Raw genomic sequence first — 72,089 nt, 5'->3', positions numbered from 1 at the left:
GATAAATCCAGTCTTGACACACATCAGACCACAAACAATCTCATAAAATAATCTAATAAAACAATAATATAAGAAAAGAAAAAAGACAGTTTTTTAACAGTACAGGGAAACTTGGGACAACAAAAGTCTGATTGTCTTTATGTGTGTAGGAGTGAAGGTGCAGAAGGAAGGCACTTTAATTGCTGCCCTTCCAAATTTAGCCCAAAGTCACCACAGCCTGGCTAACCTCAAGGTGAGGATCCTCTCTGACCAGTTAGCAGCTTAGCATGAGACAAGAGGTCAGTCAAAGTGGCAAAGAGAGAAGCGCTGTACAACAACTGTAAACATGTCTGGAAGCATGGAAGCAATGTTTATAGTTCACTTTTTGAATACTGTACTGGAGTAGCAAATCTCCACCAGGGTCTGAACCACATTGGTTGGCTGGTTGATTGAAGTTTATTTCGTACATGTATACAGTTTCAATAGGACACATCGCATACATACTTAATTAGTCCTTCATGCACTAATTACCAGAAGTTAAGGATCATGTTAAAATTGTAAATAAAAGGAAAAAAATACTTGCTCAAGCAATTGAATGAGAATGTCTCCCAACATTTGTATATATACACCACTGCCCCAACTTACGAGTATTTCAGGATACTAGCTGTTCTTTCGGCTAATTGTTATACTTTACGTTATGAGCAAAAATTGGGTTACAAGCCTCCCCACCGCTAATTGCCGTAGTGAATATAACAGTGAACCCCGTAAGATCCGACAAAAACATCCGGTCTTACTCGCTAGCATTAGCTTATAGCTAAAAATGGACATAACTTTGTTTTTCCAACCATGTAAAACAAGAAAGTGAGTGTGAAGGACAGTGCTGAGAAGAAGAAATGGATGATATTGAATTCAAGAAAGAAATCATTAATAACATGACAGAGCGTGTAGCTAGCCAACTTGGTGAAGCAGTTGGAGCGTAACACTGCTAGTCTGCACCATACCGAAGCATATCTAAACATTTATCCATGAAAACATGAAGAAGCTGCTGATGGTGTGATTGACGGAGAAGCAGCTGGAAGGAGATACAGTAGAAATCCACTCTCTAAGGTAAATACTATACATTATTATTGCATTATTTCATAAAACTACTGTACTTATTTACTACATTCTAATGCAGGGGTCACCTACCTTTTTGAAACCAAGAGCTACTTCTTGGGTACTGATTAAAGCGAAGGGCTACCAGTTTCCATCCATCCATTTTCTACCGCTTATTCCCTTTGGGGTCGCGGGGGGCGATGGAGCCTATCTCAGCTACAATCGGGCGGAAGGCAGTGTACACCCTGGACAAGTCGCCACCTCATCGCAGGGGCTACCAGTTTGATACACACTTAAATAAATTGCCAGAAATAGCCAATTTGCTCAATTTACCTTTAACTCTTTTATTATTAATAATTAATGATATTTATCTTTGTGGAAACACTGATCATCTTAATGATTTCTCACAATAAATATACATAGAAACAGATAAATATCAATATGCAACACTTTATTTTTATATTTTCTCTAAGTGCACATTTTTCAAACGTGTGAAATCACAATATCCCATTTTAACTAGCTAGCCACTAACATTTTTTAACAAATCATGAATTACTTTGCACCATGTTTGTACAAATAATAACTCATGTAAAATACAAAAGTCAACTCTCAAATTTTAAATAAATCATGTCACACGTTGAACTGGACACCAAATCTGTTATCTGTTTCTTTGTCAGTTAGTAAAGACCAAGTCTTTAAAATATTTTCTTGGATTTTCAAATTCTATTTGAGTTTTGTCTATCTTAGAATTAAAAATGTCGAGCAAAGCGAGACCGGCTTGCTAGTAAATAAATACAATTTAAAAAATAGAGGCAGCTCACTGGTAAGTGCTGCTATTTGAGCTATTTTTAGAACAGGCCAGCGGGCTACTCATCTGGTCCTTACGGGCTACCTAGTGCCCGCGGGCACTGCGTTGGTGACCCCTGTTCTAATGTATTGTTTTATACAATATTACCGATCTAAAGGTTGTTTTTAAATGCATGTGACATGTAAAATGTGTTCTTTTTTGGAGGCCAAGCAAAGATTAATTTGATTTTAAGTCATTTTAATTGGCGACATTGTCGTGGTACGAGCAGCATCACAGAACCAATTCATAAGTTGAGGTACTACTGTATATATATTTTAAAATAAGTTATGTGATCCAGATACCATAAACACTGCTACATCAACACATCTTTTTTTTTAAAGAAGCATAGTTCAGAGAAAAATTGCAAATAAAAGCATTTGAAATGTATGTGAGAAAACATACAACCACTTTACATAAAACCTAAGTTTGCTTGGTCATCGCACAACAACGAGTCAAGAAAGTCCAACCTCGCAAGCAACTAACTGTATGATCAGAGAACTGCCAGCTGCTTGAAGTAGCAGACAAATTGATGCCCCGCAGCTTCACTCGTCCAGGTGTTGAGACACAACAGGTGATGCTGAGAAACGACCAAGCAGCTGTTTGTCTCATCTAATGTACGCCCTAAGACCATGCACCATTGACTGTATATTTATTGCATATGACTTCTTAGAAGTGAAAACCAGTGGTGGTCAACCAAGCCAAGATTGCTGTTGTGCAGCAAGCAGCGTGCGAACTATCTGAGTACACAAGGGGCCTAGATCTTCCTGCAAAAAGCAGATACAAGCAAAAAATCTAACTATGCAATGGAATAGATCCCTATACGTTATCAAAAAAAGATTTATGAAGTGATATCAAGGATTATCCGTCAGTGGAGTTCCCAGACAGATCAACCTATCTAGAAAACATTCTCCAAGACAAAACAGATGAAAACTTGGAAAAGCATGGAGGTCTACAACTTCTTTGTGTGGCTGGGTCAAGGAAATTGGTATCAAGACTCTCCCTGATAAATCATGCATCGTTTTTGCTCGGGTAAAGTTGCATTTCATGATTTAACTTCGTGTCTACAGCCTTGTTTGTTGCCTTGTTGTTGTTGCACGCACTGTTTACGAGTATGTGTTTTTCCCCATCTTTATCAAAAATATAACTATAAATCTCAACGTTGTGTCTGTGCTGAATGCTTCATTTATGATTGTTGCCTTCCATCCATCCATTTTCTACCGCTTATTCCCTTGGGGGTCGCGGGGGGCGCTGGAGCCTATCTCAGCTACAATCGGGCGGGAGGCGGGGTACACCCTGGACAAGTCGCCACCTCATCGCAGGGCCAACACAGATAGACAGACAACATTCACACTCACATTCACACACTAGGGCCAATTTAGTGTTGCCAATCAACCTATCCCCAGGTGCATGTTTTTGGAGGTGGGAGGAAGCCGGAGTACCCGGAGGAAACCCACGCAGTCACGGGGAGAACATGCAAACTCCACACAGAAAGATCCTGAGCCTGGGATTGAACCCCAGACTACTCAGCACCTTCGTATTGTGAGGCAGACGCACTAACCCCTCTTCCACCGTGCTGCCCATGATTGTTGCCTTTTAAAAGCAACAAAAACTCTTTTAGGTTTTGCCCACATTTGCTTTCTTTTATTTAGACACATCCATTTTCTACCGCTTGTCCCTCTCGGGGTTGCGGGGATGCTGGAGTCTATCCCAGCTGCATTCGGGCTAAGGCGGGGTACACCCTGGACAAGGCACCACCTCATCACAGGGCCAAAACAGATAGACAGACAACATTCACACTCACATTCACACACTAGGGACCATTTAGTGTTGCCAATCAATCTATCACCAGGTGCATGTCTTTGTAGGTGGGAGAAAGCCGGAGTACCTGGAGGGAATCACTCGTAGCAAAAATGTGTTTCAAGAAAATACTGTACAAATAATATCAAGATAATACTTAAATGGAAAATACTAAACTTTAAAAGTATATATATATTAAAAAAAAAACCTTTAAAGAAGTGATCACTGCAAACTCTGTTCCCTTGGAGCGGAGTGTGTACCATTTTTCTTGTCGTCGTTTAATTAAATCATGCACTCTTCCGCCCTCCTTGATTACTTCTCGAGGAACTGTGAAGAAACATTTATTCTTTTCGCGATTTGAACTGTTTGTACAGCCAAAAACAACGCAAGCATGGGGCATTTTTCTTCGAGAAAGGCCAAATGGCGCATGGTGATGTCATGTAAATCCAAACAATATATGTACAATATGTGCTGATGCTGACTTCCATCCATCCCATCCATCCATTTTCTACCGCTTATACCCTTCGGGGTCGCGGGGGGCGCTGGAGCCTATCTCAGCTACAATCGGGCGGAAGGCGGTGTACACCAAGTCGCCACCTCATCGCAGCTGATACTGACTTGTCATAGGTAATGAAGCAGGTGTGTGTTCATGTAAATCCTAACAATGTCAATAAATACATGCAAATTAAGGCTAAATAGTAACCGCTTTTCCTACAGCATGACCAATCCCAGCTTCATCCTGCAAACAAATTGTATTTATGTGCAAATGTCATTACTAGATGACATTGTTTATGTTTCTTTTGGGTCCCCTGCTGTCCATGGGAACATTCATGCAGGGTCAAAGTGACTCAGTGAATTATTAACAGGAAGGAAGAAGCCAATTAGCAGCCCTGTTTAATTAAAAAAAATTGAACATTACATATTTAAACATAATATCAATTAATTATATTAGATTATAGCACATCACAGTGCTCACTAATTTTACATTAGAGAAAGTATTTTTGCCTGCACTTTGTCAACAATTAAAACAATCTCATGAGAGTCAAAGACGCTTGTCTTGAGTCCAGTAATGGTTCAAATCCTGCAGAAAGACAGCATTTAGTCTCATATTGAAATAGAAAATGAGGTCTTGTGCAGGTCTAACTTTGCATGCAACAGTCAAGTCGATGTATTTATTACCTGTTACATCTGTTCTCGTCCTGCTTGGAGGAGTTTGGAGGGCCACGAACTTGATGAAGATCCTGCGCGGTATCACGACCAAATGTCACATTAAAGCCACAGATGCTTGACGAAAAGCCCGCAGAGACGATAAAGACATTTGCAACAACGGCACGGCTTAGTTGTAGCTTGGAACCTCCCCAGAAGACACGAAAAGGGGCTTGGAGCACCAAGTGGTCAGCGGGACTTGCACGCAGCGGCAAGCCGACAGACAGACACCCCCCGCGGGGCAGAGAAGCCAAGTTCGCCCGCTGATGCCGCGGAGCCTCCGGTGCTTCCCTCCCCGACAATATTATTTTATCCGCTGTCCGTTCAGTCCGACTCGGCAGTGAGTGCAGCGAAAGAGGAGTTAAAATCCCCAGAGAGCTTCAGTGTTCAGGCTCCAGGACGGAGGCTCGCATGGTTCTGAGCTGCTTTCAGCGATGACTCAACAAGGCAAGCAAAGTGTCAAGTCTGACTAGCCTAACCCACAAAAGAAGTGAAAGTACTTTCAAAATAAAACACCGTTGAATACGCGTGACGTTACTTCCGGCTTCTGTCGCCTCTTACTTTCTCTACGCAAATAATATGAGCGAAAATGTAAAAAGGTGTGATTCAGGGAGGAAAGACGGACACTTTTCCAACATCCAGCAGTCAGTGTGAAAGGAAGTAAATGAGGGAGGAGGTGCTGTGTTCACTTAGGTTGAAGGGCACACTGGTTTGAGAGTAACACTTTACATTTAGTAAGCAGCGACAGAAGAATGTCAAGTGTGTAAGTGTAATAAAGAATGTGAAGTATGTGTTGATAGAGTACAGTAAATGCATTCTGCAGAGGAATATGCTGAGGTATAAATAGTACAGCATAGAGCAGGGGGTGTCAAACTCATTTTAGATCGGGGGCCACATGGAGAAAAATCTACTCCCAAGTGGGCCGGACTGGTAAAATCACAGCACGATAACTTAAAAATAAAGACAACTTCAGATTGTTTTCTTTGTTTAAAAATAGAACAAGCACATTCTGAAATTGTACAAATCATAATGTTGTTGGGGTTTTTTACACTTACATGTTGCGGTTAATAGTATTCTATCTTTATTTGTAGTTATTTATAGTTTCTGAATAAATTATGTGATAATGTTCACCAGTCAACTCATTGGTGTTCATTTTCAATCCATCAAGATAAAAAAAAATCATACCAAAATCAAATTACTGTATGTTATTTATGTAGTTTGATCATTTTCCTCGACTGATGTACTAACATCTTGTGGTTTATTTTGTACATATGTAGGATCATCTACAAAGATACAAAGAATTGCTATTGCGACATCCAGTGGACACATGTAGAACAGCTGTTTCTTTCATTCAAAACTTTCAGGTTAATTTTTATATTAAGCAAAGTCATACCGCGGGCCCGATAAAACATGTTCGCGGGCCTGATCCAGCCCTCGGGCCGTACGTTTGATACCCCTGGTATAGGGGGTGATCAGCTCTAAAGCAATTTTAGGCTAGGATGACAACACTAGATTTTGTAGGCATGAGGCTCTAAGAGGATATCTTAAACAATGGGTTTATTACAAAAATTGTAATTGTGACCTAGGAGGCACATACTGTATGTAGCTGGGGGGGGTCTGCATGTCCCTGACTACACCGCGTTGTGTTCTGGTACGCGGTGATGAGGACGTGGGACACCGTTTGGATTTTGCATCTCAGGTTTATTCCTGTTGCTGCAAGGTAGTACAAACACAAATGGAGACGTGTGTGAGCTCCTTCACAGCCAAACAGCCTCAATCAGACGGTTAAGCACACTAACTGGAGAGATGTGTGCAGCAGCGTAGCATCCTTTTACCTTCAAAATAAAGCTCAGTAATGTGACGGGGGGAAAAAAGAAGGAAGTACCAAAACAAAGCCACAAATGTTCAATAAAATCTCAAATAAATATAAAAAGAGACAAAACCAAGTTACTACTATGGATTTGGTGAAATTAACACATAAATAAACTATTATATATGTTTTACATTTCATATGTTACACACACAAATATGTATAAAATACTAGATTCGTCTCAAATATTGATATCGAATATTGGTTCAATGTCTATAAAAAATGTTGGATGTAATGTCTGATGCAAGCAGTCCTGCATCGTGTTGACTTGTGCAGAGCTGGACAGCCAGTGAACAACTAAATGTCCTCCAATAAGCACACAAGGTTGGTCTTTTATTCTATTTTTGATCATGTTGTTTACAAAAGGTAAACATGGTAGGCTACAGGCTACTAGAAGCGGGCAGCTACACAACACCTAAGCACACAAGCTATAAATACATAAAATGTGTCCTTCAATGAACCATACAGCAATCTAAAACAGCACATTTGTCAATATAAACAAAAATCAAATAATTATAGTTGCATATTACTTGTACAAAGTCTCCAAGGCAGAAGCATATTAGAAAGTATCCCGTAACAAATGTGTCAGTGTCTGCATCATGACTTTAACTTACAGCTGAGCACGCAATAGCACACAACATAGACACACTGTACGTAATAAGTGTCCTTGAACACTGGAAAAATAACATTAACATTTTTTTTCTTCTAAAAACATACTTTTCCGTGAAATAAAAGAGTTTGAACCCTTCAGAAATGTTAAATATGTACATATTTGTGTTAGTCCTTATCCTAACTATTTGAAGTTTTATTTCTTAAAAAATATAATACCGGTAGTCTAAATACACACTTAAGTCCCTGGTGTTTTATTCAGGCCTGTTACCCATATACACTACATTCATATATATGGCATATATATATATACATACAGTATATACACATTTGTATATATACATGTATATACATGTACAGTATATACGCATACATGTGCAGATGCACACATGTATATATGTATGTTACTTTATCTTAAAATACAATTTTCACAATGTGCTTAGTGTCAACATGCTGACAAAGCTTAACCTATTGTTACTATAACAATCTACAAGGTTATGGTAGGTTGCTTCTCTTTCTTCCCCTCCATTTTTCTGCATTCTTTCGTATCTCAAGTTATCATTACGTATATGTATTGTTGCATTTGAACAACTGTATTGTTGATAATAAAGATAAAGTATTGGTATTGTTCATTATCAATAGCGCTATTTCTATTAGTATTTGTATTGCTCCATTTGTAGTTGAATTAAAGCTCATTGTCATTTCTGTATTATTTTTTATTTTCGCTAACTGCTTATTTGCTATTACTTTTACCATCATATTTGTACATGTCGTATTTGCTGATATTGCCCTATTGTTGTTGCTGTTGTTGTTGTTGTGTTTGCTGTTGTTGTTTTTGTTTCTCTGTCTAATCCCCCTCTTGTCCCCACAATGTCCCCCTCTGTCTTCCTTTTTTTTTCTCTTTCTATCCCCTCCTGCTTCGGCCCGGCTGCACCAAATGATAATATAAATACATTTAATAAAGTCAAATACAAATAAGGCAACAAGAGAAGTATCCTCTTTTGTAAAGTAAATCTGAACAGCCGATATGGGCATCTACATCAACTATATGATTTGCCTGAGAAGCTAGACAGGACAAAAACAAAAAAAGTGTCAACATGCTATTAGCATGAATGCCATGTGTTAATATTACATGCATTTGCTAAGTCTATGCTAAAAACTAATTTTTTTACTTTTAGTTTCTGTTACTCAAATAAGTCATACTTGACTTATGAACCTTGTGAAAAAAGGAAATAAAGTTGCTTTAGATGGACTAATATACATGTTGAATAGTTTAGTTTAATAGATTTGGAGTTTAAAAAAACTCCCACAGAAATGTAAGTTTATTTTGAAAGCGTTACAAAACATACTACGGTTACATTAGCACAATTCCACATGAATGCATGCATAAAGTATAATTTAGTTTCATAATCGATGTTTGCATCATAAATTAAAGGGACGTGTCTGACCCTCTAACAAAAATGCAGAGCAAGTGAGCGATATTAACGCAACATTTTCAAGCGCCAAGGCCTCGGGGCTCCACCGTGCACATTGACATGCACGCCATGTCTTCCATCAGCGAGCAAACCCTCACTTTGAAATACGTTGTCAAAACGTAAGACAAGGGCAGATATCAGCGTACAAAAGTGACACACATTCCAGAGATGTGCATCAGAACACACAGTGAAGTGGCGGCTGGGTTAAACAACAAATAATACATAAAGTAATGCATTAAGGGTTTACTTCTCATCAAGTTTTTCAATTGTAGCGTCCTCATTTCAGGAAAGCGGTTTTCCTGCCACAGAAAAGTGCTTTAAACGGGAGCTTGTGTAACAGAAATTGAGCAATACTGTACATTACTGTACTTTCAATTTATTTGACTAATAGCTCAAAGAAAGGGAATTCACTTTCTTTTAGGCTGCTTTCATGTTTGGGTCACTTACAAGGAACGCCGCAGCAGTTTGCTTCACTTGACCTCAAATGTGAACTCTAGGGGTGTCCCGATCTGATACTGATATCGAATCTTGATCTGACATCGATCTAGTATCAGCAAAAATCGTATTATATAGGCCTGCATCTGAAACGCCTGCTATAAGAACTGCGATATAAGCATTCTTCGTAATGTTCATATTGTTGTTTCTCAGCCAGCGTTTGTGGGTCTGATGGACCCGTTGCATTTTGTGCAAAACAGATGCACAAACGGATGTTTACCTTATCCCAATAAACATCTGTTCAGTATTTTAACATAAAAGTGTTTGATTGTGAGGCATTAAAAGCCACAAAATGCAACGGGTCCATCAGACCCACAAACGTTGGCTGAGTAACAACATTATGAACGTTGCACGGAAAATTTCCCTTCCAGTTTCTGCATCCCACAGGGATTCTTCTTTTGTGTTTCTGCACCTGCGGTTCCCACACAAGGTTGCAACATTATTTGTCAACACTGTCTGCTCTCATTTTCTCGCACATTTGACCCTCTGATGTTCTGTGTACCTACACTCTGTCCTCCTCCTGTCTCGGCCTGCTGAGTGTGTGTGTGTGTGTGTGTGTGTGTGTGTGTGTGTGTGTGTGTGTGTGTGTGTGTGTGTGTGTGTGTGGTACACAGAACATGAATCTCCACACTTCAATTAGCCCCGGGTCCAGTTGTCCCGGACATCTTATATGTAATAGAAATGTGTATGGTGTGTGGTCATTAAATAGGTATTCTGATATATGTTCTTCACAGAAAATGAGCCAAAGTCAGTGAGTCTCAGTTTGAAAAATTAATTAATTGTATCATTTTTCTTTTAATAAAAAATGAAAACAGGTCCCACAGACCCAAACACCACATAAACATGGAACGAACAAACCGCAGTGTGGACCAAACCATGTTTTAAGAAGGGGCGGGGGTTATTAAAATTATTAAAATTAGAATGTTGTAAGATTAATGGCTTTTTTAAAATTCGCATTAATTCGTATGAATATATATTAGTTCAGAGTATACATAATAATATTGTTATATAGTGTACTGTGGGCTATGTGTGGGCCATAGCAGGCTGTGGGCCCTTAGAATTGTCATTAACTTTCCTCCCTTAACGACAGACCTGCACACAGATAACATCTTGTCACCATTTGAGAGCATTTTAAGAGTCTTTACTTCAGAACACTGTAAAAGTAAACACACATAAATAAAGTGTGTTAATATAACTTAGATGAAATACTAAATAACTTATCTGTGACATTCCAATGTGCTTCAAACCAAATGTGTTCGCTAATATACATTCTATAGGCCATACACATGCTACTGATTAGCATTAGTTATTTTACATGGCGATTTCAACACCTCCTAGGTTGTTAATGAAAACTACGACTAAAATGCACGTTATAGTCTAACAGTTGGTGTGTAGTAAGTGCAATACTTGAAGTACAAACCCTGTTTCTATATGAGTTGGGGAAATTGTGTTAGATGTAAATATAAACGGAATACAATGATTTGCAAATCATTTTCAACCCATATTCAATTAAATGCACTACAAAGACAAGATATTTGATGTTCAAACTCATAAACTATATATTTTTTTTGCAAATAATAATTCACCTAGAATTTCATGGCTGCAACACGTGTCAAAGTAGTTGGGAAAGGGCATGTTCACCACTGTGTTACATGGCCTTTCCTTTTAACAACACTCAGTACACGTTTGGGAACTGAGGAGACACATTTTTTAAGCTTCTCGGGTGGAATTCTTTTCCATTCTTGCTTGATGTACAGCTTAAGTTGTTCAACAGTCCGGGAGTCTCCGTTGTGGTATTTTAGGCTTCATAATGCGCCACACATTTTCAATGGGAGACAGGTCTGGACTACAGGCAGGCCAGTCTAGTACCCGCACTCTTTTACTATGAAGCCCCGTTGATGTAACACGTGGCTTGGCATTGTCTCGCTGAAATAAGCAGGGGCGTCCATGGTAACGTTGCTTGGATGGCAACATATGTTGCTCCAAAACCTGTATGTACCTTTCAGCATTAATGGTGCCTTCACAGATGTGTAAGTTACCCATGTCTTGGGCACTAATACACCCCCATATCATCACAGATGCTGGCTTTTCAACTTTGCGCCTATAACAATTCGGATGGTTCTTTTCCTCTTTGGTCTGGAGGACACGACGTCCACAGTTTCCAAAAACAATTTAAAATGTGGACTCGTCAGACCACAGAACACTTTTCCACTTTGTATCAGTCCATCTTAGATGAGCTCAGGCCCAGCGAAGCCGACGGCATTTCTGGGTGTTGTTGATAAACGGTTTTCGCCTTGCATAGGAGAGTTTTAACTTGCACTTACAGATGTAGCGACCAACTGTAGTTACTGACAGTGGGTTTCTTAAGTGTTCCTGAGCCCATGTGGTGATATCCTTTACACACTGATGTCGCTTGTTGATGCAGTACAGCCTGAGGGATCGAAGGTCACGGGCTTAGCTGCTTACGTGCAGTGATTTCTCCAGATTCTCTGAACCCTTTGATGATATTACGGACTGTAGATGGTGAAATCCCTAAATTCCTTGCAATTGCTGGTTGAGAAAGGTTTTTCTTAAACTGTTCAACAATTTGCTCGCGCATTTTTTGACAAAGTGGTGACCCTCGCCCCATCCTTGTTTGTGAATGAGTGAGCATTTCATGCAATCTACTTTTATACCCGATCATGGCACTCACTAGTTCCCAATTTGCCTGTTCACCTGTGGGATGTTCCAAATAAGTGTTTGATGAGCATTCCTCAACTTTGTCAGTATTTATTGCCACCTTTCCCAACTTCTTTGTCACGTGTTGCTGGCATCAAATGCTAAAGTTAATAAATATTTGCAAAAAATTAAATTAAATCAGTTGTCTTTGTAGCACATTCAACTGAATATGGGTTGAAAATGATTTGTAAATCACTGTATTCCGTTTATATTTACATCTAACACAATTTCCCAACTCATATGGAAACGGGGTTTGTATAAACACTTTGTAGGACTCAACAAAATACGAAACTGGCAAATTCAACTTAGTGGCGAAGACTTCTTCCTGACTACAACACACCTAGGACAAACTAAAATTAATGCATACTTGCAAATGATACTCAGAAGTGTAAAAAAAGAAAATATCACAGCTAAATAGTTTACAGTCCATTCCAGACTCTGATCAAGTACTATCCAGCATGCAGAACCCACCTGATCACCACACCATATTACTTAATTATTACGTTTATAACATTAGACGCTACAAAATGATTCAAAAGTATGTACTTTATTATAGTCAAGACTGGAAGATCTGTAATGTATCAGAATTCAACCCACGTGATCACAACAACATATTACTTAATTAACCCTTTTATATTATTACACGGTACAAAATAAGTCAAAAGTATGTACTTTATTATTGTCAAGGCTGGAAGATCTGTTCTGTACCAGAATGAGTTTGTTTGTTTATTTATTTGAAATGCACATTGATGAACACAATAACACGTAGGATGTTGTGTAAATATGTCGGAATATAGCAATATACTCATTTCCATCTGCAGTGAAAAGGTTGCATGGTGACACCACTTTGGAACACCACATGGACAAAAGACACAGTCAGAGTTAAAACGAAAGCAAAAAAAAAACCAGGCAGAAGTGAAAATGATGAAAGACAAAACGCGTTCAAGTGTTGCCTCTGCTCTGCTCTGCTCTCCCCCTCTGTATGTATATGTGCTCATGAAAAGTATATTTTAGAAGCTTTTTATGAACATCCTTCTGATAGACAGCGTCCTCTGCAATGGACATTTGTGTTTGCGTTCATGTTTTTTTTCCCAAAATCTGTGAATCTGGTCAAAAACAGAGCAAAAACCAATGTGCACTGCAGAGGACACTAGTTCTTAGGAGGTAAATATGAAAAAATAACCACCAAATTCAACCAAGAATACGACATTTTGGTTTGGAATATTTAAATTATGTCACAAAGTAAGTTCAATCAAGTCCTTACTTTATGCATAAAAAGTGACCAAAAAGTATCCTTCCTGCAAACATATTAATCAAGAGAAAATGGACCAAAAGTCACTTCATATTCTTTACTGCTCACTAGTGTTACCATATCTGAGTTATTGTGCAGAAATATGGGGAAATAACTACAAAAGTACACGTAATTCACTAACCTTTGTTACAAAAAAGATCTGTCAGAATAATACATATAAAAAATATATACAAGCGTTTCATTTATTGACTCCAAAATACTGAAACTTGATGATTTACTGCGAAAATTATGCCCAAAGCAAACTATAACCTGCTACCCAAGAATGTACAACAGTTCTTCTAAAAAAAAAAAGAGGAAAAATATAACCTTAGAGGAAAATGTTATTTAAAACATTTGTATGCACGCGCAACACTTAAGACCTTCAGCATATCAGTATGTGGAATTCAATTATGGAATGGATTAAGTAAATATGTCAAACAATGTACTGATATGATCCAATTTAAGAGGCTGTTCAAACGACAAGTGTTTACAAAGAATCTTGATAAACATCTTCAACTTTTTTGAAAATGAAAAATTATTCCTCTCATGTGAATCATGACTCGCTTAACTATTAAGAGAAATGTTGTATTCATTGGTGTACATTGTGTTACAGTTACAAGATCAGAACAGGAAGTGAAAAAATGTGTTAGTAATTGCTATTAATTGGAAAAGTGGTAGGAATTGATAAGTAAGCTTTGCTTCTACCTGCTCCTTTTCGAACATGTAAAGAGAAATGAGAATATGTAGATTATATGATGTATCATATTGTATACATATCTGTATACATGTTCGAAATAAGAAAAAAAAAAATGCACACGTATAAGTACAGTACCTCCTTAATACACACACGCACAAAATTGTACACAAAGTATGTGTTCAAAGTCAAGTTGTTATGAGATTATGAATCATTTAGTTTCATGGCTGTGAGCGACAAAGTTAGTGGCAGCTGACATCCGACGGTGTGCCAATAACTCTTACCTTGTTTTACATGCTGCGTCTGACAAACGTGATCAGTCAATACACAACTGAACTATGTTTGCTCCCTGACAGGAAGTGAGAGGATTTCTCTACCCGACCGAGTTACGGAGATCAGCAAAAATGGAAGAAGCGAGAACGAGTCGGAAGAAGAGTCAATTGGTGTCACTCTTGCTTTGACTCTTCGTTTTTTCAGAACAAATATCTTTGTCTTTTTATCATCTGTAGGACACTTAACATTAAAAAACATGTCTAATGGTGTATGAATAAACAGTAATGTAATCAATAGAAGTAATAGAAAGTAATGCACTACATGTACTCTGTTACAGTTACTTAAGCACTTTTTAATTCAGTCATACAATATACTTTATTTTCGAGTATTTTTGTGAAGAAGAAACGCTACTTTTACTTTAACATTGATTTTATTTCGATTGCCACATTGATTGATATCATTATATTTCTTTATTATCTATTGATTACTGCTCATTTGGCATGACATGACTCTGATTCACCAATCCAACTTAACCCTTGTGTGGTGTTCGGGTCTGTGGGGCCCGTTTTCGATTTTTATTAAAAGAAAAATGATACAATTAATTAATTTTTCAAACTGAGACTCACTGGCTTTGGCTCATTTTCTGTGAAGAACATATATCAGAATAAAGTTAAAGTTAAAGTACCAATGATTGTCACAGACACACGAGGTGTGGCGAAATTATTCTCTGCATTTGACCCATCACCCTTGATCACCCCCTGGGAGGTGAGGGGAGCAGTGGGCAGCAGAGGTGGCTGCGCCCGGGAATCATTTTTGGTGAATTAACCCCCAATTCCAACCCTTGATGCTGAGTGCCAAGCAGGGAGGTAATGGGTCCCATTTTTAAAGTCTTTGGTATGACTCGACCGGGGTTTGAACTCACAACCTACCGATCTCAGGGCGGACACTCTAACCACTAGGCCACTGAGTAGGTTATACATATTTAATGACCACACACCATACACCCCACCTACACATTTCTATTACATATAAGATCTCCGGGTCCACTGGACCCAGGGCTAATAGAAGTGTGGAAATTGATGTTGTGTGTACCACACATAAAACAACATCCGCACGTGTGTGTCCTTTCCTTCCAGATGTTCTAAGCTCAGGTGGAGTGCAGAGGAGATGGCGTCCTCTGTGGAGCGGTTAGGGCGATAAGCACACTGGTATGGGTCGAATGTAGGGGGAAGTCTGGAGACAATGTATTCCTTTACCAGCCTCTCGAAGCACTTCATTACAGATGTTTTTTGGGATAAGGTAAACATCTGTTCAGTATTTTAACATAAAAGTGTTCGATTGTGAGGAATTAAAAGCCACAAAATGCAACGGGTCCATCAGACCCACAAACGCTGGCTGAGTAACAACAATATGAACACCACACAAGGGTTAAGCACTAGTGACCTTTGACTCCATTTCACCAATCAAACGGAGCCTGGCAGTCACATGACCGTGCCCAAACCACACGCTGTGAAAAATGACGAGACGTCATAACTCTTCAATGTTTACTTACAAACTATAGAACATTTATATCATCATCTGTGTCAGTAGAAATGTTCACATTTCAGCTTCCACTTCCAACTAGAGAAAACATGTTGCAATAAGTTGATTTTTATGTTTTAGTTAACGGTATACTAACATTAGCTGTGTTATAACGTCATAAGCGACTGGTTGCTTGTGGGGTGTGGCGGTCTTCCCGTCTGGCTGCGGCGAGTCTCTGGGGCGTCCCATCTTTCTGCCCGCGTAGGGTGTGGTCTCTCACTGGCTTGGAGGCTAGTTGTCTCCTGCTTCTCCTGTGCCTTGTCCTCGGCCTGCCGCTGGCCTGCCCGATGGCACAGTGGGCCCGGTCCTGGGGGTCCTGTCACTGGCCGCCCTGCCTTGGTGGAGCCACACGCACATTAACTGTAAAAACATACTAAGATACTGTACATACTAAGACATGTACATACATACACTTACGCATATAATCACGTTTCATCAAACAGAAATTAACGTTACTTGAAAGTTACTCAGTACTTGTTTAGTTTTTTCACTGTCTACTTACTTACTCTTACTCAAGTACATATCTAGATGACTACTTTTTACTTTCACTAAAGTCATATTACTCTATAGTTACAGTTCTCTTACTAAACATTTTTGGCTACTCTACCCACCTCTGATTGTAGTTTGTGAGAGCAAATTGTTGTTTAGCTCCAAAAAAGGGTAAACTATTCTCAGTTTGATGCATTGTACCCGTGCAACCACATTATTTCACATATTGGTCACTTAATAAGTCATTTTAGGGAGGTTTGATTTCTTAATAGATATTTTTAATGAGATTCATGCTTCACCTCAATGGTGCAGCTCAATAGCAAAACTGCCTGCAGTACATAATCTGACCAGATAGTGTCGCTACAGAGTCCAATCCTTTCATGTCTATCATACCATATTCCTCCTCCATGCATCTTCCCACACTTTTGGAGTGCCAACATGCTCTTCAGGCCTGAAAAATTCCGCTTCCACATGTTCTCAGTCCCCTTCTAACAGTCCAAATTGGAGGCAATTGAAGAAAAAGAGCTCTCTGTGCTGCAGGCTAAAAAGGGAGAAGGTTAAACATGGTTTGGCTCTCGACTGTAATTGTGAGGAGGGAATTCCTACGGCAGAGAACATCTCAACCACCATCACTTTCTCTCTTTGATGGGCTCCTTAGACATCTTGCAAAGTATCGTCTTATTTAAATGTCAGTGTTGGATGCACGGATGTGGACTTAGTGCCTTTTGTGGCTGCTTTAATGCAAGGATGGGAACAGTTGGAGCCTGGAGGACCCTGACAGGCACTCCTTAAACACACACAAAGACACACGAACGCACAAACACACACTTTATAAAAGGATTAATTTAAATAAGACACTTCTTCTTAATCCTTTTCAGAGATAGATACATGGATATATAGATAGAGTATATAGATCGCAGCAGGCACAAGACAATGATACAACAATGATTATACATACAAACGTGTACATGTCCTTTAAAACTGGCTTTGAAACAACATTGCAAAATGGTGTATTTGAAAATGGAGACAACATTGGTGTCAAACTTTGGAGCCACGTTGTTGGTTGGGAAATTACAAAATTGCAATAGTCAAATCAACGTCACAACCTGACATTGAATAAACGTTGTCAAAAAGCATGTTGTTTCAACGTTGTATTTGCGTTGTAAAATACTGATTGGAAAATGACCAAAATTCAATGGTCCAATCAACGTCAGGACCCAACATTGATTAAACGTCATCAACGCATGTTGTTTCAACATTAGGTTTAAGTTGCTCAATGTCGGGACCTAATTCAACAAGTTCTCAGTGTTGTTTTATTATCTTGTGCCTGCTGGGATAGACAGACAGACGGACAGACGGACAAACAGATAGATAGATTGATATATAGATTGATAGACGGATAGACGGTTAGACGAATAGACAGATATTTAGATAGATTGATAGATAGATAGATAGATAGATAGATAGATAGATAGATAGATAGATGGATAGATGGATAGATGGATAGATGGATAGATAGATAGATAGATAGATAGATAGATAGATAGATAGATAGATAGATAGATAGATAGATAGATAGATAGATGGATAGATATACCTTAGGTCAGGAAAAAACAAAGAGGCTATATCATCCCTACGAGCCTGTTTCCCTGCTCGTCAGGGAATAAAATCCCCTGACAAGCAGGGAAACCTGCAAAACAGGCTTGTAGGGATGATATAGCCTCTGTGTTTTTTCCTGACCTAACGTATATTCCGCTCTACCCCGGTATTGAGCACTGTATAACGGATAAACCACAGAAACCTTGACTAAAGACAGACAGACAGACTGACAGACAGACAGATAGATAGATATACCTTAGGTCAGGAAAAAACACAGAGGCTATAACATCCCTAAGAGCCTGTTTCCCTGCTTGTCAGGGAATAAAATCCCCTGACGAGCAGGAAATAAAATCCCCTGACGAGCAGGGAAACCTGCAAAACAGGCTTGCAGGGATGATATAGCCTCTGTGTTTTTTTCTGACCTAACGTATATTCCGCTCTACCCCGGTATTGAGCACTGTATAACGGATAAACCACAGAAACCTCGACTACAGACAGACAGACAGATAGACAGACAGACAGACAGACAGACAGACATACAGACTGATGGATTGATGGATTGATGGATTGATAGATTGATGATAGACAGATTGACAGAAGCGTGCATAGAGAAGAGGCAGATAGAAGCTTGCATAGAGAATAAAATAGGTGCCTTTTTTTCATTATAATAAATTGTTTGTGTAAAAAATATATATTTTTTATCTGTGCTATTTGCTGCAATTTGTTTGATGAAAAGCAATCCGTGCACCAAAGCAAAGCTATTATGTGTGAAAGGAGTGTTCACAAAAGAGGCTAAAAAAACTAATTCAATTTTTTTCATGCAACTCTCTGAGATTGCTTAATCGACTGTGAGTGTCAGCGTCGCTTCCTGTTCTGATGTTGACTTTTGATCTTCGTCTTGCAAACTTAAAGTGTCAATTTCAAAACTATACGTGGATGCCAACAGGGCACTCATTTTCCAAAATGCTGTAATAATATTGATTTATTAAATTTTAGTTTCTAACGTTAGCTGTCATTGAATGTATATTCTATCATAGCAACAACATGACTGAAAATTGTTATTTGCTTCTCTTGGACTGTTTTTGTATATGTGCACGCTATCTCTTTGTGTACATGTGTATGCGTGAATGTGTGTATGCATGTATGTGTGTACGGGAGTATGTGTGTACGACACAGCGGTGAGTGACCAGCATGAACACCAAACGTGATTTTTATTCAATATAAGTAGTAAGAGTGAAAAATATACACATTTTCAAAATATATATGTATATGTTCTGTTGAAGCACCAATGGTAACATAAGCTCGTTGGTGATGTTATTGTCATTTGTTTTGCTCTAAAAAATGTTACTTGAACAAGTTGCAAAAAGCCTCTTTAACACTTCTAATTAGACTGTTTTGCTATATCAGTAACTTCATAGTAGTAAAATAAAAAGCCTTCAGTGGGCTTTTAATGAACAGGAACGACAAATTATCTTTTTTCCCACTGGAGTCTATTCATATTTTAATACAGTGCTACCTCGGCTTTGTACGCCTCAAATATTCTCCAAAATATGGCATGGTTTTTCATATGTGGTCTGAGTTATCGTATGGCCAAACATTGCATGAAACATAATGTGTTTGCCTGCGTATTGTTCCGAGGAATCGAGTGTCCAAACAAAGAATCCACTTGTTGGTGACTCAGTCTCTGTGTTTTTTTTATTGAGTACCATTAAAAAATAATCCACCCTGCGGCCAAAGAAATTACAGCACTTTGATAAAAAAGGTGAGAAAGAACTCGTTTAAAGGGGAACATTATCACCAGACCTATGTAAGCGTCAATATATACCTTGATGTTGCAGAAAAAAGACCATATCTTTTTTTAACCGATTTCCAAACTCTAAATGGGTGAATTTTGGCGAATTAAACGCCTTTCTATTATTCGCTCTCGGAGCGATGACGTCACAACGTGACGTCACATCGGGAAGCAATCCGCCATTTTCTCACTTTCGTCGGTGTGTTGTCGGAGGGTGTAACAACACGAACAGGGACGGATTCAAGTTGCGCCAGTGGCCCAATGATGCGAAAGTGGCAAGAAATTGGACGAAATTTGTTCAAAATACGAGGGTGTGGGGAAAGCCGACGAAATGGTCAGTCGTTTGTTCCGCACACTTTACCGACGAAAGCTATGCTACGACAGAGATGGCAAGAATGTGTGGATATCCTGCGACACTCAAAGCAGATGCATTTCCAACGATAAAGTCAAAGAAATCTGCCGCCAGACCCCCATTGAATCTGCCGGAGTGTGTGAGCTATTCAGGGACAAAGGACCTCGGTAGCACGGCAAGCAATGGCGGCAGTTTGTTCCCGCAGACGAGCGAGCTAAACCCCCTGGATGTCTTGGCTCACCGTCCCTTATGCCACCGAAGATGATCAAGAGAAGAATATCGACCCTAGCTTCCCTGGCCTGCTGACATCAACTCCAAAACTGGACAGATCAGCTTTCAGGAAAAGAGAGCAGATGAGGGTATGTCTACAGAATATATTAATTGATGAAAACGTTATTCATTACTCGTGGTTTTACGTAAATTATTATACATAAACTGTGTTTACCAATAATTTAGCTTAAAAACATTAGTTTTTTTCAATCATTCGAGTACATTTGGGTAGTCTTGTGTAATGCAGTATTTTGTGTCTATTTAGGTATGGTTAACCTGAGTGCTGAAATCGTGGAAAAATATATGTTTTTAGCGCGCCTGAAATGGGCTGTCTGCACTCTCAAAGTGCATGTTGTTGCCAAATGTATTTCATATGCTGTAAACCTAGTTCATAGTTGTTAGTAATTATCTTATCAGACAGTGTTAAGCCGCTGAAATCCGAGTCTGAATCCGAGCTAACGTCGCTATACCTTGCTGTTTGTTTGTATTGGCATCACTGTGTGACGTCACAGGAAAATGGACGGGTGTATATAACGTTGGTTAAAATCAGGCACTTTGAAGCTTTTTTTAGGGATATTGCGTGATGGGTAAAATTTTGAAAAAAACTTTGAAAAATAAGATAAGCCACTGGGAACTGATTTTTAATGGTTTTAACCCTTCTGAAATTGTGATAATGTTCCCCTTTAAACTACAAAAGTGGCGTCTGCGTGGCTCTGCGCTACACATTCTCTGCCCATCGCTGTCTTTCTCAACAAGTGTTCAATAGAGTTAAAAGTCATGCCAAATGTTCATTTAAACATTTCATTCATCGTTTATATGTATTTTACATAATTTTCTGCATGTAAAACGTTCATCATTATCTAGGAAATGTGTTTTGTGTTTATACTTTCTGGGTGCCTTATTTATTATGGGATTCTTCATATTATCTTTTAGAACAGATGACTAGCTACAACAAACAGTTATTTTAACGTGTTAAAAGACAGAGCCATCGTAATGTAACTGCATTTCAAATTTGAACTACTTAATAACAAATATGCAAAAAAATTACAATATTTAGTTTTGAATTAACGTATCGGCCCGAATATGAGAAAATCCTGAATATACGAGGACCCCTCTCAAACTCACATACTCATACTGTATTATTTATTTATTTATATGAAATGTTTTTCTTAAGATTTCACAACAAATCTTCGAAAATATATTTTTAAAGAGCTCCATTGATGTCAAGCACTTGGTTGTGAATATTGCACAGGGCAAGCAGGCGTTAAAATGGCAACAAAGTCAATCTTTCAAAATTATGAATACAGTTACTAATTTTGAAAAAAACCTTGAGTCCAGAAAGGTCTAAACGTTTTCAACCAAGGGCCATATACTTAAAAATGAAAGAATGTTGGGGCCTCTTTGACTCATTTTGTACATTAAATTTGCTAACAGCAATTCGAGGTTCATCAGAATATGCTTATTATAATTATGTGTTACAGTTGACAATTAAAAGTAAAGTTGTTATTTATTTCGAACATGCATACAGTTACAAAATCACACGTCACATATTTTACATACAGTAATTCCATTTTCTCATTACAACATGTCCGAAAAGGATTAGGATCTTATTTGATAAACCTTCTCCACTTCATAGCAATTACTAACACATTTATTTTAAATCAATGAATAATACATACAACAGTTCTCATAAATAAATAATTAAGTAAGTTGTGATTCACATAATGAGATTATCTCATATCTCAGTTAGTTTTATATTTAATATACCTAATAAATCATGAATACATTTAATTTTTGTAACATGTCGAGGGACAATAAAAAATAAACTTTGGACAACTCTGATTTAATCTGTTCAAAAATGTCAGAAGTAAACACAATCAAACCAAAGCAATGTTTCCCATACAAAATAATATACATAAAATCTGTTTCAGACAGCTAAAAATATGAACATATTTTATAAAGATTATGGTTACGCTTTAGTATGGGGAACATATTCACCATTAATTAGTTGCTTATTAAAGTAACAAAGTTATTTGGACACTAGGGGAACATATAAGGGTTAAGGTTAGGGTTAGGGCAGTGGTTCTTAACCTGGGTTCGATTGAACCCTAGGGGTTCGGTGAGTCGGCCTCAGGGGTTCGGCGGAGGTCAAAACCCACCCGACTCATCGTGTAAATACAAACTTCTCCCTATCGGCGTATTACGGATACGGCAACAGCTGACTGGTTTGCAGGTGTGTAATTTGTTGTGAGTTTATGCACTGTGTTGGTTTTGTTGCTTGAACAAGGTGATGTTCATGCATGGTTCATTTTGTGCACCAGTAAAAAAACATGGTAACACTTTAGTATGGGGAACATATTCACCATTAATTAGTTGCTTATTAACATGCAAATTAGTAACATATTGGCTCTTAACTAGTCATTATTAAGTACTTATTAATGCCTTATTCGGCATGGCCCTATTATAACCCTAACCCTCTAACCCTAACCCTAACCAAATAACTCTAAATTAAGTCTTTATTACTTAGAATATGTTCCCCTAGTGTCCAAATAACTCTAAATTAAGTCTTTGTTACTTAGAATATGTTCCCCATACTAAAGTGTTACCAAAAACATAACTTTGTCTTGAATTTGAAAAAAACCAACATTTTATTTTTCACTAAAGAAGGGTTCGGTGAATGCGCATATGAAACTGGTGGGGTTCGGTACCTCCAACAAGGTTAAGAACCACTGGGTTAGGGTTACTAAAAAGCAATAAGGGTTAGGGTTAGGGTTAGTTAACTCTTAGGTAATGGCTTACTGGTTGTATAATAAGGCCATGCAGAATAAGGGATTAATAAGTACTTAATAATGACTAATTAAGAGCCAATATGTTACTAATTTGCATGTTAATAAGCAACTAATTAATGGTGAATATGTTCCCCATACTAAAGTGTTACCAAGATTATAATTTTACATGAAGGAAACAATGCGAAAAAAACAATTAAATGAGGAATTAAATTAATTTGCTACAAGTTTTTTGTTTTTTTTCATCCAGTAGGGTTTCCCACCTTCTTATTTTGCAGCGGTACTCAACAAAAAATGCAGAGAGACTGAATGCTGGATGGTTTGTTTGGACACCACATTTTGCGGAACAAACAACATGTTATGTGTAATGTTTGACCATTCCATAACTGAGACAGTATACAAAAATCAAGGCAATTTTTGGTGAAGCTTTTCATCAAAAAGCGAATCATTTGAAAAACTAGTTTGGGGGGGGTTTATATTTTAGGTTAATAGGGTAGAGGTAGACTGTATTATATTGTGAAGTGTAAGTGTGTGTCATTCATTGAATGTGATTCTGTTATCAGCAGCTCAACCTGTGACTTTTTAGTCTGTGAAAGGCTCCTTCATGGAAGAGGCTGGCACTGCCTGGTTTGTGCGTCCTTTTGTGCATGCGTGAAAGACAACGAGGAGGTTGGCACTGCCTGGCACAGAAAAGGAGACACACACAGAGGCAGGATTGTTCTGGTGCACAAAGTGTCGCATGTTAGTGTCACTCATTGGCAAAGTCACCACTGAGCTGACTGGAGATGACGCGTGATTTAGTCTTCAAATCACAAACTGTTATTGTGGGCCCAAAGTGGCCTCTTGGAACAACACACACGTGCCAAAAATAACCGTTGCCGTGAATCGAAGAAGCTTGTGCAGCAGGTCGTTCAGGAGTGTTGCGCAACTGTTTACAGTCGCACAACACTGCTACACTTTTGTGAGTGATCTGTCCCGAGGGCACAACTGAACAAGACAAGTCGTAAAGTGCACAAATAGGCTTTCTAAGGCAGGATTATACGTCCAGCTGTCAAAAGCATCACGCATTAAATCCCTTCAGAGTAAAAGCAAAGACGCTGAACTATTCTGGACTCCTTTCTCTCGAAGAAGAAGAATGACGAGAGGCAACTTGTGGACAATGTTTTCAATGGTCCCCCAGCTCTCAGTTTCTAGGAACGATCGTAAAAAATGGTGGGCGGGCTGGCTTGTTGTTGTAGCCTCTCAGTCAGGGATTATCCAGGAATCTGCGGCTAAAAACGGTGAAATGCTCCATTGTGTGATGACATGCAACAGAAGCAGACGTCTGGAAAACCGACAATGCAACAAAAAAACAATGACAGTTCCAAGTTCCTAGAATGTTCCCACATGCGTTCTGCATCAGGGCCAGCAAGGCCTTCTTCTCACTGTCAGGAGCAGTGACCTACATGCACAACTGAACGAGTATTTCCATCCATCCATCCTTCTATTTTCTACCGCTTTTCTCCTCTGCTCCCCTTTTCCTTGAGGGGGGGGGGGGGGGGGGGGGGGGGGGGGGCACAGGTCCGGTGGCCATGGATGAAGTGCTGGCTGTCCAGAGTCGGGACCCGGGGTGGACCGCTCGCCTGTGCATCGGCTGGGAACATCTCTGCGCTGCTGACCCGTCTCCGCTCGGGATGGTGTCCTGCTGGCCCCACTATGGACTGGACTCTTACTATTATGTTGGATCCACTATGGACTGGACTCTCACAATATTATGTCAGACCCACTCGACATCCATTGCTTTCGGTCTCCCCTAGAGGGGGGGCGTTACCCACATATGCGGTCCTCTCCAAGGTTTCTCATAGTCATTCACATCGACGTCCCACTGGGGTGAGTTTTTCCTTGCCCGTATGTGGGCTTTGTACCGAGGATGTCGTTGTGGCTTGTGCAGCCCTTTGAGACACTTGTGATTTAGGGCTATATAAATAAAGATTGATTGATTGATTGATGGCTTGTCCCTCAAGGGTTTGCTGGAGCCTATTACAGCTGCATTTGGGTGGAAGGCGGGATACACCCTGGACAAGTCGCCACCTCATCACAGGGACTGAACTAGCATTTGTTCCATCAAATTATATTAATTTATTCCAAAATGTCTTTTACCTACATGTTCGATTGTTTTTGTCCATTCAGATTTCATGTGTTGCAATGTCAATGTCATCTGCCAGGGCCTTCAGAGTTACGAGTGCAGGCCTATGTCATTAAAACTCTATTAGCAATTAAGCGATTGAAGTTCTGTGTGTGTTTGCCCACAGAGACAGAGAGTGGAAGACTGACATGAGGCTTCACTCTGTTTCTTTTATTCAGCTATTGAACTAACAAAAGTGCTGAGACCGATACACAGAGTGAACCCTCTTGCAGCCCGTTTGGTAATGACAGACGAACAAAGCAAACACAAACAGAAATTATAATTTTATTTTCCAGTACTCTAAAATACCCTACCGGAAACAGTTAGAGATGCCACCTCGGTGGAAGCATTTAAGTCCGACTTTAAAACTCACCTATACCCCAGCTTTTAAATAGATTCCGTTTCAGACCAGTTGACCTGCTGCTTCTCTTTTCTGCCCCCCTCTCCTGCATGGAGAGGTTACAAGGAGGCCACGGATAATATCTGGAGAGGCACCAAACTGGCTGCGGCGCTAGCTGTTCTAAGTCGTGACCCAGGGTGGACTACTCCTCTACGACATGTAGGAAGACCTCCTACGACCCTCTGCCAGACTCCAAATAAACTGGACTCTCGCAATATCATGAATAATTAAATAATTGTACCCACTTGGCATCCATTGCAGCCAGTCACCCAGGAAAGGGGCTCTCCACATCTGCGGCCCCATCTCTAGGTTTAATCTTTTTTATTTTTAACCATTTTGGACTTTTTGGGTTTTTCCTTGCCCAGATGTGGGTTTCAGATCAGGGGGGCTCTTTGAGGCACTTGTGATTAAGGGTGTTAAAAATAAACTTAGATTGGTTGATGTATCCTTCCATTAATTACCTGCACCAGGAGATTATGTGTTCACTGAGGTTTGCTTGTTTATCTGTTAGTTAGCAACATTGTTTAAAAAAATGTGGGGGGATTTTGATTAAACTCTCAGGAAATGTCGGCCGTCTGGATTCAGGATTCTTAAAAATTTATTTTTTTACTATATGAACTTGCGGAGGTCTATGCTTTCCGAGTGTTTTTCTAGTTCTTTTATGTTTTTGTCACGTTATTACATAAATATTTATTTTAAACTGCTCCAGATGGTGTTGTAGTGTATTTCGGAGATGATGTATTGGCAGATAAAGAGTTAATTGACATACAGTATAAGTACTTGGGGATTGTTATTGATGAGAACTTATTTTTTAAATCACACACAAAAAAACTTGTGGCAACCTAAAATTTTATATATTTTTTTCTTTAGAAACAAATCCTGTTTTTCCCTACAAATTAGGAAACGCTTGATTCTGACCACTTTCATGCCTTTGCTAGATTATGGAGACTTGCTTTTTATGAATGTACCCAACACTTATTTGGAAAAAAATGGATACTGTATATTACTGTGCCTTGTTTTATTAATGGTTGTGGCAACTTTGTCCACCATTGCACTTTGTATGCAACAGCAAACTGGCTATCCTTGTCTGTCCGCAGATCACTTCTTGGTCTGGTTCCCACCTATTTATGTTCTTTTATGTGTAGAGACTCCAGTCGCTACGGTTTGCGGTCACAGGATTCCTAGAGCTAACACAAATCTTGGTTAAAAAAAAAAAAGTCTTCAGAATTTCTGCTCCATGGTAATGGAATGTATTACAAAAGGATCTGAAGCTACCTGAACTCATCACTTTGGGGGAATTTCAGTCCATTTTAAAGGATCGTTAAACTATTTTTATTGGGCACTGTACTTGTTTTTAAATTGTTTTTATTGAATCATTTTATTTTCTACCTATTGTGTGTTTTTGTGTTTATGTTGTAGGTAATTTGTACTTTTAACTATGGTGTGTGACTGCTCCTTTTGTTGTTGTTGTTGCTGGCCCCACTATGGACTGGACTCTCACATTATTAACCGTATCCACTCAGCATCCAGCATTCATTCTTGCCATGATGTGGGATCTGAGCCGAGGATGTCCTTGTGGCTTGTGCAGCCCTTTGAGACACTCGTGATTTAGGGCTATATAAGTAACATTTGATTGATTGATTGATTGATTGTTCTATGTATTTATGAAACCTGTTTTTGCTGCTCTCTTGACCACTCTTGCAAAACATATCTTATGAGTTTTTACCATTGTGGAGGTTGCCCTCCAGGGGGTTTTTTGGACCACCAAACACCGACATGAGAGCCCGGTTCAGGTTCACAATACAGTTTTATTTCCAATGAAGTCTCTGTGTTGCTTTTCAGCAATTGTCTTTTTGTGGCTGTCCGTCTTGCTCTCACTCTCCCCCAGCTCCAAACTTCGTCTCCCCTCCCGGTTGCTGCTTATACAGAGCGACAGGTGATCAGATGACAAGGCCCATCTGGGCCATCTACGCACCTGTCGCTGACTTCGAGGCCGGTCCTGGCACACCCCGTTCCGCTGCAGGCCTGCAGGCCACGCCTCCCCCTCCACAACCACGTTCAATAAAGGAAAATGAAATTAAATGTGTTTTTTGCTTTAGCAATAATTGTATTCATTCCCAATAAGTAAAATAACTATCTGTCCTTGTTACAGTATTGTGTTTTTGTATACTATTTATGGTTTGCATAATTTTGCTGTGATAGTGCTGGTAATAACAGGTGGATTAAGTCGCTCACCACTACGGTAGTACTTCTGTTGTGACCTCCATATTCCCTCTGGGAAGTTTGTACTGCAAAGCTTTTAAGATTGGAAAGTCCATAAACTCGTAACTTGAAAGAGCAGTCTGAAAATATGAAATATGGCCGCTAGCTAGCCAGGTATTGTTCTTCTGATGACATTCGCGTGTGGTTCATCTGCCATCACTACGATCTAATACTTTAATATAACACTTGAGCAATTACATTCGGAAATTAATGCCAGCCCTTATTATTTCACATTCCCCGTTAATGGTTGTAGAGGCCCCAGGTTTGCGTGCAAGACAATTACATCATCCCAGGTGGTCATCTGAGGTGAGCATTAGTGTGGATCCTTTGTTAAATGCGCCTGCATAATCTAATGAGAGCTGTGCAAATAGACTCGGTTCGCTGGGATCAAGCATTCAAACAGCAGGTTTGTGGTGTTCCACAGGGTATTAGTATTAGGCTTCCTTGTCTTTTATGATGCCATACTATTGTATACACATAGGAAGTGTGGAAAAAAGACAGAGTGAGACAATAAGAACAACTTAGATCTCTTGGGAAATGTTTGTCTGGTGTTCCGCAGGTTATACTATTATGCACCCTCTTCTTTTGTGACGATAGGATTTAGAGACATGTAGAAATTGTGCAAATTGAGAGAGAGTGGGAGTGAGAAAATAAGAACTCTAGATCTCTTAGATTTCTTTAAATCCAGGGTTGAGTAATAGGTATCCTCGTCTTTTATGAAGCCAGAATAAAGACAAAAGCAGAATGTGGAAGATTAGAAGAACTTCACGTCTGTTGGACAATGTTTGTCTGGTGTTCCGCAGGGTTAGGTACCCTTGTCTTTTATAAGGATGGACTAAAAAAAAAAGTGTGCGAGGAGAGAGATAGGGAGTGAGGAGGAGACTGTGATGAGGTGAATAAGCTGTTTGTTTGCCCCCCAGTCTCCTCTCTAGCTTGCTGCTTAGCATCCAAAGCAATTTTCTGTCACAAGGCTCATCAGGCTACACTGCAGTGTGCGTTCAATAGTGTGCCCAAAACAGGTTTCATTATGCAAGGTCTAGGGAAGGTAGAGCGCGGCGACCAAGGCCGAGACATCGACCTGACATCAATGAGATCAACCATGCCGGCCGGCGGTCCTCTACAGGTTAGTGATGCTTTGGTATCTCTCTCGCTCATGCTAAGCCGTGGTATGTCCTGCCTATGTGAGAGCTGAGGCTCACAGGAGTTGCTCAGTGGTTCCCGAGGGCTCGGCACAGCATCCCCAGGCTATTTTGAGGGGAAAGCCATGCCAGTAACATCACTCAAATATCAATTAGGGCCTAGGTGCCAAGGCTAATAAAGTGTTCTCGTGTAGCAAGGGTCAACAGAACAGCTAGTCATCAAAAAGAGGGTCAAGGTGGGGTTGGTGGAAACGCTTTAAGATGATGGTTGCTAGTGTTGGTGTGGAGAAACCTTATTTAGGGATTATTTGCCTCCAACAGTTTTAGGAAAGCTGTACTGAGCAAAAGCTACGCTCATATAACTCTGACAGTCAAACACTTTGGAATGAACCAGAACAAAAAGAGCAAACTAAGCCCCTTCCTGGTCAGACATACGAGAACTTTGACTCACAAAAGGACAAAAAAAAACCAAAATCCTGCGAAATAGTTTTTTTGGAGACAGGAAGCTCATTTTAGTCCACTTGTTAGTGTAACATCCAAATAATATAGTCTTTATGCAAGGGACCTTCCCCAATACACACATACCAGCAGGCACAAGACCTTAATACAACATTTGTTAAACATACATGTTTTTTTAAACTGACTTCTAAACAATGTTGCAAAATGGTGGTATTTGTAAATTGAGACAACGTTGATGTCTAACTAACGTTGGATCCACGTTGTTGGTTGGGAAATTACCAAATTTCAATGGTTAAATCAATGTCTCAACCTGACATTGAATAAACGTTGTCAAAAAGCACGTTGTTTCAATGTTGTGATTGTGTTAAAGAATATTGGTTGGTAAATGACCAAAATTCAATGGTCAACTCAAGGTCAGAACATTGACTAAACGTTGTCAAAAAGATGTTGTTCCAAAGTTAGGTTTGAGTTGCTCAACGTTAGAACCTAATTCAACAAGTTCTCAACATTGTTTTAATGTCTTGTGCCTGCCAAGGTTCATATTCTATATCAGTGTCCCTCACTCCCATCATGTAACAGTCCTATCAGTTACTGGTATTTTTAGCTCCTAAGTGCTGTTACTCAACAGTTCATGTGAGTGAGAAAAGTGACACATAGGAAGAGAATGGAGTCTTTAGGTGCACTTACTGTACTTAATAAAAATGCTGAATTGACGCTTAGGCATGCATTATAATAAAAGTATCAGAATATACAGTAGTGCATTGACACCTAAATCCAGGTACGTTTTCCGGTGTTATTGGAGACTTTTTTGTCTTGGAGACTCGAAAGTGAAAGCACGCAGCAGTTCCTCAAGGAGTAGTTGACCGGTACTGCTGGTCAGCTGATGCAGCTGCTGTACGAGCAGAGACCCACACAGGGCGGGAATTGCAACAGTTCGCGCATGCGCAAAGTATTTGCCGTTTGGACTTTTTATAGGGCGTTTAATGTGTACTGGGAAGTCGTCATTTTCTAGTTAGTAGCCAAAAGTTTCAACTGGAATTTAAAATGTTAATGTTTCTTCACATTCAAACTTAAGAACATCCAACTTTGGTTGTTGGTAGTTGTGTTTTGCCAGAAGAAGACCACATTTCCCATGATGATGCGAATATAGCGTCATAATGACATGATATCCGCTGTAATATTGGCACAAATATTACATCTCTAATGGCTAGGCCGATGTTAAATAGCAAACACTATCAAGAAATGATCTTGGATTGCGCTACAAGCATGATGCTACTACCAAGAATGTTCAGGGCGGATGCAGGTCAGAAACAAAGAAAGAGACAGGAGATTTTTTTTTGAAGGAAGTAGTAGTGGTGGCTATTTATTGGTCCCACACAAGTTTCTGATAGCTAACATTAGCATTAGCATTGTGATTTGAGCATCGAAAGTCACTTACTTGTTTAGTAGGAACAGAGCCAAGGCAGAATTAGTCTGAAAGTCCTTGTCTTTGAGCTCATGCCAGGGGCAATGTTGAAATTGAGATAATAATCATATAATAATCATAATAGTAATCATTTTGGCCACAATAATGGTGATATGGAATGTAACAATATAAAAATGTCATATTATGGTTACTGGGATCAAAAAATCTCCTATCCTGAGCTGCCACCTTGGTGTGGTAAAGGCGTTTGGGTGTCCCAATAATCCTCGGAGCTATGTTGTCTGGGGGCTTCAGCTCGAAGATCTCTATGGAAAGACGCAATCGAGGACCCAGATTTTCTTCACCCAGACGCAGGTCACAGGGGCTCCCCTCTGGAACCAGGCTGGAAGGTAGGGCTCGATGGCGAGTGCCTGCGGTGGCTGGGCCTGTCCGGCCGGCACAGTCCAAAGGGGCAACCTGGGTCCCCCCTCCAATGGGCCCACCACTTATAGGAGGTGGCATAGAGTTCGGGTGCTATGTGAGCTGAGCAGCAGCCAGAGACAGTGCCTTTGGCGGCCTGATCCTCGGCTACAGAAGCTAGCTCTTTGGAAGTGGGGCGTCACCTCGCTGGGAGGGAAGGAGCCTGAGTAGGTGCTTACGCACCAAACAGCAATACAGAGTACCCAATTTTTTGGGATTCACTAGATGGAGTACTGGAAACTGCTCCCCCAGGTGATTCCCTTGTTCTGCTGGGGGACTACAACGCTCACATTGGCAACAACAGTGAAAGCCGAAGAAGCGTGATTGGCAGAAGTGGCCACCCTGATCTCAATCAGAGTGGTGTTTTGGTATTGGACTCTTGTGCTCGTCACAGATTATCCATAACAAACACCATGTTCAAACATAAGAGTGTCCGTATGTGCACTAGGCAGCAGGACACCCTAGGCCGCGGTTCAATGATAGACTTTGTGGTTGTGTCATCGAATTTGCAGTGTAATGTTTTGGACACTCGGGTGAAAAGAGGGGTGGAGCCACAACGACATCCTCGGCTCAGATCCCACATTAGGGAAAGAAACAACTCAACCTAATGGGATGACAATGAGAAACCTTAGAGGGGACCGCAGATGTAGGGACCCCCCCCCTCCTGGGCGACCGGTGCAATGGACGTCGAGTGGATCTAGATCATAGAGTGAGAGTCCAGTCCATAGTGGATCTAGTTAATAGTGTGAGAGTCCAGTCCATAGTGGATCTAGCATAATATTGTGAGAGTCCAGTCCATACTGGATCTAGTTAATAGTGTGAGAGTCCAGTCCATAGTGGATCTAGCATAATATTGTGAGAGTCCAGTCCATAGTGGGGCCAGCAGGAGATCATCTTGAGTGGAGACAAGTCAGTTGCGCAGAGACGTCCCCAACTGATGCACAGATGAGTGGTCCACCCTGGGTCCCGACTTTGGACAGCTAGCGGGGGGCACAGATTCGGAAAAGAAATGGCAGATCAACTGGTCTAAAAGGGGGTCTATTTAAAGGCTAGTGTATACAAATGAGTTTTAAGATGGGACTTAAATGCTTCTACTGAGGTAGCATCTCTAACTGTTACCGGGAGGGCGTTCCAGAGTACTGGAGCCCGAATAGAAAACGCTCTATAGCCCGCAAATTAAGGAAGATGTTTCTCTTCCACTTTTATTTAGCAGTCGTCAATGCTGGCACTGTTCATTCATCCTTTTTTTGACTGGAAATATTACTGCTCCCACGCGCACTAGTGCACACACTCTGTAAATATTAGGTGAATATGGCGGCCATTAACAGGAAAGAACTAATATGAAGGGCAAACAAGCTGATAATTATAAAGACTTCTCCAACATTTGTTTGAACTATAAAGCGCTGGAGTGATGAATCTATTTCTACAGTGCGAAGGCTTTGCACTTCTCGCCCACTTTCTATGTATAGTGTGCAGAAGCGGGGCGCAGAATTAACGGCACAGCCTTTCCAAGCATGTCGGCTTGAGGCTGCATGCGATTATTATTAAAAAATACAAAGGACACCTCACTTTATCATACCACACTCTTGCATTGAAGCGCATTGGGCCGTGCATAAAACATGTCACTTTATGAATTTCATCATGTGTAATCTATTTTCATTGCGTGTGTGTGTGTGTGTGTGTGTGTGTGTGTGTGTGTGTGTGTGTGTGTGTGTGTATAACCTTCACATGTCACATTCTAAGTGTGGGTGTGAGGAACCAGAAAGTGTGTTTTGTTGTGTGTGGCTCGTAAGGGCGGGTTAGATCCTGGAACTTTCACCATGCGCTCGCACATGATTCATGTTATGTAGGAGGCGTGTTCTTTTACGAGCGACTTGTCACTGTTTGTATGCCGCCCGGTTGTCACAGCAATGCCCGTGGGTTGGGTGTCAAGCAGTTATTAGTAAGTTTCTTCCTATACTCCTATTCGGACATGTTGAATTGCACCAACATGTGACATATTTCCAGAGGTGTGTAGATTCGCCAAACATTGTACTCAAGTAGTGAAGTGAAGTGAATTATATTTATATAGCGCTTTTCTCTAGTGACTCAAAGCGCTTTTATATAGTGAAACCCAATATCTAAGTTACATTCAAACCAGTGTGGGTAGCACTGGGAGCAGGTGGGTAAAGTGTCTTGCACAAGGACACAACGGCAGTGGCTAGGATGGCAAAAGCGGGGATCGAACCTGGAACCCTCAAGTTGCCAGTACGGCCACTCTACCAACCGAGCTATACAGCCCCTAGAACTATTTTCTGCAGGTTTAGTGCCAAGAAGTTACAGCTGTGCTCTAAAAATTGAATATCAAGTGCATTTTTTATTGATATCGATTATCTATCGCTATATATATATCGATATTGTTTTATCGCCCAGCCCTAGTATCACCATACACAGTGTGGAGGAGCAAAACAAGTGAATTTATTTTAAAAAATCTAGTAATAAAATACATGAAAAAATGATGTAAAAATACAAGTACAAGTACTGTTACTCTAGTGAAGTGAAGTGAAGTGAATTAGATTTATATAGCGCTTTTCTCTAGTGACTCAAAGCGCTTTTACATTATCTAAGTTACATTTAAACCAGTGTCGGTGGCACTGGGAGCAGGTGGGTAAAGTGTCTTGCACAAGGACACACGGGCAGTGGCTAGGATGGCAAAAGCGGGGATCGAACCTGGAACCCTCAAGTTGCCAGTACGGCCACTCTACCAACCGAGCTATACCGCCCCTCCAGAGCAGTGCTTTTCAGCCACTGTGCCGTAGCACACTAGTGTGCGGTGAGATATTGTCTGGTGTACCGTGAGATACAGTCTGGTGTGCCGTGGGAGATTATGTAATTTCACCTGATTGGGTTAAAAATATTTTTTTGCAAACCAGTAGTTATAATACGCAAATGTGCCGTTGTTGAGTGTCGGTGCTGTCTAGCGCTCGGCAGAGTCACCGTGTAATACTCTTCCATATCAGTAGGTGGCAGCAGGTAGCTAATTGCTTTGTAGATGTCGGGAACAAGGTTTGTCATGATCACAATATGCGGGAGGCAGCGTGTAGGTAAAAAGGTATCCAACACTTAAACCAAAAATAAATAAAAGGCGAGTGCCACTTAGTGCCACTAAGAAAAGGCATTGAAGCTTAGGGATGGCTATGCAAAACGAAACTAAAACTGACCTGGCTGCAAAGTAAACAAAAACAGAATGCTGGACGACAGCAAAGACTTACAGCGTGTGGAGCAGAGACGGCGTCCACAAAGTACATCAATCCAATCCAATCCACTTTATTTATATAGCACATTTAGACAACAAAATGTTTCCAAAGTGCTGCACAACAATATTAAAAACAATATTAAAATATTATCCTTAGCTCCACCAATGACTGAATAAAAACAAAAAGTAAATACATATACAACCAATATAAAATGAATATGATTAAAAAAGATTTTAAAGGGTACAACCAATTAAAACAGTAAATAAAAATCAATATTTTAAAAACACAGAGGACATCAGAGGACCACACAACTCACGAGAATAAAAGTGGGTCTTAAGACGAGACTTAAAACACTCCACTGTGGGAGCAGTTCGAACATGGAGGGGCAGAGTGTTCCAGAGCTTAGAGGGCCGATCACAGAGAAGGCCCTGTCTCCCCTGGTTTTAAGTCTGGTCTTGGGCACCACGAGCTGGAGCTGGTTCTCGGACCTCAGAGCGCGCGCAGGAGTGTAAATTTGGATGAGGTCTGAGATATATTGAGGTGCCAGTCCATGTAAAGCTTTAAAAACAAACAGCAAGGTTTTAAAATCAATTCTAAAATGAACAGGGAGCAAGTGCAAACTCTCAATAATTGGGGTTACATGCTGCCGTTTCCTGGCCCCTGTTAAAAGTCGTGCTGATGCGTTCTGGACTAACTGCAACCGGGAGAGAGCTTTTTGGCTAAAGCCAGCATAAAGTGCATTGCAGTAGTCCAGGCGACTTGAAATAAAAGCATGCACGACTTGTTCAAAAAGGTTAAAAGATAAAAACGGGTTTACCTTTGCTGAAAGACAAAGATGATAAAAACACGATTTTAAAACGCCATTGACTTGTTTGTCAAGTTTAAAATCGCTGTCTATAGTGACGCCAAGGCTGGTGACTTTGGGACGCACATAATTTAGCAATGGTCCCAAGTCAGTGAGGGCTGGACCAAAAACTAAAATTTCCGTTTTTCCCTCATTCATTATTAAAAAATTCTGGGCTAACCAAGCCTTGACGTCACATAGACAGTTGAGAAGGGGTGTCAGGGGGCCGTGGTCTTTTGAAATCGGCATATCAATTTGGCAGTCGTCTGCATAAAAGTGATAAGACACTCCGTGCCTCTTAAAAATCTCTCCAATCGGGAGGAGATATAGAGCGAACAGGATGGGGCCTAGAATAGATCCCTGGGGGACACCACAGTAAAGCGGAGCAGAAGATAAGGTGGCGACCTCTCTGACAGCTAGGATCTGAACCACTCTATTGCAGTCCCCCTGACACCCACACAGTCTCTCAGGCGGTCTAAAAGAATTGTGTGGTCGACTGTGTCAAAGGCAGCTGTAAGATCTAAAAGCACTAAAATGGCAGAGCTGCCAGAATCAGACATTAAAAGCAAATCATCAAAAACCTTATCCGTACATGACATGACAATCAACCATGTCCCCACAAAGAAGGATAGCGTCTGCACAACCTAAATAGTCTTGATTGCGAAAACAAAGCAGGTGCGGGGAATAGCGTTCAAGGAAGACATGAAACTGCTACAGGAAAATACGAACAAAAGAGGAAAAGCCAACAAAATAGGAGCGCAAGACAAGAACTAAAAAACTACACACAGGAAAACACCAAAAAACTCCAAATAGGTCACAGCGTGATGTGACAGGTGGTGACAGTACACCTACTTTGAGACAAGAGCTATAGTGATGCATGCTTGGTTATGGTTTAAATTGATATCCAACAATTGCGAGAACAACTATTTACTGTCAATATCGGCTACTGAGTTTCATTTTTAAATGATTTCTGCTGGTTGTGTGCCTCCGCATTTTTTCAATGAAAAAAATTTGCCTCTAGAGCAGGGGTCGGAAACCCAATATGTTGAAAGAGCCATAGTGGACCAAAAATACAAAAAAAAGTCTGTCTGGAGCCGCAAAAAATTAAAAGCCTTATATAAGTGTAATAATGAAGTGTCTATATTAGCTATATAAGTCTACTATCAAAATGACTATGTGTCGCAGGCTGACGCAAATCTTCGTTGACAGAAATGTTGAAATGTAATATTAATTCTACACATTCTTGCAACAACCGAGACTTCTCAGAGGGTGAGATAACTATTGGATAGATTTATTACAATCTTTGCAAGCTGGGTCACGTTTGCTGTGGTCTGTAACGGCACACAAACAACTATCAGAAATGCAGCCAACATTACATACAGATAATGTGTCATAAGGCATGCAAATGTAAATTAAATACACAGAGGACATAAGTAAAAGAAATTGAATGAGCTAAAATATACCTACAGGCATAATGATGCAATATGTACACGCAGTTCACCTAAATAGCATGTTAGCATTGATTAGCTTGCAGTCACGGACTGACCAAATATGCCGGATTAGCACTCCAACAAGTCAATAACATCAACAAAGCTCACCTTTGTGCATTCACGCACAGCATAAAAGATTTGCTGGACAAAATCAAGGAAGTGGCATAAAACACGTATTTCTGTGGCAGCGTCGGAGAAAGAAACTTTTTTGTTGAGAAGTTTGGGAACCGGGCAGCAAGGTGGAAGAGGGGTTTGTGCTTCTGCCTCACAATACGAAGGTCCTGGGTTCGATCCTGTGCTCGGGATCTTTCTGTGTGGAGTTTGCATGTTCTCCCCGTGACTGCATGGGTTCCCTCCGGGTAATCCGGCTTCCTCCCTCCTCCAAAGACATGCACCTGGGTATAGGTTGATTGGCAACACTAAATTGGCCCTAGTGTGTGAATGTGAGTGTGAATGTTGTCTGTCTATCTGTGTTGGTCCTGCGATGAGGTGGCGACTTGTCCAGGGTGTACCCCGCCTTCCACCCGATTGTAGCAAATTATCTTTACGCTTTGTTTGCTTTGGATACTGAAACTTTTACATGGGATCAAAATGTCTCCTCAATTACAGTTCTTTTAAAACACATGCAGTATTTGTGCATCTACACAGGCCAAATTAGGCTATATACTAGGGATGCATGTTAATACATGACAGCATAACATGGCAACACGAGATACCATGCAAACATTGATATTTTTAGTCATAACCAGGGATATTCAATTGGTCAGGATATGACATCTGTTCTGTTCATAACTTTGCAACTATGTTTGCAACAAAGGGCGATGTCACATCGGTGACCTTTGACTGGTCTTTTTGCAGTATGTTTTATGAAAAACATCCAGTATAAATGTATACTATATTTAGAAAAACACTAAATTAAGATATTGCACAATGAAACAAAATATAATATTAAATAAAAAATGTATTTATAAAATCCTTTATTTTTTATAAAATGTAGTTTTCATGAAAAAAATCTTGTAATGTAACATTTGTATTACTACTAAATAAATATGCATTCTATAAAATATTACATTTTTTATGAAAAAAATAATACAGCATAATTATTAATAATTTTACTAATACAAAATAATGTTTATATTTACTTTACAAATAATTGAGTTGTTATGAATAGATTAGAATATGATATTAATTTAGCTTTTTTATTTTCCTGAGGGAAATACTATCTATCTATCTATCTATTATAAAATACAATTATACAATAATAATTATTAATTTATTTTTATCAATAAAAAATATGTATTTTATCAAAAATATTTCAGTTTTATTTAAAAAAATCTTACAATATAATCCATCCATCCATTTCCCACCGCTAGTCCCTTTCGGGTAGCGGGGGTTGCTGGAGCCTATCCCAGCTGCACTCGGGGGGAAGGCGGGGTCCACCCTCATCGCAGGGCTAACACAGATAGAGAACATTCACACACTAGAGCCCATTTAGTGTTGCCAATCAACCTATCCCCAGGTGCATGTCTTTGGAGGTGGGAGGAAGCCGGAGTACCCGGAGGGAACCCACGCAGTCACGGGGAGAACATGCAAACTCCACACAGAAAGACTCTGAGCCCGGGTATCGAACACATGACCTTTTTATTGTAAGGCACACACACTAACCCTTACAATATAATACAATTACAATAAATAATACTATAATAATTAATCATTCAATTTTTATACAAAATACAAATTTATTGTATCAACAATATTTAGTGTTTATGAAAAAATATTACAATACAAAATAATAATAATTACGCATTTCTTCATAATGAATACTAAGTAAATACGCTTTTTTGACATAATGAATCCTTTTGAGTAAAACTATTATTTTTGCAGGCATCACAGTGAAAGCCTGCAAGAACAAAGTGTGTGTTTCATCGCCAACAGGTCAAAGGTTGGCCGTTAGAAAAAAAAATCCCCTTACAGTGGTTTCCCTGAATGGAATACCTCGTCGTCTCGTGGTGTGTCTCACGCTGACACGTCCCGCGCAACACGCCGCCGTTTCGCCACATAAAAAATTCCGTGGAAAGCCCAGACATCTGACCTCTCTTGGCTTCTGACCTCCCAGACAGACAACACCTGCTGAGCGACACCGTTCCAAATTACAGTTTGGACATCTTCAATTTCCAGCATTCCACCTCGACAAGAACGCCGACATCCAGGAGTGGGTGTGGTCTGTGGTGATTGCTTTGATATGCTGTGATGTTTCACCTCACATTACAGCATTTTTTTTTTACACCATTTCTATGTGAATTTTACTCTGTTGGATTTATATTTTCACACTGGTAATTATCAGAAGGTATTCCAGGAAGTGCAGCCTCACAAAGGCGTGTTTGAAATTGGCGTGTATGCTCTCCAAACATGCCTTGACTGCAATAAAAACTTCAACAATGTCGAGTATTTTTTTTTTTAACAGCTCTACAAATCATGCCACTGGGGACAGTGAGGTCTTTCAGTGGAAAATGCCATTGTGCACATACATGGTCATGTATACTTCCTCTGACATGGAGCTATTTAGAGACTTGTTCAACATAAGGAACAAGTACATATACAGTACTTACTGTACAGTAGATTGGACAGTGTAGAAACCCGTGTGCTAGCAATAGTGTGCATATTTACCTATCTGTACTTTCATCAATTACTGTATGTGTTTGTTTCCAATGTTGCCATGACAGTGTATGTACAGTCTGTGCTGCACTCATGATTTCATACGCCCCGCCCACTTGTTGGCACACACCTGCACATGTGGCACATGCACACTCAATGATGCTATCGTAGCCAAAGGCTGATGTATTCCGCTTACGCAATACAGTACAGATTGTAACAGTGGAGAAGAACCAGGTGTTCGTGCACACACACACACACACACACACACACACACACACACACACACACACACACACACACACACACACACACACACTTGTATTTGTTACCTTCTTGAAACCTGAGAAAAATGCCTACCTCTTTAGGACCACCCTTTCTAGATATATAAAGATTTGCATTTACAACATTAATAATATATACATACTATGCAAATATAAAAAAGCTTGTTGTAAAAAATGAGTTGGAAATTCACAAAAAAAAGGTCACAGTTTCACAAGAAAAACTTGGAGGAATTTTGGCAGTATTGTAATAAAAGTCGTAATTTTACTCAACGCAAGTTTGTGTGATATTATGATAAAAGTTGGAATGTTACTTGATAACAGTCGCAATTTTACAAGAAAAGCTAAACATTTTGACAATTTTATGAAAGGAGTCGTAATTTTACTCGACAAGTCATAATTTTAAACGAAAACTTAAAAATGTTGGCATTCTTATAGTAATAATCTGAATTTTACTCTTTTTTTTTACTCAAAAAATTTCACTATTTTACAAGGAACACAACAAAAAAATTGGCAATATTGCGATGAAATTTTATATGACAAATGTCACCATTTTGCATTAAAAAGTCATAATTTTACAAGAAAATATTGCAGTATTACAGAAACAGAAAGAATATGATCATTTTGTTCCCAATTTTATAAGAAAAAAAGTCGACACATTGTGACAACTGTGTATGGATTTTTTGTGAAACATATTTATCTAAAACATATCTTTAGAACATATCTGGTCCGGATGCATATTACATACGTTTTGAGAGTAAAATATTCCTCAAAATTGTTATGGCTCCAGCTACCACAATGACCTAATTGCATTGGTGTTCTTTCTGTACTGATTTCTAATTTGCATATATATGTAATTAAAAACACCACATTTTGACAAGGTAGGGCTTGTAACACCGCTATGCATATCTGAAAACATATTGATCAGTTTAAAATGCTTGCAAAAATTAGATATCAGTCAAAGTGTGAAATAATAATAGTAAAAAATATAACAATGAAATAATAAAGAAATAAGAAATAAAAGAATGATAAATAATAATAATAATAATAATAATAATAATAATAAACAAGAAAAGAATAAAAAAATTATAGAAAAAAAATATTGGCTCTCCAGCCTTCCCGGCGAACCTTCACTTCCCAAATTTTTCTGCTTTCTGGGTTGCGGGGAAACATATGCAATTGCCCCTGATATTGATAGGTCGTGACTTACCAAAGACTATAAAAATGGGGCCCATTACCTCCCTGCTTGACACTCAGCATCAAGGGCTGGAATTGGGGGTTAAATCACCAAAAACTATTCCCGGACGCGGCCACCGCTGCTGCTCACTGTTCCCCTCCCCTCCCAGGGGGTGATCAAGGGTGATGGGTCAAATGCAGAGAGTAATTTCACCACACCTCATGTGTGTCACAATCATTGGTACTTTAACATTTTTTCCTGCATTTTTGTAAGGACAACAGCCCCATGCCGCACAACAGGGCACGTTTACACGTAAACTCTACGCAAACACTCTTAAATTAAAAGAAATGTATCCTGAAAAAGTGCAGTGTCTGTTGCTGCGGCATCAAACTGGTACGCAACATGGCGCCCCGTGGTCACGTGAGGGCTGTTGACCAATCCATGAGGAGGTTGTCCATACACTCGCTACACACTGCTCCGATATTTTGGGGTTGCTTCATTAGCGGAATAGTTGTCTTAGCAAAATGTCAGTTAGGGGATAATAAAGAGCAGCTTTACACATGTGGCTGTTGTGTCCAGTGTCTTTAAAAGGACATGTGGGTTCATTCAGTTTGCACATAAAATAGTTCTCCTTTACACCTTTAAACACAGGAAGCACATTCCCTCTTAAAGGGGGTTCTCCTGTTTTTTCTGCTAATTAGGATGTGTTGGCCCTGGGGTTAAAGGGCAAATGTCTTCTGCTGCTTCATTGTGTGCCAAAAAACGGGGTATGCCGAGTCTGTTTTGGTGTTGTAGTTCCATAGAAATATTGAAATAGGATGATAAAAAAAATGAACACAGTAAAAAAAATAAGTTAAAGTGCTCCACTCTTTGATGGAGATTTCTCTCTATTGGCTATCATAGCAACCAATGGAAGTGCAGGGGAGGAGCACTTCCTGTGAGGTAAAGGGGGGCGTCCCATGTAGTCTTATGTATGTTTGAGTGGGTGTTGAAATTTAAAGCTTCAAAACTTGCACATATTGAGCTCAGCGTTCTTGCACAAATGTGTGTGTGTGTGTGTGTGTGCGTGTGTGTATGTGTGTGTGTGTGTGTGTGTGTGTGTGTGTGTGTGTGTGTGTGTGTGTGTGTGTGTGTGTGTGTGTGTACAGTTTGGCTGTGAGAAGGGGGGTTGTGTTTGTGGATCGCTGCTTTTTAGGGATGTGTGGCTTTTTTTTTTTTTACAAGGACTGTGGATTTCTAGGAAGAATTCAGTGCATAAACACTCACACCTGACTCAGTAGGAAAGTCTTTTTTCCTCTCTTCGGCTACATGTTCCCGTCTGAGTAAAGAGAACATATGCTGACATGTTGAATTTTTTTTTATCTGTTGACATTTAATGATGATGAATACGACACCCAATGGAAATGTTTTTGTCTCATTGTGTTACCATCCGGCTGATTTGATAAGTTAACTCCATACAAGGAAAGCTTTAACAAATGAATAAATAAACACTGACTGAATTAAATAAATATTACGTCCTGTACCAACCAGCTCTCCTGGCCTCGGAAGAATGTGCTACGCTATAGATGTTACACTAAAGATGTTACATGGAAGATGTTACACTGAAAATGTTACAGAGAAGAAATTACACAATGAAGATGTTACACTGAAGATGTTACACTAAAGATGTTACAAAGAAGATGTTACACTAGCGATGTTACATAGAAGATGCTACACTGAAGGTGTTTAAAAGAAGGTGTTACACAAAAAAATGTTACACAAAAAATGTTACATGGAAGATGTTACACTGAAGGTGTTACAAAGAAAGTGTTACACTAAAAATGTTACATGGAAGAAGTTACACAATGAAGATGTTACATTGAAGATGTTACATTGAAGATGTTACACTAATAATGTTACATGGAAGATGTTACACTGAAGGTGTTACACTGAAGGTGTTACAGAGAAGAAGTTACACATAAGGTGTTGCAATGAAGATGTTACACTGAAGATTCAACAAAGAAGATGTTACACTACAGATGTTACATGGAAGATGTTACACTAAAGATGTTACATGGAAGATGTTACACTGAAAATGTTACAGAGAAGAAGTTACACATAAGGTGTTGCAATGAAGATGTTACAAAGAAGATGTTACACGGAAGATGTTACACTAATTATGTTACATGGAAGATGTTACACTGAACGTGTTACACTGAAAATGTTAGAGAGAAGAAGTTACACAATGAAGATGTTACACTGAAGATGTTACACTAATGATGTTACATGGAAGATGTTACACTGAAGGTGTTACACTGAAGGTGTTACAGAGAAGAAGTTACACATAAGCTGTTGCAATGAAGATGCTACACTGAAGATGTAACAAAGAAGATGTTACACTACAGATGTTACACTAAAGATGTTACATGGAAGATGTTACACTGAAAATGTTACAGAGAAGAAGTTACACATAAGGTGTTGCAATGAAGATGTTACACTAATGATGTTACATGGAAGATGTTACACTGAAGGTGTTACAGAGAAGAAGTTACACATAAGGTGTTGCAATGAAGATGTTACACTGAAGATGTAACAAAGAAGATGTTACACTACAGATGTTACACTAAAGATGTTACATGGAAGATGTTACATGGAAGATGTTACACTGAAAATGTTACAGAGAAGAAGTTACACATAAGGTGTTGCAATGAAGATGTTACACTGAAGATGTAACAAAGAAGATGTGTCACTACAGATGTTACATGGAAGATGTTACACTGAAAATGTTACAGAGAAGAAGTTACACATAAGGTGTTGCAATGAAGATATTACAAAGAAGATGTTACACGAATTATGTTACATGGAAGATGTTACACTAATTATGTTACATGGAAGATGTTACACTGAAGGTGTTACACTGAAAATATTACAGAGAAGAAGTTACACATAAGGTGTTGCAATGAAGATGTTACACTGAAGATGTAACAAAGAAGATGTTACACTACAGATGTTACACTAAATATGTTACATGGAAGATGTTACACTGAAAATGTTACAGAGAAGAAGTTACACATAAGGTGTTGCAATGAAGATGTTACAAAGAAGATGTTACACGAATTGTGTTACATGGAAGATGTTACACTAACTATGTTACATGGAAGATGTTACACTGAAGGTGTTACACTGAAAATATTACAGAGAAGAAGTTACACATAAGGTGTTGCAATGAAGATGTTACACTGAAGATGTAACAAAGAAGATGTTACACTACAGATGTTACATGGAAGATGTTACACTAAAGATGTTACATGGAAGATGTTACACTGAAAATGTTACAGAGAAGAAGTTACACATAAGGTGTTGCAATGAAGATGTTACAAAGAAGATGTTACACTAATTATGCTACATGGAATATGTTACACTGAAGGTGTTACACTGAAAATATTACAGAGAAGAAGTTACACATAAGGTGTTGCAATGAAGATGTTACAGTGAAGATGTTCCAGTGAATATGTTACAAATAAGATGTTACACTAAAGATGTTATATGGAAGATGATACACTAAAGGTGTTACACTGAAAATGTTACAGAGAAGAAGTTACACATAAGGTGTTGCAATGAAGAGGTTACAAAGAAGATGTTACAAAGAAGATGTTACACGGAAGATGTTACACATAACCTGTTCAGGGTTATGTTCAGGTTTAAACAAGTACAATTTAAAACTTTTTAGGACTTTTTAAGACCATAATGAATATAATTTAAAGGGGAACCACACTTTTTTTTAATTTTTCCTATTGTTCACAATCATGCTTCAAGAAGACAAACGCTTTTGTTTTTCTTCCTTGTTCTTGGTGGCTAGCAATGCAGCTATTGGTAGCAATCCATTCTACCACTAAATCACTTCAAAAATGCATTCAAAAACCATCAACAATACTTCAGAATTGAGCAAACAGATAAAAATATCTGCACAAAGACGAGAAAAACAAAGAGCGCAGACAGAACGTTTGTCTAAAAAGACACAATGTGATTATGGGCTTGCAAGCCTCAAACAGGATTTGGATGTGAAAAATGTGAAAAACATTCAAATTTGCTCAGCTCGTTTGGTGTCTGGTATGTATAAATACATTTTACCAGATTTTGTGACTTTTTTGAAAACATATTGCTCATACACAAAGATTAGTTTTTATTTAAGCATGACAAGATGGCATTGGCAAATCTACGTTGCCTTCCTTACCCCACCGTAAACTGTACTAAACAGACAACCTTTATATCTTTTAATGTCAGTTGCTGTATAAACTTGGAGAAAACATTAGGCATGAGAATCTGACCTCTAATTATTGGAATGAATAATACAAATAATAAGAGAATTGTGTTTTTTTTATAGTTTTTTTGGTAAGAACACTACTACAGAGAGAAATTAGCGTGTGCTTACTGTATGCAGAGCCGACTGAACCTAAGGGCCCCACTTCCGACTCCCGTATTTTAGCTCAATGGTAGTACGATGGCCTTTCACACGGGCAATATGGGTCCAAGCCCCGCTCGAAGCAGTAGGAAAAAACAATGCGGCGAGATAACAGAATAGCTAGACCAGTGGTTCTTAACCTTGTTGGAATTTACCGAACCCCACCAGTTTCATATGCGCATTCACCGAATCCTTTTTTAGTGAAAAAAAAAAAAAAAAAAATCTTTTAAAATTTAAGACCAAGTTATATGTTTTTGGTAACACTTTAGTATGGGGAACATATTCTAAGTATCAAAGACTTAATTTAGAGTTATTTGAACACTAGGGGAACATATTCCAAGTAATAAAGACTTAATTTAGAGTTATTTGGTTAGGTTTAGGGTTAGAGGGTTAGGGCCACGGTTAGAGGGTTAGGGTTATAATAAGACCATGCCGAATAAGGCATTAATAAGTACTTAATAATGACTAGTTAAGAGCCAATATGTTACTAATTTGCATGTTAATAAGCAACTAATTAATGGTGAATATGTTCCCCATACTAAAGTGTTACCATGTTTTTTTACTGGTGCATAAAATGAACCGTGCATGAACATCACCTTGTTCAAAGAACAAAACCAACACAGTGCATAAACTCACAACAAATTACACACCTGCAAACCAGTCAGCTGTTGCCGTATCCGTAATACGCCGATAGGGAGAAGTTTGTATTTACACAATGAGTCGGGTTTGTTTTGACCTCCGCCGAACCCCTGAGGCCGACTCACCGAACCCCTAGGGTTCGATCGAACCCAGGTTAAGAACCACAGAGCTAGACAAAGATGCACTATTTGTGATTGGCAGCTATGAACACCAATCATTGCATTCCGCCGTCAATCTCGGAGGCCCCTGATTGGGTGGGGCCCCTGGGCTTCTGCCCACGTAAGCCCGTACATATAGGTGGCCTTGACTGTATGTAATAGTTTGATTTCTCTAGTAAACATCTGATATTGATCTCCTTCTGCAACGGGCGCCACTTTACCCACATAACCCTGCTTTGGGGGGGAGATCTTTGTATAGTTGTGCAAATGTTTGTGGCGTTTCAGCATCTTTTGACACAGACTTATTCCCGATTTTTCACCACAATTTGTACAAATGTTCCCTCCTTGATGGCTCCACATCCCGGTCTTAACCCAAACTGTGATATCTATGAAAACAACTTTGTACGTCTTCATCCATCTGGAGCAACACATCGTTGAACTGGCACTTGTCCATCTTATGCAAGCAATTTGACTTCGCTGTGGGCTTTCGTTAAGTTTCCTCCGCTGCTATGCAAAGCTGTAACAACACACCGCTGCACACGCACAGCACAGTAGCTGCTGGTGCTCCATACATTCTGACTGGGCAGCAGGGGCGCCGCTAGGGATTTTGGGCCCCATGAAAAGAATCTTTACAGGGCCCCCAACACAGTGTCATTATTTTTTCTGTATTATAATTTCATCATCATTAGGGGCCTCTCTGGCCCCCCCTCCATCATGGGCCCCTAGAATCCGTCTCCTTTACCCCCCCTTTTCGGCGCCCCTGCTGGGCAGCACAGGTAGCCTACTTTAGTTCCAGTTTGTAGTCGCGTTATAGAGTCCTCAAAAATCGAAACATTCAAAAGCAAGACTGAAGTTTATGCTATAAGGACCTTTTATTAGATTTTAGGAGAATTTCAGACATTTTTAGGCCTTAAATCTAAATAGTTGGATGTAAGACTTTTTAAGACTTTTTTTAAAACCCAGTGAATACCCTGCATGTTACAGTAAAGATCTTACACTAACGATGTTACATTGAAGATGTTACACTGTAGATGTTACACGGAAGATGTTAAACAGAAGATGCTATACTGTAGATGTTAAACTGAATAGAATATGTTACACAGAAGATGTTACACTGTAGATGTTACATGGAAGATGTTACACTGAATATACAAACCCCGTTTCCATAAAAGTTGGGAAATTGTGGCTCAGGAACACTTCAGAAACCCACTGTCAGTAACTATAGTTGGTTGCTACATCTGTAAGTGCAAGTTAAAACTCTCCTATGCAAGACGAAAACCGTTTATCAACAACACCCAGAAACGCCGTCGGCTTCGCTGGGCCTGAGCTCATCTAAGATGGACTGATACAAAGTGGAAAAGTGTTCTATGGTCTGACGAGTCCACATTTGAAATTGTTTTTGGAAACTGTGGACGTTGTGTCCTACAGACCAAAGAGGAAAAGAACCATCCGTATTGTTATAGGCGCAAAGTTGAAAAGCCAGCATCTGTGATGGCATAGGGGTGTATTTGTGCCCAAGACATGGGTAACTTACACATCTGTGAAGGCGCCATTAATGCTGAAAGGTACATACAGGTTTTGGAGCAACATATGTTGCCATCCAAGCAACGTTACCATGGACGCCCCTGCTTATTTCAGCAAGACAATGCCAAGCCACGTGTTACATCAATGTAGCTTCATAGTAAAAGAGTGCGGGTACTAGACTGGCCTGCCTGTAGTCCAGACCCGTCTCCCATTGAAAATGTGTGGCGCATTATGAAGCCTAAAATACCACAACGGAGACCCCCGGACTGTTGAACAACTTAAGCTGTACATCAAGCAAGAATGGGAAAGAATTCCACCTGAGAAGCTTAAAAAATGTGTCTCCTCAGTTCCCAAATGTTTACTGAGTGTTGTTAAAAGGAAAGGCCATGTAACACAGTGGTGAACATGCCCTTTCCCAACTACTTTGGCACGTGTTGCAGCCATGAAATTCTAAGTTAATTATTATTTGCAAAAAATAAATAAAGTTTATGAGTTTGAACATCAAATATCTTGTCTTTGTAGTGCATTCAATTGAATATGGGTTGAAAAGGATTTGCAAATCATTGTATTCCGTTTATGTTTACATCTAACACAATTTCCCAACTCATATGGAAACGGGGTTTGTAATATGTTACACAGTAGATGTTACACGGAATGTGTTACACTGAATAGAAGATGTTACACTGTAGATGTTATACTGAAGATGTTACAATATACATTTTTACTACGGCAGTGACCTGAAACAAATAGCCAAGGCAACAAGGGAGTGGTTAAAAAAGAAGCACATGAGTGGTAAAGAATATTTTTTAACCTTAATTCAACATATGTGGAAGGTGCTGAAACTTAAATAGCTCGCCAGCTAGCTATATTTAGTCTGTTAGCGCTAGCGTTCTAACATCTTACTAAATGCTACGTGTAAAACAGAACAAAAAATGCTTTGATTCAAACTTACCAGTCTGAAAATGCAGTGAACACACTAACATGTGCCGGGTGATGGAGTTAAAAGTGATGTTTTATCGTCTCACAGTTGCAATCAAGGCCATTCGCCGCCTCCTATTAGCTCAGTAATTGAGTTCCATGGCTTTGTTTCTACATGGGAAATGAGACAAATCTCACCAAATCTTTTTTTGCCCCTCAAGCAATCATGACAACCATGTGGCAGTTATTGATGTCATGTTTTAGTTAAGTTGAAGTTAAAGTACCAATGATTGTCACACACGAGGTGTGGTGAAATTTGTCCTCTGCATTTGACCCATCCTCTTGTTCACCCCCTGGGAGGTGAGGGGAGCAGTGAGCGGCAACAGTGCCGCGCCCGGGAATCATTTTTGGTGATTTAACCCCCAATTCCAACCCTTAATGCTGAGTGTGAAGTGAAGTGAAGTGAATTATATTTATATAGCGCTTTTCTCTAGTGACTCAAAGCACTTTACATATTGAAACCCAATATCTAAGTTACATTTAAACCAGTGTGGGTGGCACCGGGAGCAGATGGGTAAAGTGTCTTGCCCAAGGACACAACGACAGTGACTAGGACGGCGGAAGCGGGGATTGAACCTGCAACCCTCAAGTTGCTGGCACGGCCACTCTACCAACCGAGCTATACCGCCCCAAACAGGGAGGTAATGGGTCCTATTTTTATCGTCTTTGGTATGACTCGGCCGGGGTTTGAACTCACAACCTACCGATCTCAGGGCGGACACTCTAACCACTAGGCCACTGAGTAGGTCAAACTTGATAAATAAACTTGATAAAGAAAAGAACAAAACTTCAGGAAAGAGGCTTGCATTCAACTATGTTGTGCTATTCAGACGTCAACAAGATGCAACACAATGCATTGCGTTTCCATGTCATACTTTCAAGGCTATTTCATTAAGTGATATTTTGGCGCCAAAATGAATGTTAAAAAACACGGATTGCCTTTTTGCGGACATTTCACATGCCTGCACATGGGCAAACACAGATGTAATTGACCTGCAGTGTGAACCTTGTCTTGTACTCAATCTTTCTTTCTTTTTATTTATTTATTTATTTTCCTGCTGAATATGGCACACAGGTGGGACCAGACAACCTTCCTTCCTCCTTTTGTTCAGTTGATCACTTGAGCTAATTGTGTGCTTGTGAAGTTTTAACATGTTTTAAATAAATTGGAATTAAATACAATTAAGTAGAAATGAACTTGAACTTGATTTTTCAATTGTGAACTTTACTTTACTTTAAAGCTTTGATGCCAAACAACTTTTAAGGTAAATTAAAAAAAAAAAAAAAATTCTGCTGATTTGTGATGTAGTGTTGACCCTCTGCTCACACCTGCCCGACAGACCCGGGTCATGAAAAGAATTCCCTCAGTACCTGGCAGGGTAAAATAATAAATCCTAAATCAGATTGAGCCGTTTCCTTGTAAATGAAGACACGTGTCCTATATGGAGCCATTGAAGAACATTCCAGTGTTCTCGTGTGTGTTTAGGCGGCCTGTCCTGTTGCTAAAGACTCCTCAGAGGCCAGCACATATACATTCTATGCATACCTCTTTGGTTTTTATCCTCTCTGCCTCTTGTCATTCCCGACTTTTATCTGTCTGGCAGACTAAAAAAAAAAAACGCAAAAAGGCTAACTGTGCAAGCATGTGTTTATGATATTTGACACGCTTCAAGTTCTCGGAATTATTTGATTCATTCTTGGAAGATTTGCAGGATTTTGGGATCAAACTGTACTGTAACCCAGGAGGGATAAAAATAGCACTTTAAACCACGATATTAGGAACAGAGTGAAATGTTTGCTCTTGTATTGGACTTCTGTTCTTGAAAGCACTTCAGAAGAAAATGTGTCAGCAGCATTTAGGTGCAAAAAAGGAAGTCAAAGATATTACTCATCACAGCTGTAGTGTTAAACTGGGGATGTTGTGTGACATGTTGCAAACGCACAAGAACCCTGTGTGCCTTCTTTCATGTGCCGTTAAAAAATTGAACAAGTAAATACTACTAGCATTAAAAGTATAAACAAGCATATATATATATATATATATATATATATATATATATATATATCCATCCATCCATCCATTTTCTACCGCTTATTCCCTTTGGGGTCGCGGGGGGCGCTGGAGCCTATTTCAGCTACAATCGGGCGGAAGGCAGTGTACACCCTGACAAGTCGCCACCTCATCGCAGGGCCAACACAGATAGACAGACAACATTCACACTCACATTCACACACTAGGGCCAATTTAGTGTTGCCAATCACCTATCCATATATATATATATATATATATATATATATATATATATATATATATATATATATATATATATATACATATATATATATAGTCGAGGTTTCTGTGGTTTATCCGTTATACATTGCTCAATACCGGGGTAGAGTGGAATGTACGTCAGGTTAGGAAAAAACACAGAGGCTATTTCATCCCTACAAGCCTGTTTCGCAGGTTTTCCTGCTTTTCAGGGGATTTTATACATTTTTAAATTTATATATATATATATATATATATATATATATATATATATATATATATATATATATAAAATAAAAATACACATGCTTGTTTATACTTTTAATGCTAGTAGTATGAATACATTTATACATTTTTTAAATTTTATAAAATTCTCTGAAGAGCAGGGAAACCTGCAAAACAGGCTTGTAGGGATGAAATAGCCTCTGTGTTTTTTCCTGACCTGACGTGTGTGTGTATATATATATATATATATATATATATATATATATATATATATATATATATATATATATATATATATATATATATATATATGCAACACAATGCATTCTACGGACAGTAGACGCTTTAAGATGCAAAATAATAACTGTTTGGAAAAAATAAATAAAATAAAAGTACTTTTTACCTACTTTTGTAAAAAGTAAAAAAAAAAGTTTAAAAAAAAGTTTTTGTATATATATATATATATATATATATATATATATATATAAACATTTTTTATATTTTTTTTTACTTTTTACAAAAGTAGGTAAAAAGTACTTTTATTGTATTTATTACAGATACATACATATATATATATATATATATATATATATATATATATATATATACTGTGTATATATATTTATTTTTTACTTTTTACAAAAGTAAAGTGGTTGTATATATATATATATATATATATATATATATATATATATATATATATATATATATATATATATATATATATATATACAAAAACTTTTCTTTTTTCTTTTTTTTTTTTTTTTTTTTTTTACAAAAGTAAGTAAAACGTACTTCTTTTTTCGTTTTTTTTTTTTTTTTTTTAAACAGTTATTCTTTTGCATCTTAAAGCGTCTACTGTCCAGTGGCTTTACAACTAAAACTATCACAACACAAGGTGTAGTTCTACACCAATCTGTTATGGCAATAAATAAACATACATTATTAGTACTGCATGACTACGCTGTTAAACAGGACAGGTTACTTTTTTTTTTAAACTAAGAAAGCAACAAAGCTCATAAAGGTATAGAAATGCTGCTATAGCAGCATTTCTTGTTATGGTTTCGAATCATTAGTTTCTTTTTACAGCGCATGCTTGGTTAACCAATCAGCAATACAACATTATAGAAATTACACAAAAGGGTCAATTAAAAGAGTGCTGTGAATAATGATTGTACATGCGTTGTGTTTATTTGGGATTGGCAGTGTGGTCATGACGTCGCATGACTGATGTTTAACATGTGAGGTACTTTTCTGTCTTCTTAAACATTCTATTTATGCATCCATTTGTGGACATTATATTTCATTCTAAAGCCAAATGTTGGGCAATTCAATACAGCATAAACAGTCATTGTTACGTCTGTGTTATGTAACCATATTTAATGTTTTCCTCCTCCATGCACACGCTTCTTTTCTGGGCAAACTGTGAGCACATTTTGTTCCTGGACTATTTTCTGACATTGACACTTAATTGCAGGCAACCTAGGACAGAAATATGACCAGCTAAACAAGCATACAACCAGATAAGTGTTATAAAAACAACAATATTTTATTATAAGTGATGACACATCGTACATTGTATAATGTTATTCTCTAACATTGTACTTATTTTGCTGATGAATCAGATTTTTAATGAATCCACTTTCACTTGTGGCTTGGAGAAACAATTCCATGATATAGTATTATGGCCGACACCTAGTTGACCTCAGGTGGGGGCGGGGTTATGTGACGTCAGAGGAGCCCTGAGCAGTTCTACGTTAGCGTCTTGCAATAATGACACGTTTGGAAAAGCAACGTGTGTTTCTACACTATACTGCATGTATTATTAAAATAAATAAATGAAATATTACTGTTGCCTGTACAATCGTCAACGCTGCTCCCTCTTGGTTGCTTATATATCACATCACGTTTGGCTCTCTGGTAACTTTCCCTTAATAAATGCTGCCCTCTACTGGGAGCTTTTATATCACTTATTCTGTTACTTTCTACTAACTTCAGTTTTTTTTCCAGTTTTTTAGCATATCTGATGAATGATTACTGTAACTGTATCCATAGCAATCGTCATTTGAAGTGGACCTATACATACAGACCTAAAGAGAAAGTAAAAAATATCCTGTAATCTTTTCAAGAACTGCTCAACAATGATGCTGCAACCTGCAAATATTACTTTTTACAATACCACAGTTAGGTAAAGTAACATATCACAATAGTCAACAATGATATGTAGTACAAATTAAAATCTGAGACATATGAAAATATTTGAAAATAAATCTGAAGATAAATAAAAATTACAGCATAAAGCAGGGGTGTCAAACTCATTTTAGATCGGGGGCCACATGGAGAAAAATCTACTCCCAAATGGGCCGCACTGGTAAAATCACGGCACGATAACTTAAAAATAAAGACAACTTCAGATTGGTTTCTTTGTTTAAAAATAGAACAAGCACATTCTGAAAATGTACAAATCATGTTGTTTTTGGGTTTTTTACACTTACATGTTGCGGCTAATAGTATTCTATCTTAATTTGTCGTTATTTATATTTTCTAAATAAATTATGTGATAACGTTCAACAGTCAACTCATTGGTGTTCATTTTCAATCCATCAAGATAAAAAAAAAAAAGTATATCAAAATCAAATTACAGGATGTTGTGTATGTAGATTGATCATTTTCCTCGACTGATGTACTAACATCATGTGTTTTATTTTGTACATATGTAGCATCATCTACAAAGATACAAATAATTGCTATTGCGACATCCAGTGGACACATTTAGAACAGCTGTTTCTTTCATTCAAAAATTTCAGGTTAATTTTTATACTTGGCAAACTCAACCCGCGGGCCGGATAAAACCTGTTCACGGGCCTGATCCGGCCCTCGGGCCGTGATTTTGACACCCCTGGCATACGGTATAGGCTACATGTGCAGACTTAGGCAACAGCAACTCTATGAAAGAACGTACTCAGAAGCCTCAGTTACTGATTCTAATCATCACTTGCCCGTCTAGCTGGATCAGGCCATAGTGTCTCATCCACATCACATGCAATATTCTCATGAGCAAGGCATCGTTGGAAAAATCGCCTTGCGTGCCGTATCCAACCCTGCACAGAAGATGCCTCAATAAGGTGGCAGGCCTGCTCCATAGCCTGAAGCAGGGATAAGCGGTCATGGGGTCGAAGATCATACACATTCCACCATTAAGCAGAAAGAAAATCCTCGATTGGAGACACACAACTAGGGTTGTGTGTATCACAATCCTACTTGTGTGTGCAAAGTGTGAAAATGTGTGTATCACAATCGTTACCTGTGTGCAAGATGGGAAGGTGTGTGTAAAGCATTGTGTGTAATGTTTCGCAAAAACTGTGAAGCAGAGTCAATGCCAGGGGTGTCAAACATGCGACCCGAGGGCCGGATCAGTCCCGCGAACAGGTTTTATCCGGCCCGCGGGATGAGTTTGCCAAGTATAAAAATTAACCTGAAATTTTTGAATGAAAGAAACAGCTGTTCTAAATGTGTCCACTGGATGTCGCAATAGCAATTATTTGTATCTTTGTAGATGATGCTACATATGTACAAAATAAACCACATGATGTTACACATCAGTCGAGGAAAATGATCATAAATAACTTCCTGTAATTTGATTTTGATATAATTTTTTTATCTTGATAGATTGAAAATGAACACCAATGAGTTGACTAATGAAGATTATCACATAATTTATTCAGGAAATATAAATAACGACAAATACAAATATGTATACTATTAACCGCAACATGTAATTGTAAAAAAACAACAACAACATCATGATTTGTACAATTTCAGAATGTGCTTGTTCTATTTTTAAACACAGAAAACAATCTGAAGTTGTCTTTATTTTTAAATGATCGCGCCGTGATTTTACCAGTCCGGCCCACTTGGGAGTAGATTTGTCTCTACGATGCCCCCGATCGGAAGGACAGCTCCAGACTGGAGAAACTGATCAGGCGGGCCGGTTCCACGATCGGAATAAAACTGGACTCACTGGTGACGGTGGCAGAGAAGAGGACTGGGGAAAAACTAGTGAGCCTCCTGGATGATGCCAGTCACCCTCTGCATACCGTTATCAGTAGCCAGAGGAGCCTGCTCAGTGCTAGACTGCTTCATCCCAAGTGCAGGACTAATAGACTAAAAAAATTTACCAAGGAGATGCCTTGGTGTCTGTTTTAGGGTGTTTCCAGCCCTGGCCTGAACATGAACCTGTACGCCACCAAGAAAACGGCAGCTGAGGGCATGCTGGACATTGCCTTATTCCTGGCGAACATCACACACATGAAGACTGTCATCGAACAAGGGGCAGGATACAGGTGGAATCCAACAAAGATACGTCTCATTACTGTGCAGCTAACGTAGTCACTTCTTTAGGTACTACGCTGCAGTCCTGACTCTCATCTCCTTCTCGCTGGCTCTCCAAATAGTTGCAGGGATTCTTATCATCATCATAGGTGAGTTGATCTTATGAAGATGCATCCTCCATGCTGCTAACCATACTAACACACTAACATGTCCAACACGTGTGATATTCATGCGGTTTAGAGGTTCTTTTTGTGCATTTTTGTGGTGTGCATGTTGCCTCAGCACGGCGAGACCTCAACCAAGAGGCCAACCACCAGCGCCTGGACAGCCTCAACAATACCGTCACCGTCGTCATCTTCCTCATCTTCGTTACCAACATCTTCATCCCTGTCTTCGGGATGGAGCGCACCGGCCTCTTTGCTCGGATGCATTTCTAACCTTGGCAGTATAAACGTATAAATGGAACGCACTAACAGTACTGACATCTAAATGTTGTTTGCATGTTTGGACCGTGCCAATAGACCAACCATAGATATATATATATATATATATATATACGTGTGTGTGTGTGTGTGTGTGTGTGTGTGTGTGTGTGTGTGTGTGTGTGTGTGTGTGTGTGTGTGTGTGTGTGTGTGTGTGTGTGCACAGCTCGAGTAGAGCTCACCCTCCTGCCCTCATACCAGCGACTCTTAAACTTCCTCAACAATCTGACCACTGCCATCGTCTTTGTTACCCTCGTCGTCAACGTCATCAAGTCCGCTTACGGCACGCAACGCAGCTGCTTACTGCGCTGGATGTTTCAGCGTTTCATCCTGTGAATAAAGGTAGTTCCCTCGTTTGAGAAATTGCTTTTAGAGTAAGGTTCAGCCGGTTTGTTAGCACCAAATGAGACAAATATCATTTGCGGTAGAAATAAAATGAAATGAGGCTTAAAATAGGGTCAGTTACAGATAGGGATAATATCGGCAGTCCGATATTATCGGCCGAAAAAATGCTTTAAAATGTAATATCAGAAATTATCAGTATCGGTTTCAAAAAGTAAAATTTATGAATTTTTAAAACGCCGCCCACTGTACGGAGTGGTACACGGACATAGGGAGAAGTAGAGAGCGCCAATGAACCTTAAAGGCACTGCCTTTGCGTGCCGGCCCTGTCACATAATATCTACGGCTTTTCACACACACAAGTGAATGCCAATCCTACTTGGTCAACAGCCATACAGGTCACACTGAGGGTGGCCGTATAAACAACTTTAACACTGTTACAAATGTGCGCCACATTGTGAACCCACACCAAACAAGAATGACAAACACATTTCGGGAGAACATCCGCACCGTAACACAACATAAACACAACAGAACAAATACCCAGAACCCCTTGCAGCACTAACTCTTCCGGAAAGCTACAATATACACCCCCGCTACCCCCTATCCCTGCCCACCTCAACCTTCTCATGCTCTCTCAGGGAGAGCATGTCCCAAATTCCAAGCTGCTGTTTTGAGGCATGTTTTTTTTTTTTAATAATGCACTTTGTGACTTCAATAATAAATATGGCAGTGCCATGTTGGCATTTTTGTCCATAACTTGAGTTGATTTATTTTGGAAAACCTTGTTACATTGTTTAATGCATCCAGCGGGGCATCACAACAAAATTAGGCATAATAATGTGTTAATTCCACGACTGTATATATCGGTATCGGTTGATATCGGAATCGGTAATTAAGAGTTGGACAATATCGGAATATCGGACATCGGCAAAAAAGCCATTATCAGACATCTCTAGTTACAGATGTGGGAGATGTTAGTTAGTTTTTTTGTCAGTGAATATGCTAACCCAGCATGACTTAATAATGTGAGTGTAATGTTAACATGTAGCTCAAATAGCTACAGTATGCTAACGCCGCTAATATTTGTGTCCTATAGTGTCCCATTCCTTAAAGTTATGTTGTTGTACGTGATATATGACATATTACATTGTAGTACGTGATATATAACATGTCTTACGTTGTTGTATGTGACATATGACATCTATTACGTTGTCGTATGTGATATATGACATCCATAAATGTTTGTGCTGGATTATAAATCATGTATAGTAGAAGGTTGTGGCCATAAGTAGAGAGATTGTTCAACTTTAAAATTCAATTCAGACCTGAAGACATCACGAAAAAGACTCCAAAAGACGCTCGTTTGCGTCCACCTTTTTTCTTTTTTTTAATTAAATTTTTTTTTTTTTAGATCTGTCGTTTTTAATCCATTTTCTACCGCTTGTTACTCTCTGTCTCCTCCCAGCTCAGGCAAATCATATTGTTTAAAATTGTATTTTCCCATCGATAACGTGACATCATCGGCAAGTGCGCGCTCTTTTTAGTCAATTAGTGCGCGAGGAATATATATATATATATATATATATATATATATATATATATATATATAAGGGCTTCACGGTGGCAGAGGGGTTAGTGCGTCTGCCTCACAATACGAAGGTCCTGAGTAGTCTTGGGTTCAATCCCGGGCTCGGGATCTTTCTGTGTGGAGTTTGCATGTTCTCCCCGTGACTGCGTGGGTTCCCTCCGGGTACTCCGGCTTCCTCCCACCTCCAAAGACATGCACCTGGGGATAGGTTGATTGGCAACACTAAATTGGCCCTAGTGTGTGAATGTGAGTGTGAATGTTGTCTGTCTATCTGTGTTGGCCCTGCGATGAGGTGGCGACTTGTCCAGGGTGTACCCCGCCTTCCGCCCGATTGTAGCTGAGATAGGCTCCAGCGCCCCCCGCGACCCCAAAAGGGAATAAGCGGTAGAAAATGGATGGATGGATGGATGGATGGATATATATATATATATATATATATATATATATATATATATATATATATATATATATATATATATATTCGTTAGGTCAGGAAAAAACACAGAGACTATGTCATCCCTACAAGCCTGTTTCGCAGTTTTATATATATAATCAATTGTTTCCCTGAAACAAACCTTTACTAATATATTCATATATATACTGTATATATATATATATATATATATATACACAACTCTGCCCCGGCCAAAATGTTTTAACCCAATGCGGCCCCCCGAGTCAAAAGTTTGGGGACCCCTGATCTAAACGGAAACACGAATCTTGTGCTGAAATATAAACATCCCATCAGTCAACATCCCAGTGAGAGCAGACATTGTACAGTAAGTGATTGTTTTATTATGTTCATAGTTTGTATTTCCAGTTTAGCACTTACCAATACTGCTACATGATACTGGATCTGCTTATTAAACTTATGGCTCATCCTTTGTATATTCAGGCTAAAAAAAATTAAGATTCCGGATCATAATTTGTCCCAAATTAGTCGTTGTTGACTCTCATAAAGTCTGCGATGATTAGGTGCTGAAAGAAATAGCCAAAATTGTGATGCGCCTGTGAAATTAATGCACCACCGTATGCTTAAAATAATCATAATACATAAATATTATATGTTATTATGAATGTGCCTGTTACTACATTACATATATACTTCAACCATGTATATAAAATTTTGATGGAGGTTTTTAGAGCCCTTTTTAGGCAAAATAGATTGAACCTTTTGCTTGCGTTTATTTACAAGTTCAAATGCATTAAAAAAAAAAAGACTTGTCTCTCATAAGGATTGTGAATTATGGCCAACAAGCTGGGATAGGCTCCAGCACCCCCCGCGACCCCGTAAGGGACAAGCGGTAGAAAATGGATGGGGTGGATTCCAAAAAAGGCCTTTGTAAAATGGCATACCACTAAAGGGCGCCATAGCACTGTATTAAAATTGAAGTGGAACAAACGAGCAAAAGGTCAACATCCTCCTATCAGTGTATGCATGTATCCTGCATGGGTGTGTGTTTGAGATGTTTGAAATGTAGCGTGTGTCTGTCCGTGTCTGTCCGTGTGTGTGTGTGTGTGCGTGTTGCAGCACGCAGGGACCTGAACGTGGTCTCCAATCAGAGACGACTGGACTACCTGAACAACGTAGCGACAGGTGTCATCTTCGTCACCACGGGGATAAACTTCCTCATCAGCTTCTTCGGTTCCAAGAGGACAGGCTTCTTCCGCTGGCTGCTGGCTCGGCTCCACTTCTGACACAAAAATAAATGACAAAAACTTGAGTCCACTCCAACAAAGTGTGTTGTTTACCTTAAGTATGTGTTCCATTCATTTTTAAGACAATAGTGATCATGCTAACATGTCCTTGCTTTAACCAACTAAACAAGCTTATCGTACCACTGAAATGTGCATATGGTGTATGTTGGACTTAAAATGTGTAAAATGGTGAAAAAAGTTTTTTTTAAGCATTGTTTGTGGTTTAGCTGAGTATACGATGAATAAATATGTTGATAAAACAGGTGCGTTGTTTTCTGCATGTGTGTGTTGATGTGTGTGTCACAGGACGCCGGGACGTGAACAATCCCACCCTTCAGAAGCGCATGGACTATTTGAACAATGTAACCACCATCATGGTCTTCATCACCACCGCCCTCAACTTATTCATCAGCACCTTCGGGATGCAGCGCACCGGACACTTCCCCTGGCTCATGATGCGCATTCACTGACAAAAACAGGACTAGAAGCAGTTTTAGGGCCTTTGTATTCAACCAGGGTCATTTGTGTCCCCAGGAAATACAATGTAGAAATGCATGCTAAAATGAACTGTAACATATTGAGTTTTATTAAGCAAAGTGTCCTGCACATTCATCTGACTGCATATTTAAAAAATTTTTTTTTTAAAGATTAACTTTAACTACCTTGAACATAGTAGAATTCCACTTATAAAGCCCCCGCCCCCCAAAAAACATTCAAAAACAGCTAACAATGCTCAATTTACACGGTAAAAATCCATACGTGTAAGCTTCATCATGAAACTTGGTCAGATCTTTGTAAGTAGATAATGCACATAAAGACATTTAGTTTGTTTTGTATTGAAATTGCTAACTTTGTGATGTTTTTGTATTTGTTGTCCTGTTGATTTTAGACTGAGTAACTCTATGCCGATCAAAGCTCGTTTTATACATCCATCCATCCATCCATTTTCCACCGCTTATTCCCTTTTGGGGTCACGAGGGGCGCTGGAGCCTATCTCAGCTACATGTCACGTTAAATTTGATGAGAAAAGGGTGATACCGCTACACCTTAGGTTTAATTGGGTTGAGCCAGTTTCACTGTATGCAATGTTTGCTGTGGATATTGTTTAACTTCTATTTGCGTAAACATCTGTAGTTTATTGTGTGAATGTATTAACACTAAACATTCTATTTTATTTATGTAAAATACACAATGGACATTTTTTATCTAAATCAGTGGTTCTCAAATGGGGGTACCCGTACCCCTGAAGGTACTTGAAGGTATGCTAAGGGGTACGTGAGATTTTTTTTTAATATTTTAAAAATAGCAACAATTCAAAAATCCTTTATAAATATAAATAAAAACCTATCTTTTTTTCCAAATAGTTCAAGAAAGACCACTACAAATGAGCAATATTTTGCACTATTATACAATTTAATAAATCAGAAACTGATGACATAGTGCTGTATTTTACTTCTTTATCTCTTTTTTTCAACCAAAAATGCTTTGCTCTGATTAGGGGGTACTTGAATTTTTAAAAAATTCACAGGGGGTACATCACTGAAAAAAGGTTGAGAACCACTGATCTAAATTACACAATGGATGTTATACTTTTGTAATGTTTATTCTATGTTTATATGTTCAGTCTTACAAACCTAAATGAAGGAAGAAGTGTAAAGAAAAAAAAAATGAGGAAGAAAAATTCTAAATAATGAACATCAATCCTCAACGTCTGTTTCTGCATGCTGTTAACTATCTGTCGAGTTGCACACGCTGAAAACGTGTAGCGAGGGCAGAATAATGAATTTATTGACATTGCAATGTGAAAGATGATGTGTTTAATTTGCAATTAAGTAAACACAGTCTCAAAGGAATATCACCTGCGAAGGCACTTTCTAACGAAACATCCAAATTTCCCCGAGCCCTTGGGTTCTTGAAACTGTGGCCCTCTTCATTATGTACAAACGTTTGTAGTTGAATAGCCCTGCTTTAGAGTACATTTTCTTTATAAAATACAAAAAAACGTTCAAATTCACACTTTAATAGTGTCCCTGCATGGGTTGTCACTCAGTCCTGTAACACTAAAAATTAGCACTTAAATATATCTACAGTTGTGGAAAAATGCCCAAAATTTCACGCCCCTCCTGCAGTACCTTTGCCGTCCCCCTAGGGGGTCCCGAACACCCTGACGTAGACCTCTAACCTAAATCATTCTTTTAATGTTTATTTTTTAAATATTTAGTTAATGTTCACATGCAATTAGCATTATTGTCATGTGGTTATATTTAATGTATTTGCTAATTATATGCTTAAAAACTCACTCTTGTTACTTTTAGTCCCTATAACTTAAAATGAGTCATCTTCGGTTTAGGAACCTTGTACAAAAACGAAATAAAGTTACCTGACAAGGGTCAATACAAATTGTAAATATTTCAATATGAGTATTAGATTTACAGTTAAAAAGGTAAATTTTTAAAGAGGTAAAACAAGCAACGATTCAGTGGAAGTTGGACATAACAATCACCAACTGTATGGTAATAAATATTAATTGTATAATGACAATCCTGGGTCATCTTAATTTAAGTGAAAATTTGGATTTGCTGAAGGAGAGGTTAAAAAAGTAGGCCAAAGACACATTGCACTGCAGAGGGGAGCTTTCTTTGTGTGTGGGGCGAACTTTAGCCACTGGACTATATTTACTCCGGCTGTCTGACTGTCTGGCGCCCAGGGAACTGGGACACTGTTTGTATTTGTCAACGTGTGTGTATGGTGCGTGTGTATGTAAGGTCAGTGGTCGTGTCGAAGTTGATGATGTGGAACTACTGTATGGGAAAGTGTTGCAATGACACCTACAATAGTACACAACAAATCTATTCAACTTGTTTTGGGGCCCAGACTTCTCCCTTCACAAATATTCTTACTTCATATTGACATCATATACCATGGGTGTCAAACTCTGGCCCGCAGGCCAAATTTGGCCCGCCGTGTAATTTCACTTGGCCCTTGAGGCGATATCAAATTAACACTAGAGCTGGCCCGCCGATTATATTCAGCGGCGGTGGCGCGGTAACACCGCATTCACTGCTAATTCTCATACTTGCCAACCCTTTCGGGAGACTCCCAATTTCACTGCCCCTCCCGAAAATGGTAACGTCCGCTTTTTTCATCCGAGTGCTGACCCAGTCACATAATAAATGCGGCTTCTGCACGCACAAGTGAATGCAAGGCATACTTGAGCCACAGCGATACAGGTTACTGTATCGCTGTGGATCAAGTATGCCTTGCATTCACATGTGTGCGCGTATTAAAGCCGCACATATTTTGTGATTGGGCCGGCACGTTGTTAGAATGGATGAAAATGGGACGTGACAACAGCTCGTAGAGGACATTAAAGGTAGTGCCTTTAAAGCACGCCCCCAAGACTGTGGTCCGGGTGGACTACGAGATATAATGACTGATGAACACCTTCGTTCGATAATAATAATAATAATAATAATAACTGGGATTTATATAGCGCTTTTCTAAGTACCCAAAGTCGCTTTACATGTAGAACCCATCATTCATTCACACCTGGTGGTGGTAAGCTACTTTCATAGCCACAGCTGCCCTGGGGTAGACTGACGGAAGCGTGGCTGCAATTTGCGCCAACGGCCCCTCCGACCACCACCTATCATTCATCATTCAATTCACCGGTGTGAGTGAAGGTTGCCTCAGCTCAAAGCCTGAGCCCCGACATTAATGAACTAGCTTCCAAGAAAAGATGGCAGGTATCTGGCTTGGGCACATCAGAATAGATCAGTGTGTTGCAAACTGAGCAGTTTAAAATCCTGAATGGTTGTTTTATTCATTTTATTTTCAAATTTATTAGCCTGTGGAAAAAGTTTATTTTCATATTTACCTCAGAAGGCTGCAAATAGAAAAGAGGCATTCAATTTTTATTTAAATTGTATTTGATATGCCATTGATATTTTTAAAATTATTATTATTATTTGAAACTCGATTTTGCATGTCACTATAAAGTTATATAAGCCTTGCTTGTTCAATATTCAATGCAAAACTTGTTAGGGTCCCTATTAAAAGGTTAATTTGTTCGACTTTGGCCCGCGGCTTTGTTCAGTTTTAAATTTTGGCCCACTCTTTATTTGAGTTTGACACCCCTGTCATATACAAAATAAGTGAAAAATAAGACAAAGACAGAATTGGATTCATACAGCGTATTTTTTGAGGACCCGAAACACTTGACACAGGACTATCGTTCATTCAGTCCACGTGCATACATTGAAGATAGTAAGTTACATTTGTAGCTCCAGCAGGGATAGACTGATGTAAACATGGTGGCAATTCCAAACAGTGGTCGGAGTGGTCGTAGGTGCAAATTGATGGTTGGTGACCATCATCAAATTAATTCACATTTACACATCAGTGTGGGCTGCACGGGAGGCAATCCGTTCCAAAAGGTCTGACAGAAACAGAATCGTACAAAGACCAAATCATATTTCCCCATGAAAAATAATGTAACTCCAATTAATCTGTTCCAGACACCCAAAAATATGAACATAAAATTCATTTTTTGCAACAGATTTCTAAAAACAGTCACCTTCTGTCATGTCTGTTGATCATGTTTTTGTTTTTGTCATGTTCGGGGTTTTTTTGGACTCTTTGTGCACTTTTGTTTGTTTTGTCACTATAGCAACCCATTAGTTTTCATCTGTCATGTCACGCACCTGTTTCACGTTTCATGTCACGCACCTGATTCATTTGCACTCGCACACCTGTCACTAATCATGTCACTGCTATTTAAGCCTGTCTGTGTCTTTTGATCGTCCTGGTGACATATCCTAACCATCCAGACTACCTCTGCTACCCACTAGAGATGCGCGGTTTGCGGACACAACCGCGGAGTCCGCGGATTATCCGCGGATCGGGCGGTTGAAATAAAAAATAATTAGATTTTATCCGCGGGTCGGGTCGGGCGGTTGAAATAAAAAAAAAATTGATTTTAAATAGATTCAGGCGGGTGGCAGTTAAACCAATTCGGAAATATATATACATAGTTAAATGTTGTTACCCACATACGAAAAACGAGCAGGCACCTGCAGCATATGCCACAACAGAAGAAGAAAAAAAAAAGAAAAAAGATGGACACTTTTACGGAGCGGAGAAGGGACGCCTCGCCGGGGTCTGGGACCGATACCCCTTCCCCCGAGAGGGCCCCACCGGGAGCCGTAGCTGAGGCGATCCGCGAGAAGGGCCCGACGCACGTCCAGGGTCACCACCGCGCCCACCGCACCGACACCCCGCCTCGTCCGCCTTCGCCGCGGCCGGCGTCACGCGCAGCAGGTAAGCAGCTTACCTGCCCGCCACCCCCGTGGCCGGGGGCTCGTAACAGGGGTCACTCCGCGCGCTCCGCCCGCGCAGCTTACCTGCCCGCCACCCCTGTTGCCGGGGGCGCGTAACAGGGGTCACTCCGCGCGCAGTGCGCTCACGAAAGGGGTGGAGCTCACCCTGGTTGATATAGACAGCAGGACGGTGGCCATGGAAGTCGGAACCCGCAAAGGAGTGTGTAACAACCCACCTGCCGAATCAACTAGCCCCGAAAATGGATGGCGCTGGAGCGTCGGGCCCATACCCGGCCGTCGCCGGCAGCGAGAGCTGCGAGGGCTAGGCCGCGACGAGTAGGATGGCCACCGCGGTGCGCGCTGAAGCCTCGGGCGCGAGCTGAAGCCTCGGGCGCGAGCCCGGGTGGAGCCGCCGCGGGTGAGAGGGACATCGCACCTCCACGCGCTTGGAGGTGCGCTCAGCGCAGCTCCCATATGATTGCGCACTGGTGTGCGTCTGGGCCGTGACAGCGTGGCACGCATTGAATGTCTGTGCTGCATTGGATCAGTCTCCTTTCTTTAACAGGCAAAAGCTTTATAACCTCACTAATGCCTTGCATCGTCTATATTAGATATATAACAACGGGCGGGTGCGGGCGGGTGCGGTTCTGATTAAATGTTAGATCGGGTGGATGGCAGATGGTTGACGACTTTCTGATGCGGTTGCGGATTAAATAATTGCCTATCCGCGCATCTCTAATGTCCACTATAGTTCATGCCATGCCACAGTAAGTGTTTATTAGTTTCACATCCATAGTTTTGCCTTTGTCCTAGTTTTTGTTTTCTTAGCCAAGTTTATCTCCGCCTGTGAGCGCGCCTTTTGTTTATATCCTTTTTTTTGTAGTTTGTTAGTGTTTAAAATAAAAGATGTCACTACCTTCATGCCATGTCCGGTCCAAGTTCACTTGCATCTCGGGAAAACAACCACTCCATAGTCCACGTCCTGACACCTTCGTACTTTGCTACGAGCTCCATGACTTCAGTAGTGTTGCTCACTTTCTTTATCAAGCTGCTGGCATTCACAACTTTCTTTGGCCCCGTGGTTGGTTGTTGGTGGTGCTGGCTGGTGGTGTCAGTTTCTTTCTAACATGCATGCAATTTACAATGTAATACAAGGATAATTTTGCAGTCATACTCAATAAAAAACACAGAAACTGAATGTGGTATTCTTTGTTTAATGATGAACAGGGTAGTTTGTTACGTTAACTTGGGAAAACGTTTGTCGTAATTCTTAACGGAATTCTGAATCATACAAAAAGTTGGCTGTATGAAAACGAATATGTTGCTATATAGTCATAGATAACATCATAACAAAAAACTAAACTAAATAAATGCAAAAACGCTATTGTGTGAGGATTATGATACATTTTTCATTGAAACAGGAAAATATAAAAATCCCAGCAGTCGGCACCTCAGTGAGAGCATAGAGTAAGTGATTGTTCACAGTTTGTATTTCTTGTTTACAGTAGCGTAGGAACCGGGGGGACGGGGGACATGTACCCCTCAATATTGGAGAAAGATGCATTTGTCCAACTCGAGATATAGGTATAAGTGCTTTAATTTTGATAGCACAACACAACGTCATGTGGCTTCCTTTACCAGTGTGGGGAAAGGAGAGACAGAGAGCAGGCTGGATGGTGACACTCGCAAACAGTCTGTTGAAAATGTTGTTTATTAACCTCTTGCCGTTTGTTTATATTCATATTTGGAAACCATATCTTTTGAGGTCAGTCATATTAATTCTGACATGAACCTTTATTACAGTGTTTTTCAACCTTTTTTGAGCCAAGGTACATTTTTCCCGTTTAAAAAATCCGGAGGCACGCCACCAGCAGAAATCATTAAAAAACGAAACTCAGTTAACAGTAAAAAGTTGTTGTCGCAATTGTTGGATGTGACTTTAAAGCATAACCAAGCATGCATCACTATAGCTCTTGTCTCAAAGTAGGTGTACTGTCACCACCTGTCACATCACCCCCTGACTTATTTGGACTTTTTTGCTGTTTTCCTGTGTGTAGTGCAGCGTTTCTCAAAGTGTGGGGCGCGCCCCACTGGTGGGGAATAGAGACATGACAGGTGGGGCGCGAGGAACGGGAGGAAATTTCACTTTAAATTTTCTTTTTTAATTATTATATTCTTAGATTATTTTTTTTACTATGCTTTCATTTTCTATACACACTGTAAATCACTTTGTGATTCTGTCTGTGAAATCCGCTATATAAATAAATGGAAATTACCGGTACTTATTTTTACTGTAGGCTTTATATTTCTCGGTACGAGCGAAAGTTTGACAGACATAGCAACAGTAACTAATGGGGGCGGGGCTAAGCGGAACAAACTTTCGCGCGGATGGGTAGCAGGCTAATGTGTGGATCACAATTACACAAATATATACATTTGTGACTCGCACCTCAAAGGTCGTCGAGCCAGAGCCAGCGCCTGCAGAGAAACAAAAATCTGACGGGCACACAGTGTGTCATTCACCGGGAAGCACTCGCGTCAAGGCAGCTCAGCCCCGAACTCAATGAGGTTTTAACAGATGTTGTGAGCGCGGTAAATTTGATCAAAACACGACCACTGAAAGCGCGACTGTTCTCTGCACTGTGTGAGGAAATGGGAGCTGATCATACAGCCGTGCTGTTTCACAGTGAAGCAAGGTGGCTCTCCTGGGGGAAAGTGCTGTCACTTGCCCTGTCTTGCCAAATGCATAGCTCCTCCTTTTTTTTTTGCAAAGATTGCAAAGTGGCACTTTTATTGTATTTATTATTGAACTTAATGCAAGTTATTTGATTTATTATTGAACTTGATGCAAGTTATAACACTTTTTTTGATTTATTATTGAACTTGATGCAAGTTATAACACTTTTTTTGATTTATTATTGAACTTGATGCAAGTTATAACACTTGTTTTATTTATTATTGAACTTGATGCAAGTTATAACACTTTTGTTTTATTTATTATTGAACTTGATGCAAGTTATAGCACTTTTTTTGATTTATTATTGAACTTGATGCAAGTTATTTGATTTATTATTGAACTTGATGCAAGTTATAACACTTTTATTTGATTTATTATTGAACTTGATGCAAGTTATAACACTTTTTTTTATATTATTGAACTTGATGCAAGTTATAACACTTTTTTTGATTTATTATTGAACGTGATGCAAGTTATAACACTTTTTTTGATTTATTATTGAACTTGATGCAAGTTATAACACTTTTATTTGATTTATTATTGAACTTGATGCAGGTTATAACACTTTTTTTGATTTATTATTGAACGTGATGCAAGTTATAACACTTTTGTTTTATTTATTATTGAACTTGATGGAAGTTATTTTATTTATTATTGAACTTGATGCAAGTTATACCACAGCTGCACAGTTATTTTATTTATTATTGAACTTAATGTTATTTTATGTTATTGAGTTTGAATGTATACAACTTGATGTTCAATAAATTTGAAAATGTTAAAGCTTGGCATTAGCGCTCTGTTGGGGCGATGGGGGCAGGTGGGGCTTGAAAACTCCCCCTTGTCCAAAGTGGGGGATGACAAAAAAAGTTTGAGAACCACTGGTGTAGTGCATGTTTTACTTCTTGTCTTGCGCTCCTATTTTGGTGGCTTTTTCTCTTTTTTTGGTATTTTCCTGTAGCAGGTTCATGTCTTCCTTTGAGCGATATTTCCCGCATCTACTTTGTTTTAGCAATCAAGACTATTCCCGTTGTTCTTATCCTTCTTTGTGGGGACATTGTTGATTGTCGTGTCATGCTCGGTTGTACACTGTGGACGCCGTCCTTCACAATCCCCCTCCACAGTAAGTCTTTGCTGTCGTCCAGCATTCTGTTTTTGTTGACTTTGTAGCCAGTTCAGTTTTAGTTTCGTTCTGCATAGCCATCCTTAAGCTTCAATGCCTTTTCTTTGGGGCACTCACCTTTTGTTTATTTTTGGTTTAAGCATTAGACACAATTTTACCTGCACCCTGCCTCCCGCTGTTTCCGACATCTACAAAGCAATTAGCACCGGCTGCCACCTACTTACTCTGCCGAGCTCTAGACAGCACAGACACTCAACAACAGCACATAATTTGCAGACTACAATTACTGGTTTGCAAAAAAATATTTTTAACCCAAATAGGTGAAATTAGACAATCTCCCACGGCACACCAGACTGTATCTCGCGGCACACTAGTGTGCCGTGGAACAGTGGTTGAAAAACACTGCTTTATTAAATTGTTAACTTTGTCAGTTTTTCAAAATAATATAAATACTACCTAAAATGTTTTTGTCATCCCCTTCCAGGTAGCAAAATGCCACCACCAAAAAAATTAATGAAACAGCAGCAAGACTTACTCGGTTATTTAAAAAAGCGTAACGTCAGTGTAACGATTATACTAAAACACAAAGACAATTATACTCAACCATTTCTCAACATGTTTGACATTATATTAGATATGATGTGCAGTAGAATGATAGTACATAGAGTAGAGTGGCAGGTGAAATAATGAATGGTGGAGAGACAGAGGAGGCTCAGGTGAGGTCATCCATCCGTCCATCCATTTTCTACCGCTTTTCCTTTTTGGCGTCGCGGGGGTGCTGGAGCCTATCTCAGCTGCATTCGGGCAGAAGGCGGGGTACACCCTGGACAAGTCGCCACCTCATCGCAGGGCCAACACTTATAGACATACATGCGCAAAATATATATCATCCTGTTATTACTTTTTAAACAAACACTTTTATTTTAACATGAAAATAACTAAAGTAGGGAAAGAGAAGGGAATGTCAGAGGTAGAGCTGCTGAGTATAAGGAAATATTTCCAAATCATGTTATTGATTATAATAAGAAAGGAGAACAGCTGATGACTAATGTCAGGTAGATTGTTTTAATATAACATAGATTTAAAATGATAATTATTTAATCATATCTACACTACTATAGGGGTGTGGCTTATGTTTTTAATTGTAATGCTGATACAGGATATTCTTATATTTAAAGGTGTCATGGAGAGAAAGGAGCAAACTGACAGGTATAAAAAAACAAGTTGTGTACTTGTATATGAACTGAACTCACAGGCTGCTCACTGACTGTATTTGGCCCACAGGCCGCCTGTTTAAGTACCCTGGTCACATGACGACATTAATAATGTTTCATACTAGAGATTTCCGACAATGGCTTTTTTGCCGATAGCCGATATTCCGATATTGTCCAACTCTTAATTACTGATTCCGATATCAATCGATACCGATATATAAAGTCGTGGAATTAACACGTTATTATGCCTAATTTTGTTGTGATGCTCCGCTGGATGCATTAAACAATGTAACAAGTTTTTCCAAAATAAATCAACTCAAGTTGAGGAAAAAAATGCCAACATGGCACTGCCATATTTAATATTGAAGTCACAAAGTGCATTATTTTTTTTTAACATGCCTCAAAACAGCAGCTTAGAATTTGGGACATGCCCTGAAAGAGCATGAGGAGGTTGAGGTGGGCGGGGTTGAGGTGTGTATATTGTAGTGCTGCAGAGTTAGTGTTGCAAGGGTTTCTGGGTATTTGTTCTGTTGTGTTTATGTTGTGTTACGGTGCAGATGTTCTACCGAAATGTGTTTGTCATTCTTGTTTGGTGTGGGTTCACAGTGTGGCGCATATTTGTAACAGTGTTAAAGTTGTTTATACTGCCACCCTCAGTGTGACCTGTATGGCTGTTGACCAAGTATGCGTTGCATTCACTTGTTGTGTTTGTGAAAAGCCGTAGATATTATGTGATTGGGCCGGCACGCAAAGGCAGTGCCTCTGTACTTCTCCCTACGTCCGTGTACACGGCGGCGTTTTAAAAAGTCATACATTTTATTTTTTGAAACTGATACCGATAATTTTGAAACCGATACCAAAAATTTCCGATATTACATTTTAAAGCATTTATCGGCCGATAATATCGGACATCCCTATTTCATACCATTGTTTGGTAATAATGGTACTTGTATTAACATTACATTAACATCTACACTGAATGGTGCTATGGGAACCCATATCTAAGAGAAAATGTCCAAAAAAAACATAGATAACCCCACAAAATTGACAATGCTCTAGCTAGACTAATGGCTCACAACTACTAGCTCCTCGCTAGCTTCTCAACTCGGCTGTGGGAGGGGGCGGAGGAGGGATGGAGGCTACGAGGGGGCGTGGCTGCGTCTCGGGGACGCGCTCCTGCGTCCTGACGTCATCAGAGCGACCGCGCACTGGGGAAGCCGCCTGTGGAAGAGCTGGCAGACTTGGGGGGGGTGGCGAGAAGCGTCCAGGAAAGACTCATCCAGGCGGGGATAGCGAGCGGAAAAGACAGCGAAAGACGGTCTGACAACGTCGGCGACATCTTCCAGGTCCTTCTAAGCCGCTCGGAGCGCCTTCTGGACCGTCGTGCTCGTCAAATTGGCGCGTATTTGACAACCGTTTCAAGGCACGGTGAGTAGTGGAAGTTAGCTGTCAGAGCTTAAGCATGGATGTTGTCATGTTCAACAGCTATGGTTGTGTGTCGCTATCGTGTTACATCGACTGAATGCTGTGTGTCTGTTACCTACCTACCTACGTGCGTGTGTGTGTGTGTGTGTGTGCTCTGGAACATCAGCAATAACATAATTAAAATTTGATGGCCACACATCTTTCAGCTTTAGCCGCCTTCCAGGGGGACTTTAGTTTGGAGTTGACTTCCAGCATTGGTGCACAAATCAAAGATCGCTTGCACATTCCAACAATCATAACAATAACAATCAGAACACATTTTGGAGTACATCTCCTAATATGTGCTCTGTGGCATAAAGCAAGAGCCTATATGATAGGATCACTAAGCTGTT

At 39.5% G+C, this 72,089-nt stretch overlaps 3 protein-coding genes across 42 annotated transcripts in view; 2 read left to right on the top strand and 1 right to left on the bottom strand.

Moving 5' to 3' along the window:
* The window catches only part of wnk1b (WNK lysine deficient protein kinase 1b), a 108,964-nt gene extending 103,619 nt beyond the window's left edge, over positions 1-5,345 (bottom strand). For all 15 annotated transcript variants that reach the window (XM_072913259.1, XM_061959425.1, XM_072913265.1 and 12 more), the window contains exon 1: positions 4,898-5,345. The gene's annotated coding sequence lies outside the window, so the exon portion shown is untranslated. The remainder of the gene's footprint in view (positions 1-4,897) is intronic.
* Positions 5,346-28,971: 23,626 nt separating this feature from the next.
* On the top strand, positions 28,972-62,954 carry LOC133606240 (ninjurin-2-like). Of its 5 annotated transcripts, none has more exons than XR_012050472.1 (5): positions 28,972-29,167; positions 55,645-55,781; positions 55,840-55,919; positions 59,717-59,942; positions 60,190-60,311. XR_012050472.1 is itself a non-coding variant. In XM_061959947.2 (5 exons), the coding sequence occupies exons 1-4, from the start codon at positions 29,072-29,074 to the stop codon at positions 56,586-56,588; spliced, it is 483 nt and encodes a 160-aa protein (XP_061815931.2). In that variant the 5' UTR covers positions 28,972-29,071; the 3' UTR covers positions 56,589-56,594; positions 59,717-59,863. The 5 variants fall into 5 exon arrangements, 4 of the variants coding, with proteins under 4 accessions (XP_061815931.2, XP_061815933.2, XP_061815932.2 ...); XM_061959947.2 differs by lacking the exon at positions 60,190-60,311 and adding an exon at positions 56,419-56,594 and having other exon boundaries at positions 59,717-59,863; XM_061959949.2 differs by lacking the exon at positions 59,717-59,942 and having other exon boundaries at positions 60,190-62,954.
* Positions 62,955-71,494: 8,540 nt separating this feature from the next.
* Positions 71,495-72,089, top strand: part of LOC133605969 (ELKS/Rab6-interacting/CAST family member 1-like) — a 149,292-nt gene continuing 148,697 nt past the window's right edge. For all 22 annotated transcript variants that reach the window (XR_009815206.2, XR_009815205.2, XR_009815203.2 and 19 more), the window contains exon 1: positions 71,495-71,700. The gene's annotated coding sequence lies outside the window, so the exon portion shown is untranslated. The remainder of the gene's footprint in view (positions 71,701-72,089) is intronic.

Source organism: Nerophis lumbriciformis, linkage group LG05 (genome assembly GCF_033978685.3).
Source record: "Nerophis lumbriciformis linkage group LG05, RoL_Nlum_v2.1, whole genome shotgun sequence".
Taxonomy (NCBI): Eukaryota; Metazoa; Chordata; class Actinopteri; order Syngnathiformes; family Syngnathidae; genus Nerophis; species Nerophis lumbriciformis.
Note: the sequence above shows the minus strand (reverse complement) of the source record. Positions and strands in the feature narration are given on the sequence as shown.

What these genes read in the sequence shown, in the direction of transcription:
- LOC133606240 (XM_061959947.2), top strand. Translation starts at nt 29,072, where the DNA reads ATGCAAGGTCTAGGGAAGGTAGAGCGCGGCGACCAAGGCCGAGACATC. An exon ending in GAACAAGGGGCAGGATACAG is followed by an intron (nt 55,782 to 55,839) that starts GTGGAATCCAAC and finishes TCACTTCTTTAG; the next exon opens with GTACTACGCTGCAGTCCTGA. An exon ending in GATTCTTATCATCATCATAG is followed by an intron (nt 55,920 to 56,418) that starts GTGAGTTGATCT and finishes GTGTGTGCACAG; the next exon opens with CTCGAGTAGAGCTCACCCTC.